At 42.7% G+C, this 60,948-nt stretch overlaps 1 protein-coding gene across 5 annotated transcripts; it reads right to left on the bottom strand.

The window, feature by feature from the left end:
* Positions 1 to 948: 948 nt before the first annotated feature.
* Positions 949 to 31,850, bottom strand: AKAP12 (A-kinase anchoring protein 12). Of its 5 annotated transcripts, none has more exons than XM_064649136.1 (5): positions 31,639 to 31,850; positions 22,147 to 22,333; positions 6,722 to 10,482; positions 5,702 to 5,965; positions 949 to 3,526 (listed from the first exon to the last, which is right to left on the bottom strand). In XM_064649136.1, the coding sequence occupies exons 1-5, from the start codon at positions 31,774 to 31,776 to the stop codon at positions 3,518 to 3,520; spliced, it is 4,359 nt and encodes a 1,452-aa protein (XP_064505206.1). In that variant the 5' UTR covers positions 31,777 to 31,850; the 3' UTR covers positions 949 to 3,517. The 5 variants fall into 5 exon arrangements, with proteins under 5 accessions (XP_064505206.1, XP_064505202.1, XP_064505205.1 ...); XM_064649132.1 differs by having other exon boundaries at positions 4,062 to 5,965; positions 31,639 to 31,845; XM_064649135.1 differs by lacking the exon at positions 22,147 to 22,333 and having other exon boundaries at positions 4,062 to 5,965; positions 31,639 to 31,722.
* Between the last annotated feature and the right edge of the window lie 29,098 nt (positions 31,851 to 60,948).

Genomic DNA, 60,948 nt, shown 5'->3' with positions numbered 1-60,948 from the left:
CCAATCCCTAGTTAGATGCCTGTTTAGGGATTTCATACTAACCAGTAACAGCACAGTACAAATGCATAAACCTTGCAGAAGGACCAGCAGAGGCTGTGTACACCTTGACCACAATGTCTGGTGGGAAAGGTGGTTTGATTTGTACCTCCAGATGCCAGAGTTGGACAGTGGTATCAGTCACTTGCAGTGTGAGCTCCCTGACACAATGCAAAAACAAGAAGAGGGACAGGCATCCTGCAGTGTCCCAACATCCCTGTGTTTGCTGCGACCAGTGCAGCTAAATATTTGCAGATACTGGATTTCGCATCTTAGCTGAGATAGGAAGGAACAAATTATTACAAAATTAGTTCAGGTGTGAATCTACGCAAGTCTTCTGAGATACAAATGCTGCCAATCAATCATTCTCAGCCACAGAACATACAGAACTGGAAAAACTTCATGTCTGAAGTCCAAGGTCTGTGAACATGAATAACCAGCATGTCCAGATTTTTGGTGCCATGAGGCTAAGCAGAAGAGGGGAAGCTTAGAAGATACCAGTTATGGGTCCAAAATCCTTACTCTACTAATCTGTGAAAAACTTTCTGTGGACATTTATGTTGTTACTTTGCTGGAGTTTTTTTATACTTTAGTTGCACCAGCAAGGCATATGATTTAATAATCTGGCTCACTGAATACTGTTACCTATCCTGCATTTAATGGAAGGTTTTTTTATTCTTCAGTCTTCTTAAGTACCTTATTACTTCTTCTGAAGGATGCACATTTTATAGAAATTTAGAGCCAAATTGTAATTTAATTCTGTAATTAGTTCCTTTAATTTCAATCAAAAGCTGAATGTCAGTCAACAACAAATTAATTCTCAGGAACAAATCTAACTTTCTGAAGATGAAGCAACCATCAGAAAATAATTTAAACTAAGAAAGCTAAAAAAAAACACACCACATACACAGGTTAGAACAAATTTGCAGTTGCATTTTATTTATTCAATGAAAATCTACCTTAAAAACACAAATTCAAATTTGGAAACCCCATACATTGGATTAGAGAAAGCTTCAAGCTTTTAAGCACAAGCCAGAAGTCACAGTCTCAAAGGAGAATTTCAGAGGCCAAAGCAATACGCTGGTACAAAGTAGTATCTTTTCGTGGAGGCATGCTCCTTGCACCATTAGCGTGGTTTTGGGTGTGGTAGTTCTTTTAGCTGTCGGTTATAAGAAGCTTTTGTGTTTGTTAGGTTTGTTGCATTGCTTACCAAAGGCCCTGGATTAATGGAGAAAACAGGCAAGTTAAAGCCCTTGCCTGCCCAATTACTACCAACAGACAATTTACATTGTGGTAAAGCTAGCTTTATTTAAATGAGGTTCAGACAAGAATTAACTTTACATATTATTAACAGCTTTGGAGCTACAAACGTAAGAATCGGGATTACACAGGTCATGCTATTGTTATTTTGTTTTACCTGCTGCAGTTATTGCAATATGGCTTAAGGTACATAGGTATACAATTTGTACAAATTCAGCCAAGTTTGCACTTGTGAAGTGTTATTAAGAGCATCATTACCTTGCAAGCCAACTTAAACATGTGGAAATCAACCGAGGTTTTTGGAATTGCCCAAAGCTAAGGGGGAAAGCTGCCGCTAATGATGGACAGAGATAGACTGGATTGTTTGAAACCACATTGTTTGGCTTTAAATATTTATATAATTTGCTCTGAGGTAAGGAAAAATCACACCAGTGCAATCAGTCACATTGCTTGCTGGACGTGCAGCCTTGAGGAGAGGCAAGGACCTGCCATAACAAGAGCATTTGTACGCTAAAAGTTGATTTTAAAATAAATTACTATACAGGTATGATAGTGAGCATTGTTCAACTTGGTGGGCATTGGTTTCACAACGTGCGACCTGTAACCTTCACTTTAGAGATCAGGGCTGAAAGTACGGACTTGTACCCATTGTTTGATTTTAATGTAAACAAAGGAGAGGACCAACTGACAGACACCCCAGGACTCTCAGGCTTGGGGCTTCTAACCATCCTTCTATCACCCTGTTCATTCTGGTCTACAGCTGTTGTCAGTCCAATCCACCTTATGTGATTGGACTGACAACCAAAAGATCTCATCAGCTTTTTGCAACTGAAGGCAGAACTCATCACCAAGCCATTACCCTCCTTCCTACTCCTGCCTCAGAAAAGACAGAATTGATAGGAGTGGGGAGGATTTCTGAAAACACTGGGCGGGAAAGCAGTTCAGGTGGGGGTTGGGAGGAGGCAGTTTGTATGCAGGAAAGATGTTAGACAATGTAGGCATGGGAAAGACTTGGGGTTGGATGGGGCAATGACCAGAAATTAGCAGATGCTGGAATGAGAGAGGTGAAATACAAAGGCTGCAGTACAGGAACAAGGTGACAGCAAAAATGGTAAGCCTGGGGGGTTCTCAGAAACCAGGGAGGACAGCAAGTAGAAGTGATCGGTGGATCTGACACAGGTCAGGGCTCTCCTTTTGTCTTTAGAAACATCATAGTTCTACATTAAAATCAGAACTGGGTTTAGGATATATATATAAATATTCAAAGCGAGACAGCCAAATTTTTGAGAGATTTTACAAGGGGAAAAACCTGGAACAATAAATAGGAAACGACGTGTTATCAATTTCCGCTCCAATAGTATCAATTTCCTCTCCGGGCTACTCTACAAAATTCATTTAAGGGTACACCTAAATAGTACATAAGTATTATAGCTCTACATTAAAATCAGAACTGGGTTTAAGACATACATATAAATATTCAATACATTACAGTCCAGTCCTGAGACCTGAAGTCTGAAACAACAGAAGAAGGGTTTTTCTCAATCTCCTTTCAAGCTACACTGTAGAAATAATTTCTGACTAAATAAGGTCTACACAAATACAACTGAAGGATGGACAGAGATACCTGAACGGGACTGAAAGGCAGCAAACTCGAGCATCTTGCTCAACAATTTGTGCGTGATCCAGTTCCTGCTGTCTGATAGACACATCTGCTACTCAGCCAGAAGTCTCATGTGTTCTCATCAGTGAGCCCTCCTCCTTCCCCCCCACACAAGCTGAACAGCATCTACAGCCACTTATAGGTCAGATCAAGGCATCTATGGAAGATGTGGGGGGTAAGGGAGACTGCAGAAAGAAGGGAGGGGGATTCAGGGATGAGTGAAGGGATTCAAGGAGATGGGACAGACAGGACACATTTTAAAGTGAGGGGACAGTAATAACCGTGGCACAAATTCTAGTGGTCTGCCCATTCACTCAGTGGTGCAACTCCAGCCTAAATGGATTATTTTGGGCAGAGACAAATGACCTTCGGATGGAACACGGGTGTGGATATAGCCAACATTAAAGGCATTGTTTTTCAATAGAAATGACAAGGTGAGGTCTTCAAAAGAACAGATGTTAACATCCAAGAATAAAGGGTAGTGAATAAAGCTCCTGGTTCTGTCGCAGGATTGTCAGTTGTTCTCTAGGACTGGCATTTCTCCAAATGCCACATGGATGCTTAGCATATCTGAAAGAAAGACAACGATAAAAAAGCTTTAGTAATAACAACTTGCTCTCTCAAGAACATCTTATTTTCCCACACAGTTCTCAAAGATAGGGATAAAGGTCTCGTTACTTAGCAAAGCAAGTGCAGTATATATCCTTGGAAGAGGCTATACCTATCATTTCTGATTCAGATTTCACTGAAGTGCAAAAAGCTTTGTACATGAGGCACTCCAGGTTTACCACAGAAGGCAACACTCATATCCTTTAGGATTTTAAAAAGAGTTTTGTTAGAGAAGCGTGTTTGTGGATTAAATCCCGTATATTAAACATGTCATATGACGTTTCCTATCTAGGAAAACTGGAAAATAAATTTTCTACCCCCCAGAAATACCATGCTCAACTACATGCCAAGTCAAAGGCCACTGAAGTGAGAGTAGCCCTTCAGCAGAATAATTAAAAGAAACAAAAAAAAACCCCACCACATTGGAGAGAAGTTATGGAGACACAACGAACTATCTGGAAATAGAAATAAATTACTGGCTAAAAATGCTACTTACGTTCAAGGCGTCACAGCCACTGAGTTCTGACTTTGTCTATCACAAGATGTTCCTTCTTGGCAATTATCATCCTCCCACATCTGTGTTTTCCCATCTTCCACTGACAGGTGATATTGTTGTTCTTCACTTTCTCTGTGTGTCTGCTGGCCTGTATGTTGGTCTGAGATTTCCATTATGTGCCCAACTTCTTTTTCTCTTAATTTTGGTGGATGTATGTCTAGGGGGTCTTTGGTTGAATCTTCTGAAGTACTTTCATCTAGTGTTGATTTCTGAAGTATCGCACTTCCCCTTGGAATGTCTTCAGGGCTAGTCAAAACTGTTAAGGAATTCTGACTTTGTCCATCTTTCAGCATCTCAGAAGTTAAAAGCATGTCTTTTGTTTTTTCTACAGTTGCATGAATTTCTGCAGGCTCTGTTAAGGTAACAGATTTCACTATTCCTGGTTGCTGGAGCTCTTGTTCTTTACTCCGTATCTCTTCCTCTTTTACTGGAAGTTTTTGATCTACCTGCATACTTCCCAGAAGTTCATGCCTATTTGTATCCGATGGGCTTTTCCCTATGGACTTAATGCTCTGCTCTGACTCAAAGGCAGCCGACTCTTCTGTTTCTGCAAGTCTGTGAACAGCTGACTCGATGGCACTCAATACAATTTTCGTACTCTGGGACTCTATAATCACGGACTGAACCACATGCTTCTCAAATTCTGGGTGGCTTCGAGGCAGATTGTGACTGAAAGGAATGCCATTTTGTTTGGGCTGCCCTGTGCTCTGGGGCCTCTCTTGCTCCTCTGATATTCCATTCACAGAAGCACAAGTTACTCTAGGCTCAGGTGCCTCTGCACTATCAAGCCCTGCAGTCCCACAGCCTGAATAGTCTACAGTAGTAACTGGGACCTCTTCAGAAGCCATTTGCTCCGGTGTGGTTGCCAATGGCTGTACAGTTCTGGCTGTCATGTCTGCGGGTGTCACAGTTTCTGCCACTACACGCTGTCCAACTGCTGCAGCTGCTGCAGGCACAGGTGTTTTCAGAGTCTCCAAACTTTTGGCCTGTGGGAAGGCTGAGTCAGAGCCTCCCTCTTGCACAGTTAAAACCTCTTGCTGGACAGAAGTTGAACATTCATCACCTCTTACAGCTTCCTGCTTTCCATGTTCAGATACTTCTTTGGCTTTTTCTGTCAGTTGCTCATTTTTGTTTTCTTCTTTCTGGAAGCCTTGACAGTTCAAGGTTTCTACAACTTCTTGTTTTTTTCCCAGAGTCTCTTCTTCAGCCAAGCTGCTGGGTGTTTCACATTTCTTAGGACTTACATCAGTAATGACAGCGCTTCCATTTTCAACAATATCTGGGCATGTTGATGCTAAATTAGATACAGTGTCTGCTTCAATCGGTGTGGGAGCCTCAGCAACGGTGGTAGGGCTCTCCAAGCATTTTTCAGATTTGAGAATAGCATCTTCTATTTTGTCACCTTTGGTTTCATCCCTCTGGGAGGAGGTTTCAGTTGTTTTCTCCCTGCATTGTGGCTCTAGGATAGGCACAGAATCTTTTGCTGCAATGTCCCTGTCAGTTCCATTGCTCACACTCTGCTCAGCACCTGCAGCTGATTCTGAGCCAAGTGTTTTTGAAGGAAAGTCAGAGGGTTTTACCTTGTTCTGCAGTGGAACCTCAGGAACTGTGACTTCCGTGCTTTTTACTCCGATGAGCACAGCATCATCTTCCTCTTCTTCTCTTAGAGTAGGTGCCCTGCTAACTCCCTTAGTACAAACTTGCTCTTCTAAGTCAGGATTTTCATCTTGTTTTTCAGGTTTAACAGGGACCACAGTGAGGGTTTTTCCCTCTCCTTCAAGCTGCACAGGCTCTTCAGCTTCAAGTCCCAAGGAAGAGGTTTCATCCCCTGTCTTGTCCAGCACCTGTGGAGAATTGCAACAAATCTGTGAAAACAGTTACAAGCAGGGAGTGACCAGCAATGTTCTGGGTGAAAAAGCACAAGAAACACCCAAAAGGACGAGAGTTACGGGAAGAGCATCTCAGGATGACACTGAGATCAGTGGTTCACCAAGATCCCAGCTTGTGTTCAGTTTCTGAGAACAGCTCATTAATCAAAGGGCAGCCTGAAGCAAGGGACAGCCAGCAGCACCTGACACAAAAACTAAGCCAGGAAGATGGTGGGGAAGTAGGGAAGAAGGTAGGAACGCATCAGGCAAATAACTGCAGCATTTAAAGTTGGAGATAGTGGTGTCATTTCATGTCCTCCCTTTGCAAGGGAATTCAGCTACAACTATATTTCTGCTTACAACTGAAGATACCACCATGTATGCTGTTGCATGGATCACATCTGTATCTCAGCTGTATCTTCAGTCACTCTGTGCTGTACAGAAGTGCCATATAATGGCAATTATTTCAGCACCTTCAGATCCATGCACACAATCTCCCATTTCATTTCTGTAGGCATCGCATCCACCCCACCCTGCACACAAGCTTCAATGGCTGCTGCTTCTGGAGATCTGTGCGTGTGTCTCACTGGAAATGAACTTCGGTTGTCTCAGGCTGCACAAGGAAGGTCCTAGACAGTAATATGCCCATAACCTGGTTCTAAATTAGGTAAAATATCTAACACTTGCTGATTTTTTTGACAAATCAACCTTTGGGTTCTATGTAATACTTACTGCAGTCTGTACTTCTGGAGCATATTCATCTCTTGTCTCATCTACTGTCAACTCTGTTACGGGCAGTTTCTCTTGTTCTGAAGGTTCCTGCTTTGCAAAGAGCTCTTCCTTGGGAGTCACGGCTTTGATGCTGTGAAACTCTCTGTCTTGTGATGAAGGTTCCTCTACTGTCCTCTGCACTTTGTGTACTTCTTCATGGCCTTCTACAACTGCTTCTTCACATTCCTGACACTGGCTTTCATCTCTCAATATATCCACATTTTCATATTTTTCTGTGCTTTCTTCCACTTCAGCACCTATTTCACTTTTCTCTGAACCTTCATGTAAAACACTCTCTTCAACTCTGTTTTGGCCCTGAATGCTCTCAGCACTCTGCTGGGGCTGGAAGTTCTCATGTTCTCCTTTTTCCAAGCACTGTTCAAGCAAAACAGTTTCCTGGCCTACAACATTTCCATCTTTGGCATCATCTTTTACTTCTGACTCAAGTCCCTGTACTGTTGTAATTATAGTTTCTGTCATGGTTCTTGCACTAACCAGCTGTGTTACATCTGCTGACTTTACTCTTTCAGCAACTTCGTGAAGAACTTTTTGCGTCTGTTTGTCTAACTCTTTCAAATTTTGTTCAGTGGCCTCTACTTCTTGTACAGGTGTAGCTTCCTCTGTAGTATCTGGGGTTTCCAACAACTGTGAAACAGCAGAAACCATCTCAGTTGTCTCCTCGGCAAGGGACACTTCCATTGTTTCTTCAGCACAGGAAGCTTCTGCTGTCTCCAGAGCTGTCACTGCTTCTGAGGTTAGCTCCAGCTCACTCGCTGTGGTGTCATCACCTACATCCTTTCTCATCTCTGGCACTGCCTTAGCAGCTACCACTGCATCTTCCACAATAACATCCAATTCAGCTGTTTTCAGAGTTTCTTTCTCTTCCTCTTCTCTTGCCTGCTCAATGCACTCTGTCAGAGCAGCAGATATCCAAGATGGTGATCTTTCCTCAATGCTGGTTACTGCCCTTTCTCCTTCCACAACGGTAACAGCAACTGCATGTACCAGCCCTTCATATCCTTGCTCAATTCTTAGGGTCTCCTCTAATTTTTCTGCTCCTTCTTCCTCTGAGGTTCGTTCTTTCATTGCTTCAGCAACTTTCGCTTGTTGGGCCTCAATTTTCTCCTGCTCTGCTGCTTCATATTCAGATAAAGGAACAACAGCTGGAATATCAGAATCTTCTTCAGCTGTTTCTGTCATGTCTTCTCTTGCTTGTTTAAGATGAGTTGGTTCTGGCTTTCCATCTGACTTCTTCTTCCTACGTCCAGGCATCAGTTTTCTAAATGGAACCCATGATTCATCTTTTCCAGGCTCACCATCCGATGTTGAATGATCCAGGCTAGATCCCACAACAGAGTCTTCAGTTCTGTCTTCCATTCTGGTTTTGGATCTCCTTCTTGGAGTGACTAACCTCTTAAATGATTCCCACGTTGAAATACCTTCACTTTCAGATGGGCTTCCAGCTTGTTCTGGGGAAGAATTGCCTTGTCCTTGATCGCTCTCCTGAGAGCTAGTAAGAATTGCATCTGTTGCTGTTTCTTTGCTCTGTCCAGACTCTTCTACTTTTTGGCTTTCTTCATCAGATGATGATGATTTCCTGGCTCTTTTCTTGGAAGAACCTACACATATAAAAGCTTCCCAGGACACAGAAGTGTCAACCTTTCTTTTGGGTTCTTCTGTAGTTTTCTCTGGTTTCTGGTCAATCCCATTTTCTTTTATTTCTCCCTGATTTTCATCAACAAGGTTTTCAGTTGCAGACACTGAAACACTCTTTGTCTTATCAATTTCTTCTTCTTTATCACTTTCAGAAGGTCTTCTGACACGTTTCTTGGGAGTCACCATCTTTTTGAATGATGCCCAGGGTGTAACACTTTCTCTTTTTCGCTCCACATCTGGAACTGTAGTATCTTCATTTTCAGTGACCTGCATTCCATCTGTAGATTTTTCTAAAGAAGGAATTTCATTCATCTCCTCAGGAGAAGAAGCAGAACTCTCCCCCTTTTGTTCGTCTGGGCTATCTGGGGAATCTGATAAGTGCTGAACTGGTTCGCCCTGTTCCCCTAACTTAGATTCTTCTCTTTTGCCTTTTTGCTTCTTTCCAGAGAGTTTTTTTAATCCAGTACCTGTAAAAAGTTTCTTTAAAGGGCTGCCTTGTAGTTTAGTCTTTTCTTGAGAAGACAGGACTTCAGCTTCATTTGTGATACCTTCCAGAGGCCTTTTTCCTGCTGCATCCTCAGAATTCATGGTTATTTCATCTGGTTTGTCAGTATCAGTCGTAACTATGCCAGTTTTTCCCTGTAGCCCTTCCTCAATGGGTTTGACTGACCGTTGACCATCCTTTGTGTCAACTGAATGTTCAGAAGTAGAAAAGGATTTTGATCCAGGAGCACTAGAAGCATGTTCTTTGCTTTCTTTCTTCTCTGTGGTTCTATCCAGAGCTTCTCCTTGTGTGATGTCTTCTGCTTTAGGCGACATCTTCAATTCTGCTTCCTCTATTTTTTCATCTAATGTCTCTTTCCCAAGTGGAGCAGGTTTATCTCTTTCTCTTTCTTCAGATTTTTTAAGCTGTTCACTAGAAATTTCAATTGTTTCAAATTTCTCTTCAGATGATATTTCAGTTCTGTCATCTGTTTCACACTTCTCCATGGACTCCAGTTTTTCTCCCACAGGTAGGACTTCTGAGGATGTTTTCAATTCTCCATTCACACTGTCAGTGACAAGAGACACCACTGACTTTGTTTTTAGTGCTTTCTCTGTCACCTCACCTTCTTTCCCTCCTTCTTCAGTTTCCTCTTCCTTTTTATCAAGATCTTCTGAGACTTCCACCAGTTTCCTTTCTTGATCATCTTCATCTTTTTTCTCCTCTGCACTTTCTTTTACAGCTGCTGCCGCTAGATTCTTTTTTTGTCCCTGCTCATCATATTTGACTAGCTCTTCCTCCCCACTTTCTTCTACTCCTATGGCTGCCACAGTCTTTTCTGACTCCTGCTTTTCACCTTCAGTTTGCTCCTTCTCATGTGCTTCAATAGTTACTGCTGTCACATTCCTCTCTTCATCTTGCTTCTCAAACTCAGATTTCTCCTCCTTTTCAATGGTTTCAGTTGTTAATGTTGTCCCCTCTTTTTCTTGCTCCTCTTCTTTCACAGGAGACTGTTGTTCATCTTCTTTAGGCTTCCTAAAACTCTTCTTTTTTCTAAATCCAGTCCATCCTTGAGTAAACAGTTTTCTTAATGGTGATGCAGTATCAGCAGTTAAGGCAGCTGACTGAGAACAAATCTCATTTGCTTCTGGTATTTTAGGAGATTCGTCTTCTGTTTTTTCATTTTTCAGTGCATCTTTGGTGGTGTCTTCTGCAGAGAGTGCATCCTCGGGCACTGCTGTTTCTTCTGAATTGACTCCCTTTTGATCATCATCTCCTTCAGGGACCTGTGTTTCTTTCTTTACAGTAAGTAGTTGAACTGGTTCTGATTTTCCTGTCTTTTCCTTCTTCACTGTGAATCTGAAGCCAACAAATTTAAAAACCTTTTTAAAACCCAGATCATAAGACTGTGGCTCAGACACATGTTCTTCTGTGTCTTCTTCCAAAGCTGGCAACTGCTTAATTGAATGAGCATCCTCCTTCTCAGCATCTACACTGTCCTTGGTGCTTGAGTGAGATGGATTTGTCTCCATAGGTTCAGTGTCTTCCTTCAAAGTTACATTGGAATGTTCTGTTTGTCCAACTGTTTAAACAACAAAACCAAAAAAAAATACAGTTAATTTTCTTCTCAATTTAATGTTATATTACACCTTTATATAATTTTTCATTTTTATTAATTTCATAAACATAATTGGGCTATTATCAGTGTGCCTCTTCTATGTGCTACTAGTACATTTTTAAGGACTAGTTTTTGTTCTATGATTACTATAATTACTTTCATTCTTCATATCATTGTAGCATTCTTTCCAAAGGTGCAAATGAACCTTTCAAGCTCATATTCTCTTCTTCTCTTACTTGATTTTGCAGCTCTTTTCGTGTGGTTGGTTTGGTAGGCTGGTTTTTTTTACTGTAAGGCGAACTTATGCAGAAAAAAAATTTATTTCTATCATATCATTACTCATAGACTATACAGAACAATATATGTAATTATTCCTGAAGCAAAGCTCAGTAACGACTTCCATGCAGACAGACACCTCTGAGGAAAAAGGAAGAACAACAACAAAAAACCCAAACAAATAACCTCCCCAACAACAACAAAGTAAAACTCCACAAAAAACCAAATCAAAACAAAAAACAAACCACAAAAAAACCCACCCAAAAAAGCCTGTTGACCTAAAATGATGACAAGAAAAGAAAGCTCATTTTATAGCTCTGTCCCAAAAGAAAAGCAAGATGTGAAAACACCCATGGAAAATTACCTGTTTTTCTGAAAACTTGTAACCTCCACAAAACACACATTACAATATATTGTTTTAAAGATCATGAATCTTGGAATATTCCCATACATTACATCACCACTATGGCCAGACAAACCTCATCTACAGCAATTCCACATTGCTTAAAATTCATGAGGTTGTTACTATGCAAGAAGGTAAAATCCTCCACTGCTCATAGGTCTGTGCTTGCATTATCTCTTTCTTGGGCACAGTTTGAGTTTTTCCTTCAGGTCACTGGCAACCACTCTCTCAGCCTTGCTGGGACAATTTAAGTATTATTGCTCTCTCTGGCCATGAGCTACCCAACTTCACAGACTGGCATGTAAATTAAATCTATGGCACATTCAAGACACCAAAAGATTCTTGGGCTTGGATGCTGCCAGGATTTCAGTTTAATACTGTTCTTAACCCTTGATTTTGTGCAACAGTTGAAAGTACAAGGCCATGAGGGAACATATGCTTCTCTCTGATCAAACTTCTTTGAGTGCCAGGATGAAAAAATAAAATTATAAAAAAATATTCAATGTTAAACAGCAACATCCCAGGAGAAGGCATGGCGCCTTTCTTTTAAGCTGTACATGTTCTACTTCAACATCCAAATGCAGAAAGAGACAGCTTTCAAACGTATGTGCATCGTCAAACTCCCCAAAGTGTTTTAGTTTTTATTTGAACCACCTTTAAGTTGCCTCTAACTCTGCAGTTCATCCTGTTTTGCTGGACCACCTGATCTCCAGAGATCCCTCACAGCCCAGATGACGATTCTGCTTGGCTGTGTCACCTCTAGGAAGGGCTGCTTCTTCAGAAACGCACAGACAGTGCGGTCTCAGTAAGGCTGAAATGTTAACTACATAATAAGCAAAACAAAATCTACAAGGATACTGGCTTCTAATAGCTATGCAGAGGGCAAACTATGTTTCACTATCAGCAGCCTACTAGTTGGTGTTTCTCAGTCAACATAAGCAAATCTTTTTGGTTTTCCCTTTATCTAACAGTTTTACCTCAATTATTAACTCCTAATTAATTTTAAAGCCTGACCTCTGCCAACAGCCTAACTCCCTGAACATTTGAACATTTTAAAATGGAGATGTTTGAACTGAGTCATTTGTGAGGGAGAAGGGTAGGAAGAAATAGACATTTTTCTGAAGAAGCCAGGATTTTTACTCCGTTGGTAATATTACTCTTGCAAACACCAGAACACCCCACAAGCAGAACTAACTCTTATCAATCAAACATTATAGTCCTGTGCTGAGACTATACATGGAAAAGCTGAGGAACTGCTTTTGCACTTGTGTTCATTTATTCCTATGTCCAGAAATAACGTCCTTGTCATTTCAAATTCTGTACTTCAACATAAAATTTTAAAGGCTTAATGGGAATTCAAAGTTAGAGGCACTTCTTCAAAGACTCACATATTTTATAATTATTTAGTAACAGGTACTTTAATACATTCTTCAGTTTGTTTACACTAAAAATGATTTTTCTGGTTGAACCAGCTATGAAATTAAACACTGATCATTTAACATTAAGATAGCAAATGAAATCATTAAAATAGAGAATATAGAGTTTAGAGACTAAATGATAAGCTTGCAAAACTATTGAATCAGGCTGACAGCAACGAGGTCTTCCTTGCAAGTCCAGCAGACATGCTGCCTCGCAAAACTTCACTAAGCACAATGCAAAAGGAAATACTAACAAAAGCATCAACTGACTGAACGCTTTTTAATACCAGTTTGACAAGCTGCAACTATGCTACACACATCACACTTCCCCACAAAAAGCTATTAACCTGTCCAGAACATATTTCACCCCAAAGGTAACATTCTGGTGCCAGCTGTTGAGCGACTTGCTGTTGTTGCAGCCAGTCTCTACTTTGACTCCTTCTTTCACATTTTAAATCCCTGGAAGAGTCTTTTAAACTGAATTTCCAATGCCCTTCCTCAGAATTTGAGGAGAGACATACCATTCAAGAAATTTGCCTGCATGTTGTGAGGAGGCTGCAGTGTCATGCGACGAGGCTCCAGTGCCACATATATCCAAGTTGTACTTTCACAACCTATACCCCGAAGAGCATTTTTATATTCAGTACGGCGCAACAGAAACACAAGACCAGAGAAGTCAACTGTACACCCTGAACTTTATATTTAACAGTTGGATTCTTTAATGATGTTTTTATAAATGACACTGCAGTGCCCAAACACTGTCAGTGCACTTCTGAATGCAAAGCAAACCACAAGTAGTTTGGAAAGGTTTGGAAGTTATTTACACAAAGTATTGTTGGTCAGAGTACTGTAGCATGTCGCTACCACAGGTATTCTGGCAGGACAACTAGCACTTTCTGAATTAATTCAGTGAATTTGAAAGCACCTTTAAGAAATACCAGAGAAGCTCATCACGGTAGCTACTGGAAAACAAACCAACAAAAAAAATAGTGAAGTACTGATATGAATACAATTTCTTTAGGTCTTTCCTGAGCAGGCTGTACTTCACCAACTACGTGATAGTCAAGGAATAGAATACAATAAAAATATATCCAGAGGCAATGATAAAGATTGAGATGGTATCATAAAATCGATACACTTTGCTATTTAAATCCACTGTGGCTAAGAACCAACACTGAAATTCTATTTTAACTACTTACATGCCAGTTAACCTTTCAAACATTTTTAATTGAATCAAGGTGCTCCTTCTGTTTTAATAACTGCAAGTGTTCTGTTTTATTCTGAAAGAAACATATAAAACTGACAGTCTTAGGGCCTCAAAGGTGCTTGATTTCACAATTTCATAGGTACTTAGCCTATGGTAAGAATTTATTTCGGTTTTATTAGAGGCATGCTGATCAGATGTTGGAAAATCAGTATTTTCAGAATGACTGAATTCCCGTCTAATTCGATTAAAAATGAAATTAATAAATAACACCTTTGTTTTAGTAGGCTGATAGACACTGTTGGCAATGCAACCTAACTGCTCCCACCATCTCATCTCTCTCCAAAAGTGAAAATGTGTTTCTCCCCTGGTAGCTGCCAAACAGTTAAAAAAAAGCACTCTGACCGCAAGAGTTAAATCCACAGCACTTCATGTGCTCACAGTCAACCATGTCAACATCTGGAGCTGGTTGACTTTTCCCCCTAAGGATTTGCAGCACAGCGCTCGATTTTTTCCATGAATTCTCTACATTCTCAATCTCTCAGATGGATGTGACACACACCCAGCGCCCACCTCACAAACTCCACTGGACATTGGAAGGCTCTAGAGGACTTTGAGCTGTTTTCATTTATTCAGCATTTAAGTATTTAGGGCCAAACTGTGCTTTCAGTCACATACACAATAACTCTCAGTAGGTTTGCATGAGCAAAAACAAATGCTGAAACCATAAGGCTGAAGGGATATTTTACAATCATTTGCCTCTATTCTATCTAGATTTGCTATGAATACAACTTGCAAAAAAACCAACCAAGCACACAAAAAAAAATCCCCAGCTACTGCTCTAAAACTCACATGACACAAACAGAAGGCATTTTAAAAAAAGTTTGAACCAAGTGTCCATGATATACCAAACTTGTATTTGTCAAATGCAGTTTTCTCTTCACTGCACAATTGTCATTATTATTAGAAATATTTAAGGACAAAGTCAAGATAAAGACAAGTAATTAAAATCAAAACACAGTTTGAAATTACAATATCTGTGAAAAATCTGTCCTGAACAGATTTATTTAGAATAAAGTAGATATTTGGAATTATTAGTGAAATTGAATATTTTAGCATTAAAAAAAAAACCCAAACACAAACCAAAACAACAGCAAAAACCCAATCTGTGCTTTTAGGTTTTCATCGCAGAGTGTAAGAGTTGGGCATTATACCACAAATTCCGATTCTTTTAACCACAAGTTTCAGAAGGTTGGGTTTAATAAATCAAACAAACACACTATTCATTTTGCAGTAACAAAGTAATACAGAAATATGCCCAGGTGTTACCCTTCTAGCCATTTTAAATTTTTTTTTAACTACACGGTTTAAGGTCTGTGACATTGCTGCTTCTTAACAACATATTTCACAAATTCTTCCTTCTTTTTCCTACTATACACCATATTTGGTTCTGCTTTAATGTACTAATAGCCCTTCAATGGGAAGCACATACTACACTTCCTTCCCCATTCTATTCACTCAATTATTTCTAAGGACTGACTTGCCATGTTAATTGCAGGGAGGGAGTTCTTTCAGAATAATTAAATAATGAGGGCGGATTAACAGAGATTTTTCTGCACTAAATCTCACAGTGCATACATGCAATTCATGAACCTTCCAACCATGTTGCTATTCGAAAGCTTTTGAAACAAGTACCATTAAGTTCAGTCCTCAGCCTCTGGTACTTGGGTGACAACTGAAGAATTTCACACACTTTTGTGTCCATTTTTTAAAAAAGGAATAAGCCACAGAATACCTATAATTTTTAATGGCTTAGAACTCCTTTAGAAAGCAAAAGCAATGTCCCTAGAAAAACACCTCACAGAACAGTAACTTAAAAAAAAGTACAATCAATTCTGCTATGATGATATAACATTCCTCACAAATCTTTACTTTTACAAAATTTTACTTTAGCTGTACTTGTCTGCTCTAACTCAGAGCTTCAAATTCCAAATTTGAGACCAGCTTCTCAAATTCCAGCAAGGAAAGTTACGTATTTCATTTATTTGAGATTTTAAGATATTTCTTTTTTCATTTCAATGTTTTAAGAAACATCACTAAAAATCAGAAAACATAAGGTTCTTCTAAAACTGTTCTGTTTGATTATTTTTAAACCAGAAGAGTCATTAGCTATGCCTTAGATATATAGTTACTGGTGTTAAAAATTCTTCATTAAATGAACTCACAACAATAAACTGCTCTCAGACCAGCCCAGCTGTTCTGTTTGGGAACCAAACCAGCGAGCTACAAATATTTATGAAATTTCATGGTTAGACAAGCTGTCCACATCTCACATTCAGTGGCTTGGTTCTGCTTCTTAAAATAAAACGTATTCACTAAGTGTAAGAGAGATGCAACACTAGCACTTAGGGTTTTGAGAGAAAAAAAAAATCTGCTCTGCTAACAACAGGGGCAGAATAAGCAATATAGGTCAGTTAATGCTAGGACATTTTTAAGAACCCCTAACGAATAATGAAAATGCACAATGAAAAACAGATTGAATTTTTCCTTTATCAAAACGACCGCAAAAAGACTAATGTAAACATCACAAACTCACCACAAAGGAGATGAAGCCGCATCTGCACGCATTAGACACAGGACAGCTTAAAACACTCCCGCATACCAACAAGCAGAGGTACTCAGTCCCTTCCAAGAAATGGTAACTCGCATTATGAGCTAGGTGCAGTTCTTGCAAAACATACTATAGAAGCAGCTGCTGTGCTGCAGTGAAAATCCAAAGTTTCTTCCACAGGAATTATTAAATAAGGAAAACCTCAAATGATCAAACTGTGCAACCCTATAAAGAGATTGCTTTTGAAAAACAGTTTAACCTTTAATTACTAACAATAAAAGGAAATAAAAAAAATAGAGAACCCTTGAGGAAAGAGACTCAGCATGTGATAAGCTCATTAAACATCGAGTTTAATGAAAACCCTATTGTAAACAGCGGTAGGATATCTCCTCCACTACTAACTGATTCAAATCACGTACAGTCCTCCCCAGGGCCTGTTTTAAATGGAGCTGCACTTCTGCTGGCTTTGTTGTCAATATGTATTGTAAAGTTAAAGTATTTTGCATTAACAAACTCCCCCTATGCATTGAATTCATTCACTGGCTCTAGCAAACAAAATACGTGAGAGTAAATAATTAATTAATACAACGAAATAAAGACTTCCTAGATGGTTAAAGACATTCATCATCAATCTGAAAGAAATTCTGATGCAAATGAGTTATCTTAACAAAAAAAGATCGGTGCTTGTGTATTTAAACTTTCATAACGCCACTTTATCTCCCAGAGAAAGACACAGGTTTGTGCCAGCTCAGCAGTGCATGATAATGTTTTTTTCCTTTTAATTCCTTGCCCCTCCAAAACTTATTATCTTTTCAGAAAGCACATTTAGTTTATGGTATTAGCTCTCAGACTTCAGTGGCTCCTGTGCTATTTCCTTAAGTAAAATGTGCGGAGTTCAATGCACACAGTATGAAGTTTTTGGTATCACAGGCTGGGATCCTGCTGCCCCTCATGCACACACACACTCTGCCACGGTGCTCCTCTCTGAATTTTGCTTTGTTAAGGTAAAACAGCTATAGGGTAACAACTTTATTTCTCTCATGCAAATATTTTTACAGCTTATAAGCAATGCTAACTTCTATATTTCCTCCAATTTCACCTAGTTTAGCTCTTAAGGTATTTTATTGCCTTATTACTTGATTAACGTAACACAGCATCTTCAATGCGGTCACTAACTCACTTTCAGATACCAGGTCATAGCCTGGTCCTGTAGAAAAGCACCCAGTTAGCAGCTCCACATTCATATAGCCTCGTATTGCAGGTACCACATCGAAGGTCCCACTGAGGCGACATGAAACTTCTTAGAAGTTTCAGCAACCTTCGCTTGCAAACCACTCTCACGGAGATAAAAATACCTAAGCCAGACCATTTAACTCCTAAAGCCCTGCCAGGAAATCCTCAGTCAGTAAAGCTGGGGGAGTCGAGGCCCCGGAGGCGCCCCACACAGGCGCATCACCGCCAGCCCCGGGGATGCTGCTGCGGCCACCCCCCAAACACGCACAGCCCGGGCGCTACTCAGCCCACAGAAGGTAAAACCGCGTGTGCCGACACCTCGGCAGTGCCACACCGCCTTACCCGCGATCGTCACTGTCCCCAGCATGGCTGAAGCGACACTGGCCACCGCGAACACCCCTCTCCCGCTCCGAGGTTCCTCCCACGGGCGCAGGGCAGCGCCGACCGACGGGAGCGAGGGAGCCGGGCGGCAGCCGCGCTTCCACCGCCCCGGCAACTGGCTGGCTGGACGGAGAGTCTGGTTGAATGAGGACTGGTTGATGGAGGCCTGGCTCCCTCCCGCGCCCCACGGCCGCTCCCCCAGTCCCGGACAGCCCCGAGCCCCGCCCGGGACCACCCCCGCCCGCCCGGCCGGGGCGGGCCCTGCTGGCCCTGGAGCGCGGCTCGGCTCGGCTCTTCTCACCGCTGGACGGCACAATAGTGGTGCCTCAACGTGTCCGCCTTGGAACTGCCACTTCAAGCCTTTATCTTTCTCTGCCCCGAAGGGAAGAAGCGCCGGCTGCCGCTTTGCACACAGCCGCGCGCTTCAGTTCCCGCTGCTGTAATGCCTTCCTGATGCAGCTTCCCACAAGGCATCCTCACCAAACCTCAACAGACGCTGCTTAAAAGACGCAAGTATTTTACCCCTCATAAATAAAACCATATGAAACACTTCTGTTTCTCCCCACTGAAACATTTGCTCCTTTGCCTATTAACTGTCACATAGGGGCTAGTTTGGTCTTTTTTGTTTGGTTTGGTTTTTTTGTTTGTTTGCTTGTTTTTTTTTAATTGGAATTCTCTACAACATAATTATTTATAAATTGTCTCAAAGGCTGCTGTCAACAGTTTCAGAAACGTGTTACTCTGGATACTTGTACTATAGCAATGTAATGCTCCTACCGATAGTAAAAAGGGATGCAATATGATAAAACAAAATGTAAAAGATCAGTACCTAATATAGGTGACCTCCTATTATAGCAACAGTACTTCTATGAGTTATGTTGAATATCTCTAAAATTGTGATGATATATGGGCCTTCATCTATGGCTCTGATTGCCAGCACCAACTTCCCAGTTAATTTACCAGACTTCCTGGTTAATTTAGTCAGATAGTGGCAACTTTAATGAGTCTGGGTCATCTCTCAAATGGTCTTCTGAATGCGACATTCAAATGACAACAACAGAACCAAGCAATCACCCAAAAAGCCTTCAAACACTACTCTGCTGTAGGCAAATATCAGTGTTGTCTCAGTGCTCCATCTCATGATGCTTTACTTCTGATTTTATAGACTTTGCAATCAGGGTGAAATAAAGAATGAGTGGAGAACACGAAGTGTAGCACTAAAATGGTGTATTTCCTGATGTGGAGATATTTCTCTGCATGGAGCATTGAAGAGACACCTCTTCCCCACCTTTATTGCTCTGCTAAAGACAAGTGAACCAGACTCTGTAAGGTCCAGAGGGGAGGATATAAACAGTTATGAACACCTGAATGTAGCCTTTACTTGAGCTATCTTTCCAATGCTTGACAGGGCAAATTTTGTCTCTATAGATGATGTCATTTTCAGCTATTGCTACCAGGAAATACATGCCCTGTCACCATCATAAAGTGATTTTTTACTTTGAGAGCAAACACACAGAACTGTTTTCCCTTTATGCTACCATGTAGACTTGGTTCCATTAACAGTGACATAAAGCCTGATAAAAATAGGAACAACACACAGTAAAATTTTAAAGAGGAAAGTTTCATGAATGAAAGCTAAAACATGTCACATCCTATTTTTAGTGTCTAAAGCCCCTACCGATGTGATTTTGTATTGGGTTTTCATGGCCAGCTTTTGGTAGCAGGGCAGCTACAGGGGTGGCTTCTGTGAGAAGCTGCCAGAAGCTTCCCCCATGTCTGGTAGAGCCAATGCCAGCCAGCTCCAGGATGGAGCCGCCGCTAGACAAAGCCAAGCCAGTCAGGAATAATAGTAATGCCTCTGTGATAACATACTTAAGAACAGGAAAAAAAGTTGTTGGGCAGATGAAAATTGCAGCCAGAGAAGAGCAGAGTGAGAACATGTGAGCAACTCTGCTGACGCCAAGGTCAGTGCAGAAGGAGGGGGAGGAGGTGCTCCAGGTGCCAGAGCTGAGGTTCCCCTGGAGCCCTTGGTGGAGACTATGGTGAAGCAGCTGTGCCCCTGCAGCCCACAGAGGACCATGGGGATGCAGAGATCCACCTGCAGCCTGTGGTGGAGCCCACACCAGAGCAGGTGGATGCCCAAAGGAGGCTGTGACTTCATGGGAGGCCCATGCTGGAGCAGGGTCCTGGCAGGGACCTGCTGACCCATGGAGAGAGGAGCCCACATTGGAGTAGGTTTTCCCGGTAGGACTTCTGCCCTTGTGAGGGACCCACTTGTAGCAGGCTGTTGCTGAAAGACTGACCCCGTGGAAAAGTGACCCATGTTGCAGCAGTTTGTGAAGAACTGTTTCCTGTGGGATGAATTCACATTGGAGAAGTTTGTGAAGGACTGTCTCACATGGGAGGGATCTAACTCTGGAGCAGGGGAAGGACTCCTCTCTTTGAGAAGTAGCAGGAACAACCTGAGATGAACTGACAGTGATCTCCCATTCCAGTCTCCCTTTACCACTGGGGGAGAAGGAGGTAGAACTTGGAAAGGAGGGAGGGGTGGGGGGAAGGTGTTTTTAATATTTGTTTTACTTCTCATTCTCCTGTTCTGATTTTGTTGGTAATAAATTTAATTAATATCCCCATTTCGAGTCTGTTTTGCCTGTGACACTGATCAGCGAGTGACCTCTCCCAGACCTTGTCTCAACTCACAAACCCTTTGTTACATTTTCTCTCCTCTGTCCACTTGCAGAGTAGAGTGAGAGTGGCTTAGTGGGTACCTGGAGTCCAGCCAGGGTCAACCCACTACAGTCTTTTTGGTGCCAAAACCCAGGAACATGAGGATTTTTAGATAAGGATAGTAACTGGGAGAGGAAACAGGCAAAACAAGTACCGAACAATGTTAGAGAATGAAATTTTTGTGGTAATCCTGGTGAATGGTCAAGAGGTTGATTTTGTGTAAATTGTCCACTTTTGTTTGGTGTCATGATGATGTTATTTTGATTTTTGTGAGGGGAATTTTTGTTATGTTTTGTTTTGGTTGGTTGTCTTTGTTGATGTAAGTGGAAGTTGTGTGATGAATGTGGATTTTAATGCTATTTCCTAAATTATGTGATTAACAGAAGTAATGGGTGGAAAAATAATCTTCTATTGGTATAACAGTGTTACAGCAATTAATCTGAAGACATGACCAAGAATCGCATTTATTAGGATTCAGACCCTAAAGTACACTAAGGGTTACACACATGCCTTAAGCTGCTCTGCAGGCTGACACTGAAGACTGTGCCTCGTCCTACCCTGTTCCCATCCCTTCCCTGCTCTCCAACACCAGCATTAGTTGCCTGCTCTGACTGAAAACTATCCCTCCGTCTTGCCATCCTGTCAAAAAAGTCAGCTAGCAGCGGGATTTCTGAAGCAGATCTCACTGCATGCCTATGAACAGGAACAGAGGGAAGAAAGAAGAGGCTGATGAGAGCAGGAAAGGCAGGCTGTCAAGATCACACAGGAGAAAGAGCAGCACATTTCTGACTGTGCAGCAAGGCAAGGAGAGATTCTGAAGACAGAACAGACAGGGATGTCTATGATGAGAAAGGTTCTGTGATCAAAATGCAAATCCAGTTAAAACCAGAAGGAAAGGGAACGGATTAGCAGCCTGCCCCTTCCTGTGTGCTCAAAATCATTTATCACTAATATCAGTAAGGAATTAACATAAAAGGCTTTCTGCCTTATGAAGGAAGGGACAGGCCTATGCAGCAGGAACTTCCAATACAGGAAGAGGAAACCAAGCTATTCCTACAGGTGAATGGCTGGGATGAGAAGCAGGCAAGCAGAGGCACCAAGAGCCAAAAAAACACCCCCAAGGGGAGAACAGGTGGACATCCGCACCACTGACACTGATAGCTTCAGTCCACAAGCCATTTGTCATCTGAATTCTCCTACAGAGAAAACATCTCCCATGAAACAATGCCCTAGAAGAAGCACTTTAGCAACAGCAGATCACTTAAGTAACAACCTGTCCACTAGGAGATGACTAGCTGAGCCCCATTTCTACCTCTCAATCCATTTAGCATCCCAGCCTCTATGATCTGTCCACTGAACGCAGGTTTTTACTTACCATTTGTTCCAGTGGGCTCTGCTTGCTCTCTGGGTAGTTCTTGGAGGGGTGAAGCCACCTCTGGCTGCTGCCCATCTAGTTCCTTAGATGCTGTAACAGCTCCTAGCTGCTGTGGCTCCTGTGCTGAGCCATCATGCTTCAAATTGTCTTCACTAACATCAGGTACTGGTAAACTTGCATTTAAAACCTGCATGGTCGAGTATTGATTGAAGAATGGTAGGGAAGGAGAAGGCAAGAAGGGAAACAAAAAAAAAAGAAAACATCAAGATTAGGCTCATTCCCCCAACCAACCCACAGAATATTGTTGTTTCATCCTCATTTTGAATATATGCATGTAAGCATTTTAACTTTATTAAATCAAAGTACTTCTGTGAGAAAAAACCCCCAACATAATCTGGGCCTATTTATCTTACCATTCTCCCACATGAAACATGTGGAAGAAGAAAGTCTTACAGACAATGGCCTATAACCTTGTGTAGAAATTGGTAAGGTAAATCTAGCTGATGGAAAGAAATTCTTCATTCAAAATGCCTGGCACAATTACTCTGATATATGAATGAATCCTGTCTACAATACAGCTTCTCTACTGATGTGCTTATCTTACCATCACCAACAATACAACTACAAAGAAACTGAATTATTCAGGACAAAAAGCAGAATACATGTATATCTCCCATGAGGAAATGCAGTGAAACTGAGATTAAAACTAGAATTTTTGGACCTCAGCTATTAGGCAGACGTTATTCTTACAGGAGGAAAGAGCTTTGCAAATCTTTGGGACTCTGCACTATAGCATTTTAACTATTTTTTTTCTAGATTTCCTAATATGTGCAAAAAAAAAAATCTCTTTTTCAGCTTCCACATTTGATACTTTTGAATTATTTTCAGAATTTGTACTGGCTTGCTATATAACAAGAAATGTACTTTCAAAAGCATGTTTTTATTTTAAAAGTATGAACTATGTTGTGGCCATTAACAGATACTTAATTGCCCTTTAATTGTTTGTTTATTTAGCTCTCCAATCAATTCTATTACCTTCCAACAGAAGCCATTTTAACTAATTAACTGCTACTCCTGAAGCAAAGGTTTAAACTTCCTCTGGTAGAACAGCAAACCTTAATTACATATCATTGTCTTATGACTTTGTTGTACTCCCAACATACTGCTATTGAAGACCTGTTAATTAAACAAAGGTACTAGAGATAGATCCCATCTTTCAGCGTAATGTAAAATCCAAATGCCTGAAGCACTAAACTGGGATCAGAAAGATGCCACACTGCTGATGATTCTCTTCCAAACCCCACTAAATAAAGCTTCTGAATGGGGAAATCCATTTATTTATTTTTAATAGCAATTAGTCTGCTGCAACAATTTCAAATCAACAGACAAAGTGCTAGGCAAAGGGCTTTCCTCTTAATCATCCAACTCTTTTCACATGCTGGGTGAGATCTTGGAGAAGCACCGCACAGGCAATGAAGTGAGTGCATTTAGGTTACCGATTTTCAGTTCAGAAGCCCTTAATTAAGCCAAATTGTTTCCACCCGGCGTTGTTGCGCTCCTCAAAGCTGCCTTTCACAGCCACATAATCCACCTCACGAAAAAGGATCCCATTCTGCTCCACTGCCAATACCACAGATGGAATAATTTGGCTTCAGAGTTTTCACATGCTGAGACCAGATATTAAATAGAAGAAACACAGAATGGCTGAACACTCAGATTACATTCCCGCTTCTCACATCATCCTTCTCATAAATCTAAAACACAGGAACTCAGGAGGGATAAAGATGCCACACCACCACAGAACAAAGGCACGTAAACCCTGAGAAGCTCCTCTGCAGTTGCACACAGCATTAACTGAATGGCAGTAACTCATTAAAGAGAAGCAAGAAAATCAGGTGCAGAAAATAACAGCTTAATTCTTAAAGGTCTTTGAGATTCTTCAGTACAAATTTATTAGCAGACCATTATTATTTTTTTTTAATAATAAGTTTTACTGATTCATTCTTGAAAGACAACTGCTAGGCCTGCAAACACAAGAACAACCTTAACTTGATTGGCTCTCTTTTGCTACCTGAAGGAAAAGCCATGGAGGCTATTTGAAGATGACACCGTCAGAATTAGCATCAACAATTCTTTGAAGTCACAAGAAAGGCAACCAACGGCACTGAATATCTTAGCACTCCTCACCTTATCTGAGGATTTCTTCACCTCTCTTTCCAAAACCCAGTGCTCCCCCAGGCAGCACACTGTTTTAAAGCTAGAGTCCTATGTACAGACACATAAAGTCTACCATTTGCCTAAGTGCTTAATAAGCATCTGTGGACTCTGCAAGGAACCAGCGTACAAAGGTATTTGGTACCCCAATGCAGTACAACTTGTCTCCTTTTTAAACTGAGGCCAGACTGTTATGATAAAGTACTAACTATGGTAACACTTAACATTCCCCCCAGCTCTGAATTTATTCTACAGCCACGATGCATTCAGGAGAACAGTGACTCTATATAATCCCAAAGATTTGTGATTTCGGATCAAAATTCAGAAGTCACTGGATCTAGCAGACAACCCTTCGGATCTGTTAAATTCTGTGATACCTTCCAGTATGAGAAACAGAATTAAATATAAAGCATTATTAAATGTAAGACTGTAAATGGCTTTTACAACCAGCTAGTATAATTATAATCCCTGTTCACCTTGTACATAAATTCAATTTTGAAAGTAGGACCCATCAGTCATAACTGAGTAAAAATGTAAATACATGGAAAATTTCTACTTTCAGATCTGACCAGACCTGCAGTATAACCCCACCCTGCCACGACCTTTTTACCCCAGTCTCTTGGGAAAGAGCTTGATGTGATTCTTGGCCATAGGAAGACAAATTTGGATTTTCAAATCAAGCGTTCTGCTCTAAATAACTGAATCATTAAAATTAATAAAACAATAGTATTTTTCCAAACTAAAATGCACACAAAGGAGATGAAACCTTTGGGGAGGTTGAAATGTGAAAGGAGACACAACAGCATCATTAATTAAAAAAAAAAAAAATTCTGTTCTAAAAAAAGTTGCTCAGGCTCTTTATGAGGGTCATTGCAGTCTGTCCCACTGCATTAGTCCTCAAAAGAAACTAATTTCAATTTTCATTCACATTAACTGCTTCATTTCTCTGAAGGGATCTAAACTGCAGTTTAGTCCAATTATGTCTAATTTGGTGAGCAGTGTTCTTAATTCCATTGAGAATAGTTGTAAAGCTTAGACAAATATAATGTCAGAGTTTAGAGATGGGTGAAAACTTTAAAGACAAAATTAACAGTATTAGGAATCTTGTTATTCATCTCTGTGTATTTATCTACAAGTAACAAGACATTACAGTTGGCAGGTTCATCAACATTTATCAGGTTTTTGTGGCACACATTCACCACAGTCCTTTGATTATTAATTTATGAACGTGTTGTCTCATAAACACAGGAGAAACCAAAGAGAACTGGTTATCCAGTTCGCTGCTCCTTCAGCTTCTTCATTCCCAAAACAAAGGACCATTAGCAAAGCAACATTCCAGTTTCTCTCATGCCACTACTATACATCATGCACATATTTTTTAAATATTTGCCTCACATCCACCACAAAGGTGGAAGCAAAGGGCAGACACACAGCTAATGAGAATAAAATGCCCATGTCACTCAAACCAACAGCAGCTTCTGCTCCATCTTGCACACAGCAGTAAGTCCAACTGTTGGACCACATTAAATACCTACAGAATTTAAAATGGATGAAGAAAACTAACACAAAGAATTACATGAGGTGTGGATGAACAGCAGGTCCCTGATCTCCCACTGTACATTAGTGCATGCTTCCTTCAGGCACTGCTCTGGAAGGGTTCACAGCACCCAGCCTCTTTCCCCACTAGCAATCACCACCATTCCCAACATTCCTTGTACCAGACCCAAATCATTCCACAGATTCCTCACACCAGGCCCAAACTGCACCAGAGTTAATTTTGCCTCATTCTGTTAATCCTGCTACACTGATTCTACATTAGATTACTAAAATAGCCATATCCAGCTGTCTGAACAACTGAGCAAACTAACATAATGGTCTCTAATATTTTTCCTGAAGTTTTATTTTGAAACTCTGGGAAAGACTGTTGGCCTGCTCAGGGGGTCTGCTCTTAACACATGCTGCTTCATTAAAAAGATCTTCAAACACCAGCATTTGGGAAAAAAATGAAATTAGATCACTCCAACTCTCTGTTCACAGCAGTTTGTGTTGTTTTGCATTAGCTAAGACATTAGAGGTTTGTGGGACATTGCAAACTCCAGGTGGAGAAAACACAAGGCCCTACTCAGTAAGGCACATAACACAATTTCAATACCTTATTTCTGGATAACATCTCACGAAGACAAAGCCAAGAACCTTCTCCTCATGTTCCATCCCCTCAGATCTACTCTGCTTCTCTCCTAACTCTCAGCCTGACTTCACTGTGACACCTCCTTATGGATGACTACCCTCAAAATCCACATGGGTAAAACAAAACAGACAGTTTTTGCACCCGCATCATCTCTGTGATCTCTTTTTACAACCTGTGAAAGAAGCACTACCCGCAGTCTGTCAGTCTGGTCCCACCTGAAGCCTGATCCAACCTGAGCTCCTCCCAGGTCTCATACTTTTCAGCTCTTTTGGACACCAACTTACTGCTGCATTCACACAGGTACAACTCACACAGGCTCCAAGGATCAGTCAGAACAAGGGCAGAGCACAAAGCACATTCCTCTCCTCTTAGTAACTACCAGGCTTGCATTTCCAACCCAGAAGACTTTCAAAGATCCGAGCTCCTCTTTGCAACTCTTTAGCCTCTACAACATCAAACACAAGCTAATTGCCTCGGCTTTCAAAGTGCCTGGACACTCCTTCTTACCACCCCTTCTTATCTCCCATAGGATTGGAGGAGTATTTCACACTTTTGGTGCCCCTGTGACACCAATTTCCTTTGTGCATTTTTTCAACTACACATTTTTATGCTTTCTCCCCAGCCACCCCACAGGCATGGTCAGACCTCCAAACCTTACCACCGAAATATACCACTCTTCCTCCCCAGTTGGAACAGAAGTATCTAAAGGGAATCAGACCCTGGTTGAACCAGGGTAAACCTGCAGCCTCAGACCAAATGCCTCAAATTGGGGCTCTTAAGAGACACAGTCTAGGGACTTTTCCTTGAATAAGCTTAGTTTTACCATTGCTAATGCAGTATTTTCAGGCTGACTCCCCAGAACACAGTTGTTTAAACAGCAGATGTAAGTTTGTCCCAGCTATTATTTGTCATGCACTTGGACAATAAGACACTGACATCTCAGCTGGTAACCTCTTTAGAAGAGACAGTTCCAAATATTTACTGTCTAGCACACACTTTCTCTCATTACAACACAGGTAGCATAATCAAGTTACTACTCAGAAATGGGAATCATCCCAAAAACACTGTTTGAACAGGTCCCTGCTTAAGTGGGAGCCCTTGCATGAAAGCAAGTGAGGAATCCACCACATAACACTTTAAAGCCACCAACCCCCATAAAAGATTTTCTCTAACAAACCTCAATCATGGTGCAAGAATAGCTTATTAACATGCCAGTGTTCCTCCAAATTCTCTCTTTAGAAGTTCCCTTACATTGTTTCAGGTAGCTGTTTCATCACAGTTTGGCTCTCTCAGCAGGGCCACAAAAACAACCCTGTATTAAAGCTGGTATCTTGAGCCTCTAAATAAAATAAAAGTGTGTGTCACGAGTGTGACTGTAGCGTGTAACATTGCATTAGCTGCAATGTTGGTACGATGACGCAGCTCTCCTTGCATCACCCACGTGGCTCAAAGTCACCTCCTGCCCCATAACAGGGCAGCACGCTGGCATTTTTTTCCAGCTCTCTGATGCTCAGTATCAAAATGGGAAGTCAGGTGAGAGGCACATCACTGCTACGACCAGAGAGGGAGCTCACAAGATGGAGTTGGCCAAAGCAATCCAGCCACGTGCTGCCACCAACAGAAGCGTCTCACCCAGCTTCCTGTCCAATCCGATCGCAAGGTCCTGCCTGCTCCCCTGTATCTGCAGCTTCTGCTGAATCCCAGAAGCCAAGACATCTTGCTAAATCAGCACAGAATGACCTTACCAAAGAGTCGAAACAGCTTTCCAAGGGGTTAGCTCCTTGAAACAGCTTGCACAGTGCCAGAAGCAACAAGGGGAAGCTGCCCTGGAGAGGAAGCAGGAGCACAGGAACCACCCCATAGCTTTTGTCAGTTCAGGACACCCAAGGTTTGTCTGGTCCAAGACCAAAAAGATCTCATTCCTACTTTTAGTGCTCTTGAGATCTGCTAAATCCGTCTCAGGCCAAGCTTTAGGCCTCTGTGCTGCTCAGGGCAGTCTGCCTGGGAGGTTTCACAAAGCAGACAGTCTACCAGCTGACAGCCACCAACGGGGAAAGTTGTTTCATTTCCCCTCCTGCCCTGCTGCAGATGCTTGCCTTGTGCCAGCTCTTGGTCTCAGCTCTGCATCGCAGAAGTCAAACGAACTCACAAGATCAGCAAAATCGTCTGGAAAGAATAAATTTCACTGTTTCCGGAAGGGTTAGTGAGTTTAACTTGATTACAGAAAGGTAAGGTTAGGACATGACACAGGACCAAGTGAAGCTGTGTCACCTGGGGCAACAGGGAAGAGGAATAGTGGAGGAAGAAAAGGAAGGGGGAAAAGTGCATTGCTACTCAAACAGCAAGGAGTTAACACCATCAGAAAGATAGCCTTCTCCAGAACCACACCCTGTCCCTTATTTTCAGCAGGACCTTGGTTATCAATTCACAAATCTGATGAATTCATTTCAGGCAGTTGAATGGATTAGTGCCCACAGAATCCCTCACATTCCCTGGCAGAGGGAGCTTCCCCTAGAGGGGTGGCTATGTAAGATAAGGAGCAGCTCCTCCACTGACAGAGTTTCAGTCTCCTCTGCTACAGTAAAGAAATCCACCCACTTCAAGTTCCACTATCATAGTGGGCTGGAAACTCTGGAGCTGCTTTATGTGTAATACACCACGAACTTTTGAAAGGATGGGGTGAACAGCTGAGGTCCTAACCCCATGAGCCCACATTTAACCTGTAGTGCTTGTGAGCCAGCACCCAAAGGCCCCTAGAGATCCCTCACTCTGTAGACCAAGTGCTTTCCAGGATCTCCCTCAGAGAGAGATCCTGTAGAAAGTAGAAAGACTGTAGAAGTGAGAAACACTAAAATATATAACCTCCCTTTCAGTAACCAGGACACCTCAAAGCTGGTATCTGACCAAAGTGTCACATGTGAACAACAAAACAGCTTAAAGACTATAAATTTGGTCCTTTCTAGAAGAAAAGGCAAGGAGTTTTTCATCTTGTAAAGAATACAACTACGTCAAAGAAATTTGATTAAATATTTCAAGGAATTTCATGTGACAAAAAAGGACAACTGCTCTGAGATTTTATAACCTGCATTAGACTAGTTGCCAAGACAGTTTGTTATTGACTTGCCAAGGCTCACTCAAGCTGGATTCCACTAAAGTCAGTTTCCAAAGTTTTTCTTCTAAAAGACAGGGTTGTGATAAGCGTTTTAATTTGGAAAATGCAAGAAATAAGACCACCCTTCAAAACATCCCCATTGCATCTTCTGCAAACAAATTATCTCTCTAACAGATTTCTCCAGGGGCACCACAGGACCTGGTAACCTTCAAATTCAAAGGGCTGGAAGGAATAATGATGAAAAACTGTGTCACAAATCTACATGAAGTTACTACAGTAATCTAAGGCAGACTAAAGGAGATATTAAAAAAAGTATGACCAAACTTGATTAAAAATTGTTTTTCTTTTTATGTAATGGAAGGCAGAAATAGCTGTTTGAGAAGAACAGCATTAATACACTGCTTCTTATAGCAGTGAAATGATAATAGAACTTCCCCACTTCTAAACAGTTCTACTTAAATAACAAGGTAAAAACCTATTCAAAAACATTTTTCCTAAAGCTTAGAAGACATAAAACACGGTATTAGTAAAAAAAATAATCTCTACTTGAGAACAGTATTAATGGTATTCCCTTTATTTAGAGGGTCTTAGTTCCCACAACTGGATAAACATGGCTATGAATATTATGCCCCTTAGTCGAAGTCCCATTATCTCGATTTTTAAACAACCACAATAGCCAAATGCTTGCCCTATATAATGTCAGCATCTGAATTCTAAAATTGCCCAACACAACTGCTTAATATTTTGTTAACCAACACCAATCCCCAACGCTTATTTGGTTAAAAAGAAAATAAAATAAATCTTGGTTAATTTAAAGTTCATTCGCAATGTGGTTTTCAAATCTGTCAAAACACGCACAAGGAGGTCTAGCAGCAGCCAGGAACTATGGGAAATTCAACTTGAAAGTTAAATCTGAACCACAAGGTCAAAGAAACAAAGTCATAACCAGTTCTCAAGCTCTAACACACCCACGCACCAGTCACAGAAACTTCGGAGTATCCCTGCTCTGAGCACCCAAACTCTGAAGAGCCGAAACAAGGGGATCTCGGTAGAACGTGGTATTATTTCTCCCCTCACAAACTCACGCCTACCCAAAGCAACGCTATGTAAACACGCAGATGCACATAACCTCCCTTTCAGTCCCCAAATCCCCTAAACGCGCCTATTCCAAGAAGGATAAATGGGTTCATTCATAATCTATTTTTAAACACCAGACATGTTTTAAAAGAATTTCTTTTAATTCTTCAACGTCTTTATTTAAAATAACACATACCCAGAGCTCCTTCGCTCCCCGCCGGCTGGGAGTTCGGGAGCCGTTCCCCTTTCCCCCCTATGCGGTATGACACCGGGACGCACTAAAGCCATGGATACAGCCCAGCCGCCGGCACCGCCGCCCTTCCCCGCGGCGGCGGGGCGGGGGGTGGCGGCTCAGGTGAGCCTGAGCGCGGGGGGCGCGGGTCGGGATGGGGCGGGAGGAGGGGGCACACGGGAGCTGGCGCCCAGCCGAAGGCACTGCCGAGCCGCCGGGCTGGCCGCGCCCCGACGCGCCTCCCACCTGCTCCCTCGGGAGAGGAGAGGATGGAGCCGGGGGGTGGGGGGGCTGCGGAGAGCCGCGGGGGCCGCGGAGATTCGGCCGCAGGACCGCAGTCAGGAGGTTCCTTGGCGCAGACCTCGCCGCGGGTGGGTGCGGCTCTTCCCCCCCGCGCCGCCCCGGCCCCACACAAAAGCGACGTCGCCCCTGCGGCCGCCCTCGCCCCCCGCCCCGCTGCTGCCGCCGGCGGGAGTTTTATGACTGCGGCGCCGGCCGTGGCGCAGTCCTGGCCCCGCCGCGCCCCAGCCCCGCGCCCGGCCCGGGGGGGTGCCCGCGGCCGCGGCAGGTGCCCACAGCCGCGGCGGGAAACTTTCCCCGGGCCGGGGGTGCGGCGGGAGCCGCCGCCTCGCGTGTCCCTTCCCCGGTTCCCCGCCGCTCCTGCCTTACCTTGGCGGGCTCCGCCGGTGGCTGGGGCACCACCGCGTCTTCTGCCGGCAGCGGCTCCGGAGGGGTGCGGGGGAGCTCGGCGGCGGCCCCGGCCCCGTCCTGTGTGGCGGGCGGCTCGGCGGAGCTGCCGGCGCCCATGGCGCTGCCCCGCGGCCGTGCGGAGCCGCGGGCGGGGGCTGGCGGTGGGCGGCGGCGCGGCCGGAATTGAGGGAGCCCGGCTCTCCGCAAACTCCTTTACGGAGCGAAAGGAGAAAAGGGGGGTGGGGGGGAAAGATTAAAAAAAAAAAAAAAAAAAAAGGAAAGGGAGGGGAAAAAAAAAACCCTAGCGAGAGGCAGCGCGGAAAATCACCTCCTCCCCTGGTCCCCCCGCCTGCCTGCCTCTTGCTCCATCACATGAGCAGAGCCGCGGACACGCCTTGCAGCATCAAACCGGGCTGATAAGGAGCGGCCAAGGGGGGCAGCGCTCTGCCCGCCGCCGCCGCCTCTCCCCGCCCCTCCCGGGCACCGCCGGGGCGGGGGCGCCGCCTGGCCCCCGGCCCTCAGCCCTCCGCGGCGGCACCGCGGCGCTGACTCAGCGTTTCAGCCCCCTCCTCGCCCGCCCGGGGCCGGGGCCGGGGCCAGGACGAGCCCCGGGGAGCTCCGGCGCATGGGCTGCGCCCCCCGCCTGGCTGCGCTACCCCGCGGGGCTCCTGCCTCGACACTCGGCTCCGCGGCCGCCAGCCCTCCGCGCCCGGAGCTCCCGGACCTAAGCTACGCTGGGCCCGTCTGAGGGAAGGACGTCCAGGTTTCAGCTGATCCAGAAATGTAAGATCCCATGTCTTAGGCAACTTTGGGGTGGGGGGGAATCAACCTGCCTTTTTTTTTTTATTGTCATGCAGGACAGGTTCCCTTCTATTAATACGTGGGATAACCATGCAAAGGCAAGAAAAGGGTAGTTTCTCTCCTAGCCCAGAACACACAAAGTGTCTTTACCATGCCAGAAAAGCAGGACCAACAAGGACCAACATGTACGTAGGCACGCTTCTACCTGGTAGTTTCAAAAAGCGTCAGCAGTGAAATAGCACATACATTAGAATAAACCAACCACAATGTGCCAAAGGGTAGCAAATGGATCCATTAACTGTTCTTCTCCATAAGTATAAAATCTTTTTTTCTAAACATATACGTGTATCCATCCTCTATGGAGTTCATGGTTAAAATCAGGGTTGATCTGAAGAGTTCACAGTACATACTAGAGAACCATACACAATTTCCTTTAGAACATTTAAACCACTCCTCACCCACCAAAACAGTTTCATTCAGAAAAAATCCATTCTTTTAAAAATCCATTCTACAAATGGCCCAATCTCCACATGATGGTCAGTTTTTTCCCTAAAAAAATCAAGACATATTAAGTCAATGACTGAAAAAGCCTCTGCAGCCTTTTCCCTTCATATAGCTAATATGAAACCTACTGGAATCATTGGTGTTCAGCAGAAAAAAAATGGTGTCATGGATCACACAGATAGAATCAACATCTCTCCCTTTCTGCTTAGTCTCCCTTGTTTTCAGATGAGAGAGGAGACACAGGTCTGAGCTTTCAATAATGTCTGACCAAGTCCCTGTAGTAGGTCTTCCCCATAGCCACCCAATGCTTCTTGATCATCCATTGGCCAGCACCCGCAACAGGTGAGCGAGGAGCCCCTTAGCAGCCTTTCCTGGTTGTCATCTTTTGATGCCCATGTTTCTGGTGGAGAAAGAGCTGGCACCACCTCCATGCCCCTCCAAATCTGCCTTTCTCCCTGCCTTCTGCTGCTCCTTTGCAGGTGCTGCTGGGAACTGAGGCCAGCCCTACTGCTGCAGGGCTATCTTGGGTTCCCTTTCAGCTGTGGACCCTGGGCACCGGCACAGAGGTCTCCTGGGCTTTGGAGAGGGGAGGGTCAGCCGTGGGGCTTAGTGGCATATGGAGAAACTGGGAACACATGTGCGATGGGAGAGGAGATCAGGGATTTGTCAGGGAGTTTCTCAAGAAGGGAAATGTGACATAATTCAAGGTCTTTGCCACATCATTTCTCTTTTCACTGTTCATTGACCACAAAATGCTTTCTTTGCGAGCAGCTAGAACATAGCCTCCTTCCTCCCATCTAAACTTGCTTTTTAGTCCTTTTGTTTGTGCCCAGCAGTCTTAGAGCACAGATACTGCAAACACTGCAACTGAGAGAGATGCCCCTCAACACCCATCCACCAGCCATTTTCTGAACACGAATTACTTCCTTTTGTCTGGAAGTCTTTGGCTGCATCTGTATGGTGAGATAAAATATGATGGGGTTGGCTTTCTGGTGATAAGGTCAAGCAGCACAGGATGGCTTGTGTGTACACCCGTAACTTGTCCTCATTCTGAATCATCATGTCTCTGCACACTTGTGGTGTAGACAGCAATGGGCTGGTGTCCCATCCCTTGAATGGGCACAGCTTCTGTCTCCTTTCCTCTTGCACTTATTTATTTGCTGTCGTTTTCTTTCTTGGAATACATCTAGCGTAGGAACTTTAAGAGAGATATCCTACATCTATAGTCTTGTCCACAGGATGGTCAGTTCCTATTTTGCCTTTCTTGATGCTGTGTACCCTGCCTGTACAGAGGGAATCACGATGAATGACAGGTCTGACTCCGGCATGTGTCAGCCTGTGTTTCTCTATCTTCTGTCTGTGAGCTGGAGTGGTTATTGCCCAGACCTTTGCCCTGAATGCTGCAACTGCCTCTTGCTATATGGAAGTGTTTTTCAGGCACTAAATCTGTTTCTCTTGACAGCCTTTCCAGAGAAGTGGAGTCACATATGCTTTGGATGGTCCTTTTCCAAAGTCACCAAATGTTGACGCTGAGGCGAGAATATTCCAGCTATTGACAGAAGCATGCATGTACACTTCTTGGGATGAAACCAAGGAAGCAAAAAAAATAGTAATTAAGGTTCTGCTGGCATGTTATCTAGAACTATTTCCAGAGAAACATCTTTGAGGAAACCCCTATTAAGAGATCCAAGCACAGACCTTTCAAGTGGCAGGACAATCTTTTAGCATTGCAGCTAGCACATGACTGTTTTAAACTCCCCTGAAACCCGGGTACCTTTCATAATCATATTTATAATGTAGAGTCTGTGGACAGGGCTTAATTTACTTACTTTTAAAAATTGCTCCTTTTCCAAAAGCATTTATAATTGATGTAACTGGTGCTAATGCATTTGTACAGAAGATATGAACCACGTATCTCAGACTGTGAGCTTGTGTTGGTGAAATATTTTCCTGCTGTCTTCTGCCCCATTCATGATTCTTCCCATCCACTCCTTGCAGCTTTCATTCTGTTGGTCCACGCAAGTGACCACAAGCTTTGCTGCTGCTCTGGCTGATTCCCGAGGAGCAGCGGGGTGGATGGGGAGTCAGCAGCAAGGTGAGTGTGGGAGGGCTAGTCCCCAGCATCTGCGATGGGAAACAGGGCTGCCTGCCCAGCCTGCATGCCAGGGGCTCCTCCATATCTGATCCACGCTGGCTGTTCACAGGTTTGTGTGAGATGGTGACTGGGAGCACTGGCAGCTGCCTGGAGCCCGGTTTGCACGAACGCTCTTGCTGCCTTTATCAGTGGTGGAGCCGCATTGGGATATTTTTGGCATAAAAGCTAAGTGGAGACGTATCATGTAAGTGTTCTCAAAATGGGAAGCTCTTAAGAACATACCTTAGATCTGGATAGAGTATATAGTGCTCTGACTTCAGCTCAGCTGTAGTTACTGCAGTCTTCAGCTTTTTTCCCCTCTCTTTGTCCAGCTGTGATAGGAAATTCTAGGATGCTGTTAGAAATACATGCATATGCCTAAGAAGCCAGTATGTATCAGCCTAACAAAATACTGATGAGTATGAAAGGAAGAAAATTACAAAAATAGTCATGTAAAAGTAGTTTGCTTGCAAGCAGCATTGATAATGTCACAGGAAGAAACATCGAAAAAGGAATATATTTTGCAAATTTAGCTGGGAGAAGACCTTTACTTCTTAGGAGCTCACATACCCCAGAAAAATTGCACTGAAACAAAATAAACAGAACCTCTACATCTAGTATGTTTACATCACAGAATTGATGTGTATCAGAAAAGACCTATTCATGAATAAAGACACACATCTGTGCAATTTAAAAATAATGTTAGTAGCAGAAACTGACTTCCAGTCTTGAATTTGATGATTATTTACGTAAAGGCCATACATTAGTATAGCAAGTGTGTCATCCAGCACGTAGCTGCACGTTACTGCATCACCCAGAGACCACTGCCAGACATCTCAAAGCCGTTTCAGGACAGACAGACCCAGCCTGCAGTTTCTCTACTACCAGCCTCTCTCTACTACCTCTCTACTACTCCCTCTACTACCCAGCCCTGTAGTTTCACAGAGAAACCAGTTTCTCTATGGTTTCTCTCCTCACCAGTTCTTCACTTACCCTGTTCTTCCTAGAAGATGTTTGGCAAATATGTTAAGCTTCAGTAGTCTAACTGTTATCACCTTCCCCCAGGCAGTCCTTCACAGGGCCATGGGACAAGGCAAGAGACTGCAAAGGTCCATCCCATTGGCAGTTTGGCTGAAGAGATGCACAGCATGGTCTGGTCACTGCCCAAATGATGCTATCTCAAACCTGTAAGGGCTCTGGACACCAAAACATTACCTCCTGGAAACACCTATATTTTGATATGGACAGATCAAACTTAAGAGTAAAAATGGCTGGAAGTTTTTTCTTAAGTGGGGGGAAAAAATCATTTGGCTTTATAAGGAAGAAAAAAAAAGTATGCCATATGAGTTTTCAGAGAAGGAATAAGCTCAAAGGACTATGTTTCATCATTCCCCTCTAATACCAAGTGGTTGACTTTCTTGTTAAGGAGGCAAAAGCTATACCCAGGCTGTAGTTTAGTTTCATGTTATTAGTTTGGTAGTCATGCAGTGTAACAGGAGAATAAATAATGTGGTGTGCAGCTGCAAGGGAACACTAGCTCACAGGCAAGCTTAGTTACAATGGCAAAGATGGAAGAATGTGACCTTCGATGCAGTGCTTTATCTGCTGCACAGATAAATGCATCTCACCCAAAAAGCCTTTCAGTCAGTGCTCTGAGGAAATTCCTCATCAAGGAAGGAATGCCCAGAGGAGAGAGATAAAGAGGCACAGAAGGTCCCCCTAATGCCATTACCCCATTGTCCCAGCTGCAGGTGAGTGAGGCTCTTTTGTCTTCAGGAGGAAACCCCTGTGGCTTGGGACTGAGAGCACTGACTGTTTAGAAATGCCTTGGCACTACTGATGTTATCAAGAATGGCAGGGTTCAGAGGCAGCAGGTGCTAAAACACCACTTGGAAAATTAAATTGAAATCTAGAGTGAACTCAGAGAATAATTTAGATTGGGGGGACCCTCCAGAGGTCATCTAGTCCAATCTCTCACTCAAAGCAGGGTGAGCTTCAGCCTTAGATGAGGCTGCTTAGGGCTTTGTTCAAGGGAGTTCTTGTCCTTCCTCCACTATTGCCAATGCCTGCCCCCTATGTGCATATAGGCAGGTGAAGAAAACACCTTCCCTCTGTTGCCATCAGCAATATGCTTCCAGTCTCTGCTGCTGAGTGATCCCCATCCTTCACATGCCCACCCTGTGCATTCCCATCTCCTCTCCCAAAGTCTTGGTGCCACAGGCAGGCTGTACTTCCCTGAAGGTACCCCAACAGGCACCCAGCTCTGCCTGCCTGGACAGATACATCCCTTCTCAGGAGCCCTGTCCCAGAAATGAGAATCAGGATATGAAGCTGCTCTGTGCACCCTTCCTACCCTCCAGACTACCTGCCCCCTGGCAGTTTCTGTCATGTTTTGTGTCTCCTGGCTGAGCAGTGTGGAAACTGCATAAGCCATGAAATCCTTCTTCCTCTGATGTGTAGAGGCCCAACCTGAGCAGAGTCAATCAACCAGGAAAGCTTTATAGCTGCAGGTACAAAATGGCAAAATGTTTTCTGGATCACAACATTGGCAAACAGAGCAGGAAAACAAATTTAAAAGGAAGCACAGACACCACCAAGATTGTGTCTTAATACTGTCATATTCTTCCTCTGGCCTGAGCAAGTACCATCCTGGTCTGCTAGTGCTTACCCAGAATAGTATCCCTACCCTGTTACTGCCTGACCTGTTTCTTTGCGGCATTCCTCTGGCTCTCCATCAGGCATGATTTACTTGTCTTTGGCTTCCTCATCTAACCCCACCATATTTATAATTTGTCTTTCAGTATTGATAACGGTCAAAGCTATCCCCCTCCTTCATTTGCTTTTGAGATGTTCTAACAGGAGCCTCTGTGCTTTGCCCTATGCTGCTTCTGATGCCTAGAGGCAACGTCCTTCAGAACCTTCATTAAATCATGCCTTTGACATGTTGTCTACAGAAGATGGGACAGCAGATAGGTAGCAGTGTGGCTGACCAATGATTACTGATTACTCAGCAACATTATTTCCTTACTTCCCTGTATCCCTCCGTTGGCCCACCCCTATGTGTTGCAGACACATCAGGCTTCGCCTCTGAGAGCCAGCCCTTTGCCCTGACCCCCGCGCCTGCACGGTGTCTTGTCAGCCCCAGGCTGGCGAGGGGTGTCCAGGCACAGAGCAGTCGGGTGTCCCTGTCAGCGGACGGGTTTCACTGGAGAGCACCTTGTGCCCAGGGGGGGCAGAGCCATCCGGTGGTCCCTGGGTGGGCAATGCCTCCTCCCTTTCCTGGACTGGTGCACACGGCCACTGAATTGGGGGAAGCCGCGAGATCCGATGTTTCCGCTGCTTTGTAGTGGGATTGTAAATTTTCCGATGCAAGGAAAACACTTTTGTTCTGGCTGATATAATGCTCAATATGGAGAGGGGGGGTCTGCTGTGACTCCACATGCCTATTTCTGCAGTAATACAAATAGTAAATGGGCCTTAGTCATTCATAATTTATAATTTCTGTTGTGAGCGATCCATAGAAATTTTAGTCTTAACTGACAAAGTACAAAGCAACACCCAAACTTTTAAGCAGAAGTTTTTAACCTTCTGTCAGTGTGGTCAAAAATAAGCTCACTTCCAGAAAAATAACCAGGAAAGATAGCCAGAAAGATAACCATCGTCTTTCAGACTTCTAAATAATTCCTGAGCTGGGACTCGAGCTCAAAGCATTTTTAGCCCCTTTGTTGCAAAGGCACATAAAAAAAGATTACTGATGCGGGAAGGATGCAAGAAGTGGAGCAAGCATAGATAATTTCTATAGTCCTGGTTTTGTCTTAGTCATTTTAGAAGAGGGCACTAACACACCTGACAGGTGGAAATCTTCAGAAGCAGTGAGAACAAGTGAGAACCATCTACAACCTCTGTGTGGGTCTGTGTATTCGTCTTGGAAAACAGAAAGTAGAGAGCCTCTGGGGTAGAGACAGGAGTCTCTCAGTAAGGCATCACATACAGACATAAAATTTAGATCAACTTTTCCAATTTTTACATACAAAAAGGTAAGATGCTTTTCTTGATGGGTCTCCACCTTTATGAATTTATAATAATAGCATGCAGTTAGCCCAGCCAGTAAATGCTCTCTGCACCTCCATTGTAACAGAAGGGACAATAACCCAGCTGGTGTAATTTCTAGGGCTGATCAGGCTGCCACTGCACTTGAAGTGATCCTTGATAAGATTTCAAGTGAAAGAAGGATAGACAGAAAGAAAGAAGGCAAGGAAGCCTCCCCCACTTCAAATTCTTCAGGCTGACCTGTCAGCTTCTATGTTACTACATTTGGACTTGAATTTCTTGCCAAGGTCAGAGCAGATTAGAAGCCGTTTTCATATCTGACAGAAATACTACTCCCCGGTGAACAGGGGGGTGTAGCTCCAGCATCTTTAAGTGGAAAGAAAAGTTTGGTCTTCTCCAGTCATCAGTGGGGAGTGCACAGGGGCCTCCCAGTATTAACTCCGGTCAGCACCAGCAGGTCATCTTCTCTCTGTAATCCCACATCCTCCCCCTCTCTGCTTAAATCTGAGCAGCAGACTCGAAAAGCACAACTGAAAATACCAGAAAAACAGCACAATTTGAAAGATCATATGATCATCTCATGATCACCAGTATTCATTTGTTTTTATGCTCTTTGTGGGAAATATATACTACTTTCTTTTCTAAATCACCCTTAAAACACAACAGCAGAATTATGTGCAGCCAAGCAAGAGCTTGATTTCAGGAATGACCCCAGGACTCACATTTCCTCTTGCCTGAAGCTCAATTCACATTTGTAGGGAACTTGCTCAGTGGGAGACATGTTTTTCTTAAATGTTCAACAGCTGCATGGAAGCTAGGCAGCGGGAGGAACAGAGGGGCAGGCGAAGGATAAAAAAAATTAATAATACTGTATTACCCCCTGGTCTTTTAAAATTTCAGTTCCCTCAAATAAAAAGTAGCAAAGTCTGAAGTCTTGATGTGATGAGACCAAGGCACACTGGATGAGCGGCTTGCCAGAGGTCACAAAGGAGCCTGAACAAAGCACAACATCCATTGTCCAGCCATGTTTACAAAAATGTCTAGCTCCACCAGAATTTGTAATTGGATGCCAGAATACTAGAGGTTTTTTCAGTACTGAACTTAAGAACATAGTGTTGAGGAAACATGATTTGAAAACAAAAGGGAGACAATTTTATGAAGTCTTTACTTTAGAGCAGGCTGGCAAAGTAAGAGGATTGGCTGAGGAAGATGTCTGGGGAGGATGTACAGTACCAGAAAGGAAGGAGACTGTACTAGTCAGCAGGTGACCACAAATCACTGAAGATGAGCATTGACCAGAGTTTTCCATTTGGCCACTTGACTTCACATATGTCACTTTACACATCACAGACTGGAGTTGCACCCCTTTTTTCTCTGCCTCAGTGACGGTCTACAGCAGCAAGAGCAGCTACTCAGAATAATTTTGAAGAATTGTTTCCCTAGTTTACCTTCCCTTTGTGGAATGCCTCACTCATCTGAAGATCAATCTTTGTGCATCTCACAAACAGGGAAGGAAGGGGAAATTAAGAAGGAGAAGCTAAAGAGAAAGCAAGGAGGAAAGAGGAAAAAAAAGTCAGGAGTGAAAGAAATCAGAAGAGATACAAGGATGATGGTTGTGGACTCCAGACAGATGAAGCAAAGGGCAGGTAGGAGGAGGCAATGAAAATCAGTGGGAGCCCAGAAGGAGCAAGGAGGATAAAGGAATGAGAGGAAAGGAAGCAGCCTTTTTCAAAAATATGGTGCTTGGTTTGAAAAATGAATGCAAAATAGTCCCCAGAGTTTTAACTTAAACTGATGTCGTATCAGTGGGCACTTTCTGGACAAAATCAGGAGTTGTTGCTTCATCAGTGTGCTCATAGCCCTTTGCCAGGTTGATGGGCTGACACCTCATTAAGCTCCTGCCCTTGTGTGGTGGTGGGGAGAGATGAAGATAATGCTGACAGAAATTAGTCCCTCTTTATCTGGCCTGACTCTGGCTGCAAGACTAAACAAGCTGAAAATACTCTTTAAAGGTGATAGGTCTTCAAAAAACGCAATCAACAACTTCAAGATGTCCTTCCAGGAACCAGCAAGACAATTTGGAGGGTTTATCCTAGAAGGAGTCAAAGTCTCTCAAAACACATAGAGTCAGACTCAAAAGCAGGCTTGTGTCTGTCAGGCCAGGGAGAGGAGCATCAGCTGTGTTCCTCTGTCCACGCAGGGGAGTGGGTGCTGACAAAAGCCCAGATGGGAAGGCAGAAGGGGGGTTTGGCCTTTGAGTGGTTCATAACTAACTTCCATCTGATACTGCAGAGGCAATTAGTTGGGGACCAGAGATGTCTCAGAGAAATACTTCCTTAGAGGTGTGCTGCATGCTCCAGGCACGGCAGCATCCCTCTGAGGAAAGCCAGATTTTGTACCAGCATGGATACTACCCTGTAGCTCATTTCTTGTTGAATTAGGAGTTGTAAATCACTGCTGCAATTGTCAGTACATGTTTGAGTCTCATCCTGTAATGGTGGCATAAAAAAAATAAATCTTTCCAGTGCAATATGAACCCTCTGGAAAAGCCTAAAAGCAGCCCTTTTGTATAATTCTTCTCCTGATTTTTAGACCTGTCCTCAGATAAAAGTGGCATCATGCAGAAGCTCAGTAAATTGCTTTGGCCACTCTATCTGACAACCTGCAAACAGCTGCATTAAGAGCAGGAGCAGTTAGCATGGGCACAACATGATAACAAAACTTCAGTGGACTTTACCGAAGTTTACTCTCAAAAGCAGTCAGTACTGATCTGAATCTGCTCCCAGAAAAGCTGACTGTGGGACAGGAGCATTCCCAGAGGACTCTCAGCTACATTAGAGACATGGTCTGTGCCTGGCAGGCATTTCTTAGCACCAGCTCTTCACAAATGGGTGCACACGTGGCATGCAACCCCCCCCAGTGGGGCAGTGGGTCTCCCCATGCCTATTCCCTGTGTGGGCAGAGCTATCTGTGCCTCCCGGAAAGGTCCCCTCTCCACCGCCACCAGCACGATTCCTAGCTGGAGGCTGGACTCTTAATGCCTGCTTTATTTGTCAGTGATCTCTTCTCAGTGCTAAAGTTACTCAACCTATATTGAAATAAGTTATTTAGTTTTGAGAGAGAGACGAGCTGCTTTTTAAAAGCATGTTACACTTTTCAAATCTGAAGTGCTGGGCACACCTGGAAGTCAGAGATGGTAAGTTATGCTTTGTGTGGGTTTTTTCCTTCTATACATCTTTAGAATGTGAAGCTGGGCCCCCACACCACGTCGCAGGGGCTGAGCCCTGCAAATGATGCCTATGAACCTGTGTGTGACTGTGTGGCACCTGTGGAGCTATAGACAGGCATCAACCGGTGTGACGAAAATTACAGATTAAAGCCAACCCCTGCATCAGCTTGTGGCTCTGAGGTCAGGAGTGATGAGAGCAGAGGCACTGTCTTATTGGATCAGACTAAAGTCCGTTCAGGTCTGCGGTGTGGCATTGATACTGTTCAATACCAGATTATTACAGGGGAAAAGATCTCTTGATGAATGATTATGAAATTGCTTTCTATTTCATAGGTTATGGTTTTGCTAAGCTCTCTTATGTAGTGCCTGGTAGATTTCTTGATGAATAAAGCATTGCTTGTATTTTTTATCTCCCTTAGTGTGTATTTTAAATCTGATTTCCAGAAACAATAAATATGTTTGGAAACTACCTTAGATCGTGTTTTTGTGGTGTTAGGAAATAAACCTGACTGTGGAAAAAGTGATAACATTTTCTAGGGTTTTAGCCACCATCTATCTAGTGCTATGGTTTTGTCATTTTAATCTCTATTTTAATCACTAAATCTGATTAAACTACTTTGCATGTTATTTCAGTTTCAAGTCCATTTATTATTGCCCCAAAGCACTACCTGCCATACCCCAAAAGTAATGTCAAACAGGGCTGTAAGCTAGATGATTAGTAATATTTCTTCTGTCTGAACATCCATACTGCAATATCAAACAAATAGTCAGATTACTGGTCTGTCCCGAGGTGTTTTCCCCATGATTATCTGATCCCTTTGAATCAAATGGGATGTGTGTGTCAGTCCCAAAGGCCGTGTAAAGCTGCCTAGAGACTTGTTTCTGCAGATTCCCCAAAAGGCACAGGCAAGAGGTCTGTTCCCCTCTGAAGGTCAGAAATGCTGCAGGAGTTAATTGCCTTTATATAGCTGCTGTGAGCTTCCCATCCATCAGCAATAAGAATATTTTTTCCAGGAATGGATGGTGGTGCAGAGGCAGAAATTCCCTACAAGTAAGGCAGTGCTGGCAAAAGGATTCCCTTCTCTCATGCTCCCATTCTCCAGCACAGCAGTACGTACAGCATCAGTGGCACTTTCAATATTAGAGCATTCTCATATGAATGTGTTAATTCTCTCGCATTCTCCTTGGAAGCATAATTTTTTAGTTTTTGGAATTTTTGTGGAGGTGGAGAAGTAGTGCCCCTAGCTTTTATAAGAACTGATTTTTTTATTATATGAAAGAAGTTTAATTATTTAATAACTTTGTAGATGTGGGATAATATTGCATGAAAGAGTAAATGGAAACTACCAGCTGAGAGATGCATACGATGGTTAACTATGCATATAGTGTTGGTTAATGAGGAGGTTAGTTAACTATGGTGCCCTGTGTGAACCATGACCCTGCTTAAGCCATGGAATCATAGGAGTGGAAAAAAATTATATAAAATCATCGACTTTGCCTCTCTGGCCCAAGGGAGGATCAGCTGTAACTGAGCTATTCTTGACTGCTGCTCATCCGTCTGGTTCTCAAAGGCCGCCAGAGATGGAAACATTTCAGCTTCCTAAAATAATTTCTTCACACACCGCAGTGGGACCCGATGTCTGCACAGCACCCCATCCACTTCTGCGGGAGGGCAGGGGTCTTAGCCAGAGCCTGTGGAGAGCTCCAGAAAAAGGGAGAAAAAAGGTTTTCTGCTCCCAGGTTGTGCTTCAAAGCAGTACCACCACTCTTGTTTATAACTTCCACTCTCCCTCTTCCCCGATCTCTTCTACCTGTCCCCCACAGTATGATTTGTTGCTCCCTCTCAGCTTGATGTCATGACTGTGATGTGAACTGGATCCCTGAGGCCATCTGCATAAGGTTAAAACATGCAATTCCCCTGGCCAGTGGCAAATAGGGATTGTGGACTGGAGCAGGGGAGGGGAATGGTGTCTAGAGAAGAAGGGTCAGAGTGGTTTCACTGGGTTTGCTGCCAGGGAAAATGGCCATCAAAGAGGACTGTAACTCACATTTCTCACCAGGTAACAGGTAACAGCAGCTGGTCTTAATTGGGATATTCTAGAGGTATTGTTACTCTTCATTCAGTCTTCCTAAAAGCACTCTACACTTATGCTTCATGGACTCATTTCTCGTGCACATGTATAAAGACCAGTCTGAGCCTCAGCCTGAATTTCAGATCCTTTGTACAAAAGATCTGAAATCATGTCTGTGTCATGAAGCAACCTATTATTAAATACACCTTAAATTAACATTGATCTTAGCAACTCAAAATGATTGAGGTATTTTTGAGTACCTGAATTTGCTATTTTTTCCCTTTCTGTTGAACTTTGCATAACCTTACAAAAAGCAGAACTAACTTACACAGTTTTAGGAAAGAGAGAAAGAGTACTGCCCTCAAGCCCTGCCTGTGATGCTTGCTGGTGATGTTTAGTTCTGCAGCAGCGTTTAGCAGCAGAGATCTGATTCTCAGCATTGGTGTTTACAGTGGAAGAGTTTCCAGATCCATAAATACAGAGATTAACAAGCACAGCTATGCTCATAATGTTTCTTTGTGAATCACAGATGATTTTCTTATCCAAACTGAGGGAACATTGTGTTGCTAATGCGGTATCTCAAATTGTGAAGTAAAACTTATTTTCTCTTTGCTGGTTTTACTTTCAATGCCATCATGTTCCAGGTCCCAACATTGTTCTACAATGTCTCTATTGCTAGTTTTCCAGGTACCCTGGATCAGAGACATTTGTCTATCTCTGACCAGAAACAAAAGGGTTTAGTTGGAGATTTTCAAAGCAATAAAGCTTCTTTTATTTTTATTTTTAATACCACAGAACTTCCTGTTTGAAAGGAAATATTCCAAGAACCTTAATTGTTAGGCATGTCCCTGCTCTTCTGAATAAGAACTGCAGTATAGCTAGAGGAGTTGCTCAGGTGAGGGAAGCTAATGGATGGTTTAACATAAGTGTTTATTTTTATATTCCTTAATTCTTCAGCCACTAGGTTGTACGAGATGGAAGGCAGGGTGGATTCAGCAAATGTTTACTCAGTTTGTGCCAGTTTTCCAGCATGTCTAGACTCAATAGGAGTCTCCATGGCTCTGCACTTGAGCGCATGAAACAGATTAATAATTTAGTTGTTGGTTATTGAAACCCGATGCAAGATGAAAGTAAAATGGTGAAAAAACAAACAGTTAAATACCCTGTTTTTCACGCGTCATCCTTAGTTACAGTGTGATGTCCCAGTGTAATGTCCCGTGGTATGTGTCCAGGGAGGAAATACTTTTAAGCATTCCATTAGATAAAAATATGCAGCCGAGAAGAATTCTAGCAAAAGATAATGCTTTGCTACAAATATGTAATATGAGTAAAAGGCATTGTTCAGGAGGGTCTCTGCAAAAGCAACCTTAATTCTCTTAAATTGTTGAGTTCTTGATATTTATTCTTCCTAGTCATTACAAACATCATCAAACTTTTTTTTTAAAGTATTTCCAATGATGGATCTCTGGAGACAGTAGAGACATGAGATAACGTGGGGTTACTACAGATGCAGTTAGTCTTCAGTGCAAGGATTTGATTAGTGCCTGTAAGAGCTCTGATTTTATAATGCCGCCAGTTTTTCAGAGGAAAAACTTTTCATAAGCTCTGATCCAATTGTTACAGAAGCTAAAGTAAAAAATTAAATTCTGAATGCACAGAATAAATATTGTTCTACATAATTTTTCTTGAGTGACCATTATTTTCTGAAGGCTTTCTTTATAATTTTACTGTTTTGTGTAATTAAACATGGTAAGAGAGTGCCACATAAAATTTAGTGTCAATATGACTTTTTTAATAATTGAAGGTGTATTTTTCTTTTTTTTTTTTAATTTAATTCTATTTGTTTAGGTTTTAACAAGCTTTGTTGTGCTTGCAAATGCTCACACTGAAATACTGTATTGGGGCAAGAGAGAGAGAATTGGCGGGGACTGCAAAAACATCATCTACAAATAAAAATTAACCTGATGTCTGTTTACAGAATCTAGGCAAAATACAAAAAGTAAAAGCAGGGTATTATGAAATAGCAATTAAACTGTCAGATTAGTTAACTTTTAATAGTCCAGTAATACAAAGTTTTTAAAAAATTCTTTTTAATCTGGCACTTCCTCTACTCAGGAATGTACTGCTGCAATCCAGAAATGCAGAAAAGCATTACATGTGTCAATAGCTTAACCAAAGCAGGGGAGATGTTTGAAGATATCTGAAATATGAATTACATGAGATAAATCTGGCATTCCAGACAAAGCATGACTATCTTGTGAAGCTGGAAATGTCAGGTATTACATCTTGGTCTGAGTGAGTTAGCTTTTGCACAAACTTCAATATAATTACCTCATTATTTTCAGAAGAAGTGACCAGAGTGTATCTGAAACAGTATGAGAGACCTGGGAGACAAAAAGACTTTTTTTAATGCCTGCATCTTGCAGAGTACTAGAAATCTGGTACATTAAGAGAAAGGATAAATTGTCTTATCTGTATTAGGATATGTATAATTCAGAACACCAGCACTTAATGACTCTTTTTAAAAGCAGGATTTCACCACTTTTAAAATATGTTCTGAAAGCAAAAAGTTCAGGATGATCTTTCCAAATTAAATTCTAGGAGAGTTTTTTCCTCTGAGAAAATCCTCTGGGATTTTCTCACCTTCTTCAGGATTTTTTTTGTCTTCTTGAAAGGCTTGCCTGGTTCTGGAGGCAAGTGAGAAAGAGTCCATCAGGTGGCAAAACATCTTACAGAGGGGCAACTACAGGGGCAGAAGGGGACACGAGTGTTTCTACAGCTAGTTTCAAGCAATATTTTGAGATGTATGAGGAAGATTATCATGTGTTTTTGCAGATATCTTTCAGCCCTGTCTTTCCATATCATAAATATCTGTCTATGGGCCAGTTTAATTTTATTAGCTTGTCCAGATAAATATTAACTCTTTTACTATTATTCCACATACGTTGTTATACTCTTGTATGATATGTAGTAGTTGCTAGTTGCTACGTTATGATAGTTTTAAGAGTTTAAGCAAACTGTGGGTTGTGGGGAGAAAGTACAATTTCATTAGACTAACAAATGTTACTGGAGAAAAGATAAGCAGATTTTTCATCATACAAACTCTACTAATTGTTATACAGACAAGAGAAAATACTTATTCCTGTTTCTTTCATGTTTATTGTTATAATAGTCTCATGCCTACCTTACATCACTCAACTGTCAGTTTGACCTGGAACCACTTAATTAAGCTGGTGTAAAATCATTGTGATCTGTCCTTTGAACCAGACTTGCTTGATTTGGCTGGACTCAGGTAGATGTTGGTTTAAGCTGAACTGAAGTCACTCTCATATGATTTCAGGTGGGCTTCGTAACCATGTAACTGCTTTGGTTAATGAGGCTTAGAGTTTGATTTCCCTTTTGCTAAAATACCTGTTTTAATACAAGCTTTCTTGCAGACATGAGCATTCCCATCGTGATGTGCTTGTGCTGGTGGCTGTGTTAACACTCCTCTACACCTGCAAACTCTGTCCCTGGCATTGACCTGCTCTGACAGTGTGGGTACAGTGGCCAGATGGGGATTTACTGAAGCAAGGGAAGGTGAAGGGAGGTACCACTACTCCTAACCCTCTTATGCATGTTGTGTCCCTATAAACACATAAAGGAGCAGTCTCATCCCCAGCATTCACGTTCAGTTGTATCTGACCCTGTAAAAGCTACATCTGCCTTCCAGACATGGAGGACGATGGCTGCAGCTGCCAGGAGTGTGAGGAGCTGTGAACCCACATCAACATCCCTGTGTCAGCAGAAGCATCTCAGACAAGCCACGCCGCCACATCGTCATGTTTACTGAGGTAGTTTCTTCATCTTGGGGAGAGGCTGGTTGTTTTACCCACAACGTACTGTATGATTTAAAAAAATGTTCAAAGCCAAAGCAACTTTGGTAGTGAAGCTCCCAGGGATTTAAAGCATTCCTGTGCTGGCAAAGCAGTCCTATTGGAAATGTGTCAGTATATAGAGGAGTCCTGTCCATGTGCTCACACAAGTTAATATTGATCTACTTAAATTGATTTAGCATGTGATTTTAGCTTGCTCATAGCTGTGTCATGGCTGAGACAACAGACCCGTAATCGCTCCCCTCTTAAGGGCATCACTGGCAGTAGGAACACTTAGTAAGGGAGAGTCTGATCTCTGAAGGCTGGATGCAGTTCGTATCCAAAGGAGTGTGTTAGCCTATGCTGTGATGCATTTCTGCTCCTGCTATTTGCATGCAGCTTTTGCATCCATTACAGTGCAGTGATGCCCACGACAAAGGTGGTCAAGCTTAGAGGAGCAGTGTCCCTCCCAGCAGCTGCATGTGCTTTCCTAGGAGCTGCCTACTATTTAAAGAAATGAAGTTGCACTCTTTATCATGCAAATAAGCAAGGTTAAAAGCAAGGTTAATAAGCAAGGAAAAATGTGAGATTCCAGTGTGATATTCCTTTCCCTCCTCCTTTCTCACTGCAACCAAGTGGTGGAAAGGGACAGCCCATTTGGTACAGCATCTGAGAGGAGGGAGGAAGGCAAGCACACCCTTATTCTCCCATGGGAGCTTTCCCAGAAGCCTGCCCCCCTCCTGGCAGCATCCCAGAGACCCAGGCACTGCACACCAGAGCATCTGCCTTTGATCTCTCCATCTTGACCTCAAAGCAACCCTGCTGTTACACCAGCCAATATTCCCCGCTGGAAATCAGAAAAAGAAGGAGAAGCTTTATAAAATATTTCTTCAGCTGAATTTTTGTTCATCGAGAGAAGAGGCCATGTGGCATCTCTGCCTCTTGGTCTCTTAGGTCTCCTTTTGTCAGCAGAACAGATTCCTGGGCCACAGGATAGTGAGAGAAGACAGTAACAGGAGTGTGCTGCCGAGTCAGCAATCTGCCTAGCAGAGGACATGGGGGTCCCCCTGATTCGGGAATGAAAGTCCAAACTAATGACATGATGCTATTTTCACAATTGAAAAAGCATTAACATTTGATTTAAACATAAATCTGCAGTTCAGTTACAAAGAAAGAGTTTTAAAATGTCTGAATTCATAAGGTGATACTTTCGTAATGGAGTTACTATGATCACAGCTGTATGATAATATGGCCCTGGGGAGTGCCATAATTTTCATTATTCATGTAGTCTGGCCTATTTTCTGCCTTCTTCTGGAAGGAACATGCGAGTGTATGTGCACATGTGTGCATGTGCATGCATGTGAGAGAGAGGATATAGATAAGTTACATTTTTCAAATAAAGTAATTGAAAAACATTGATGATTAACCCCATATGTATTTTGCTAGTGCCACCATAAAGGCCAGTATCCCCAAGCAGAGTTATGGCTACGTGGCCACCCCCCATATGACACCGAGACGTGAATTTCTGGCAGCTCCATGACATCCGTGCACAGGTGCCCCAACTGCCACAGAGCTGTTGCTGATGGGAGGATTAGGAATTCTTCTGCTTGTGGGACAGGAGGGCCACATCCACAGGCATCATGGCCATTGGGGACTTCCAGTGATGAAGCCCTGAATCCAGACATGGGCTGGAGCACCCTCTGGGGCTTACTGGGCTCGTCTGGGTGGTTTGTCTGGCAGAGGGTCCATGCTGTCCAGATAAGCATGAAGAAGGGCCTCCCTTTTGCCTGGGAGCATGTCCAGGCCCTTGGTAGGACAACAATGTTGTCACAGAAGGGATCAGCCACTCAGAAGTGCCATATGTGACTGATAAAACCTGTAAGCAGATAAGTTATTGCATCCCGAGGGAGCGGTGCTATTAAATCTATTTAGCATCTTGTTCACATCTTAAAAGGGTTTCACAAATATTAGCTACATTGAAACATTTCTACCTGCTATGCTCTGGGAGCCAAGGTATTGCCCAAATTCAAAGATCTCCTTTTTTTTCTCATTTTACATTCATCATGGGGACTAAATTAGTAGAGATAAATGGGAGGCAAACACTCCCCTCTTCCCCCTCCATGTCATGCCTGTGGATGTGGCTCTGCTGGGAACCAGCAGCTCGGATGGCTCATCCCTACTGACAGCTCCAGTTTCTTGCCCTTGACTAAACCATCCACATGTACATGGAATGGTGGCACTTAATGGTTCTCTGCACATCCTGCTCGGCTTTGACACAAAACTGCCTTTTAATGCATGCAGTGAAGATGTCTAACATTTGTACATAAAAGCATTACACTTTTATAGCATTTCAAAGTGACACATACTTTTATATAAGAAAATAAAATCCACAAAGCTCTAGTTCTGAAGGAAAACAATTTAATTTCAAACCATTATCATATTTGTCTTTGGCAGCTTTATATCTACAGGGGCAGTGGGCACACACCCGTGCTGGTGGGGTATCAGTGGCTGCAGTGGCTGTGGAGTGTACCCATCCCTAGGCATGTCCAGTGGTCACCCTCTGCTAGTAGTGCTGGCAGCCAACGAGAGTGAGTGTGTGTGTGTGTGAGACACAGATGGGTAACTCAATCTGATGTGAGGAGTCACCTTTCTGTTTCTGAATCACACCTAAACCCTTTGGAGAAAGTAATCATTAGGCTAGTTGCAAGGATAGGGGCCACTTAGCATGCTGGTGAAACACAAAGCTGAAGAGATAAGAAGTAAAGATAGCGCTTACTCATCATTCAGCCCATCTGGATTTGGTTTATGGTACACATTCCTCAGCATCTGTACTAGAGACCAGAGGATTTCCTTATTTTCCTCGGCTTCCATTCCCTTCAGCCACCCACCACTGCAGACATAGTATACTGTGTAAAAACTTTCTCTAAACTCTGTGTCCAGGTGAGTTGCTTCCAAATGCTGGTGGATGAGGACTGAACATCATTTTGCCTTCCTCCTTGCTTTTGCAGTGCCTTTTCTGCCTTTTATTCCCATGCACATATGTACACATATATGGGGGACTAAAAGCTAAAATACTGAGGATGCATCATGCTGGGGAGGCTTGCCACGGCTGCCACCTCCAGGAACCCCTCTGCCTGCTTCTCTCTAAAGGCTCTGCTGTAGCAGAGACCTATTGCTGCAGCTTCATCAGGTGGCTCATCTGGATTTTGGACAGCTGGTGCTGGGCCAAACAACGTCAGTGTCATGGTGCAGGGCCATGAACTGGTGCCTGTCCGTGCTGCCAGCTCAGCCTTCTCCAAAAGCTTTCTCTGAGGGATGGCAGGCAAGCTTTTGCTGGATAGTACATTGCCTCCAGGAGCTGATGGAGAGCCAAACCCAGCATAAACACAGTCTATTCTGACTAATGTGACAGAAATATGATATGAATAAGTCTGCACGTCCAGGTGACCCAGTGATGCAGGGAGGTAATGACTGACGTTCTGACCCACCTCATGAACACAGGGCATGGATATCTCTGGTCAGGGACCCCACTGAAATCCTGGAGCAGGGAAACAATGGTTAATTTCTTCCTTCACTCAGCTATTGGCAAAGCATTATTGAGTCCACAGCCTCCCTGGCAACATTTACCCTGGGTCTGCAATATGCAGATTAAAGAGATGATAGCCATCATACAGAGTCCTTCACCCCTTGAGAATACTTGAAGCAGTGACTGGCATACCTATTCACGCTTACTGCCTGGGGTACTATCCTCTGCAGCACTTTTATCAGCCAGATCCACTGCTTGCATTGTTTACAACTATTTGAAGTTTGAAAATGCCCTGTTAAATGAAGTACAGAGCCAAGCTGAGAAAATGCTAAGTAGATTCCCATTCTGTAGTTGGCTGCATTTCTAGGGAAATATGGGTCATTACCCAAACCAAAACTTTTTCAATTATGAGATTAAAAAATTTGTTCATTTTGGGTTTTTATATTTAAAGACAAGCACAAATTAACATTAAAGGCTATATGAAAGAATATATGAATGGAGGGGAGACATCACAAAAGTGACTTTACCACTTCTACAGACCAAAGGCCACTGGTACTGTGGCCTACACAGACCTGCAACACCCCTACTCACCTTCATGCCTTTAGCTGCAGCCCTACCTGCATAAGGTGGGCAAACTCAAGGAGTCTGAATCAAGAGAGGCTCTGTAGGAACTGTAGGCACCAAGTATGGGGGTGGTTTGTCCCAGTGGCATTGCACAAGGTGATCAAAATATGGCTCAGGATCATCAGGTTAAGTGATAATCACATCTACACTTACTTAAAAATAGCAGAGTCTGAGGTCACTCTGCAGAAAACAGTGTTAGAAATGCCACAAAGAATAATAAAGACCTGTGAGACTGGTTATAAAAAGAGCAGTGGGAGGAAAGAAGGCAACAGAAAGGTGGAGATTTATGAGGGTTTCTTATAAGGCATTATGGAGAGAGCAGGGAAAAGAAACGGAATATAGGTAGAGACACTGGGGTATATTTTTTAATCTCATATCTAAAGATGCATGTGCCTATGTAGACAAGTGGTTACTCCAGCAAATTGGCAAAGCCATATGCAAGCATCCCTTCACATTCCCTGGTATGAAATATGCATGCATGTTTCCCTGTAAATGCGGTGTCCTGTGGCTTTTATTGGTACAAATCAAAATCGCTGCATTTTGCAAACATGGTCTTTTGTGTCTACTTACAGCTATGCCTGTGTTTTATTAGGCTATTGTGTGTATTTCATAGATGCTGTGTTGCAGAGATCTGTACTGCTAACAGTGGGAGATGGGGATGTTGTCAGACTGTATGGCTACCTTAGGTAATTGAGCATTAAACTAATCATCTTTTTCATGTCCTGATGCTGGATCAGGCTTATCACATGATCCAGCAAGCAAGCAAGCACTGCTGGCTTGACAAGGAAGAAAAAGCTGACATGCTGGCAACTTTGCTTTCCCTGAAGTGAGATAGTCACCTACTTTTGCTGCATTGAGGCAGGAGATTTGGTTATAAAGCTAAGTAAGAGGTGGTGATTGATTCTCAGCTGGTGGTGGACTCACTACACAGCCATAAGCAAAGCTCTTACCCTTTTGTTCTTGCTTGTTGCAGCAGCAAAAAGGGAATATGGGATTTTTATTGGTCTTAGATGCACTGTGGATAGAGCCTTCCTAAATCTTCGTTGGCGAAGCCTAGCCATGAGATGCACTGTTAAACAAAACACTGTCTCTGAGGCACTCTGAGAGGATAAGGTTTAAACTGCTTCAGAAATACCAGTGTTGTTAAAGGATTGCCTAAGGTCAGTGTTCTCCTGGCTGGGAGGATTTAGTTGTGAAGGCTTCAGTGGAAATTAAATACCATCCCAGCACTTGGGCTCCACCCCCTCTACTTGAATGGTGAGCTTGGTCCTGTGGACATGTAGAGCATTAAAATATATTAGGGCTGGTGCTTAAAGCCCAAACATAGCAGGGGACAGAGCTACTGCCTACTGATAGAGCCTCTCCCGCCGTTCCTCCTGATGGAACGGTTTGATAGCAAACTCAGGTTGGCCCGAAGAGAAATGGAGGGGGAAACTTTACCCATTTTAGTCTGTTGTAAGACAGGATGTGAGAGTGCTGCCTACACTTTGTTCTCCTCCTTCCCTGCCCATGCATCTTTGCATAAAGTCTCTGTGATCAATACTGATTAACTGTCTTCACAAAAAAGGTCCTTCCTTCCTTTGTTTCTTGTGAGATAAGAGGGGATCCTGATCCTGCCAGCCTGCCCTATGGGAATTGTTAGATACTTTGCAGCCTGCAAAACCAAGTGATAGCTTTTGCACTGGATAGTGCATAGCTGAGGTGCCTTAGACAGGAGCAGGGTTTGTTTTTCCAGCTGAAGAAAAGCTGTGGTTTATAGAAGACGAGAGCACCAGATGGACTGCAGCAAGATGAAGCAGAGAGAAAAAGGGAGATGCTGTGAGGAGAAGGGAGGGAGAAGGAGAGGACCTTTCCAGCAGGAGTGATCCTGCAGTTAGGGTAGAACATCGTTTAGATTAAATTTAACAGGACAAAAAAGTCCTTTAGTTTGGAGAGCTATGGGAAAGTAGACCTGGAATGGGTGACATCATTCTCCTACATCTCTTTTGCATGCCACTACTCTTGCATGCACATAGCTATCAGCACCAGCAAGGTTTAAATCTTGAGCAATTTGAATTTTGAACCCAAATTTTTCTTTATGGACAGTAATAATTTTTCATATGGGCATGTGCTTTGTTTTATCCTTAAATAATGGGTTTTTCTGAATGACCATAATGGCTAAAGTTAGACTGTGTTATTTTATGCATTGCTTGGGGGTTTTTAACACTGCACACACTGCGTAGCTATAATGGGACTCTCGTGAATCTCATTCATGATAACACAGAGGCGTTCTTTCCCGGTTTAAATGATACTGTAGCATCTCGGCACATTTAGAGGTCAGGCAGTGTGGCAACATGATGAAAACTCCTGTTAAATGAATCATTTGTCCTTTTGTAGTTGGGCTTCTTGGCACATCTTGCCGAGGAAGTGAGTTGCTTCAGCCCTGCAAAACTCAAGTTCACAATGTTCACTCAAGTATCAAATCAGTATCTGTGCAAAAGGGAAACAAGTATTTGTGATATTAATTCCCTTCTGTCTTCCCTTTTATTTGCCTTTTTTTTTCCCTGCAGCAATGTGCTCTGTTACCTGAGTAGGGCAGAATGAGTGGGCAAGAAATCCTAAATCTTTACCCAAACTTGCAAAAAGGCTCAAAACTATAACGTTTAACTGTCTTCGTTTATTTGCGAGTCTTTGCACTTTGGAAATTTGGCCCAGATTTAAGGGAACTCAATGTGAGAGGTCACTCCTATGATACTTTTGACATAAGGAAACACTAGAATGTGCTTAGAGCCCTCTGCTTTCAGAAGAGGTTTGAATAAGTATCTAAAATTTCATGTCCTCAGTCAACTTTCTCAACCTTTACAAGCTTGCCTGTATTAGAATATGGGCTATCACTCTGTCAGAGGAAATTAAGCTAAAGTGTAAGCTATTTCAAAATAGAAATAATAACTCACCTCCATTACAGCCTGCCAAGCTCTTCAGGTCTTGTGGAGGCTACGTGCCACCACGGGTCCTAGGTCAGCTCTGAAGGATGCTGCAGACACAGGTCCTGTGAATCTGTCTCCTTCCTTTTATTGTTCTGAACAATTCTTAGTGGTAGTAAAGAAATTGGTAGGGGAAAATATCAGAGAGAATAATGATGAGTGACTCTTTACTTAGGATATTTACTGTGAGCAAGACTAATAATCTATTTATTTTTTTTTCCCCGCTCAGTGATTGGAAAGCCAAGTTGTATTTCAGTAGTAATACCAGATGTTTGGAACCCCTTGTTCAGAAAGATTTCATGGATTTTATTCAATATTTTTGAGAATCTCCTAAGGAAATATCTTTATAATACTAGGCTGGAATTAAGAGGTAGCACTCAACATGAGCTAAAATTTGGCTTACTTATTTATAGTCCCATTGGCTTACATTTTTCATACTCCCATTGGTTACTTTTTTTTAAGCTGCATATTAAAATGGTGAACTTTAAATTTGTTTTTCCACCACACTGTAGTACCTTTTACTTACTAACATTTTAGGAAGCCCCAGACTGATCTAAGCCTTGGATGTAGTACTGCAGATCTGGTACTGCTACACTGCTGGTGCAGCTCATTGGATAAATTATGTGGCCTTAGTTTCATATTACGTTAAACTAAAGCCATAATTGCTAGTAATTCAATATGACAAAGGAAAGGAAACATTATATTCAGTAAATTAAGCTTCATATGACGGCATTACTTATGAAATGAACAGTTGGTCAAGGACCAATAGCAGGAACTTATAAATTCAAAGAGCAGATTTTTCAGTGATGGAAAGCAGAACTGCTGCAGCTATTGGCATAACAGGGGAAAGAGCCCTTCTGTGGCCTTCAGGGCTAGGAGTGAAATAGGTGTATCACATTCATTACATATCCCAAGGGATGGGTTTTCTTTTAAAAAATTCCATACTTCTGATCAGTGAACAGCAGCACTTCAGAAGTCACTGGGCTTTGCTCTCAAATCAAAGTTCAGTAATATTTCTGGGTGAAATCCTGCCTCTGCTGAGAGGAGCAGGAGTTTCACTGTTGATTTGGCTGGGTATAAGGTCTCACTAAGCATGGCAAGGGAAGGAGGATCTGTTTGATTTTTCTTTTCATAAACTTGGAGCGTGTAAAGAGGGCAGAACAGTTCTGCACTGACATCCTTCCCAGGCCTGTGGAGCTCAGCGAAAATTGCTTTGCCTTAGTTCGTGTTGCCTGTGTTCAAGTCTCACTGGGTGTCTGGAGGTGGTAATGCAGCAGGATTTAGCATCACCTGGAGTCACTGGCTGAGCCGTGTCCATCCAAAGAGCTGCCCTCACCCCTGTGTCATTCTGCCCAGAGCTATTGGTGGGAACTCTCATCATGCCTTTTCTGAGGAAAAGGATTGGGTTTTTCTGTGCTCTGAATATCTTAGTCTTTCCTGAGTTTAATGGAAAAATTAAAATCTAAATGCTTGAGCCCTAACAAAAAACTTGGCTTCATTGTGAATTTTAGTTTCTTCTCTATCTTGTTCAATTATTTGTCCATTAATGTCAGGCAGTAAAATGTTTTCTAGAGTATTCAAAAAGTGATAGAAATCCATCCATTTCCTATCGTTTCCCTGTGGAAAACATGAAAAGCTGAGAAAATAAATCCTCCCCCTGTTCTGAAATGAACATTTGAAGACTTTTCATCTTGAAAAATAAATTTCTGAAATGTTTTGTCTTATCTTCCAGATACTTTTGCTTGAGCCACACATTTTCTCTAAATAAAAACCCCTCAAACTTTTGACTCTGCCTGTGTAAGCACCAATGTTTCTTATGTGCCACCAATGTTTCTTATGTGCCTTTGATAATGAAGACCTCTTACCTACCAGCAGTGACTGAGGAATCTCTTGGAAAGGGATCATTTCCATCTTTCAAGAACAATATATTTTTTTATCTTATCTTAGAGTCTTGGCTCAATAGGGTAAAAATCAACATAAGTCTTTTATCAAATTCATACATTTTATCAAAGCGCTGATCAAAATTCACAAGGGATTTGGGTCAAAATCTAAGTAGAAGGATGAAAGACCATGAGTTGTCCACATGCCTGATCCCTGCCAACAACCCCTATGTTCAAACAAAAGTCCTAATTCCTGGTAACCTTGCCATTGATTTTATCTTTAAGCACCTTGTCTGTAGTCCCACCTTCCTTTCTTCCCCTGGTCCCATTAGAGCTGGGCAGGTGTCAGGGGAAGGGCTCCAAACTGATCAACAGACTTTGAATCAGGCTATAGGCGATTCCAGGGCAGTAGTAAAAGGTTTTAGGTAACATCTAGGGTGTATTCATGTCACCTTTATTACAGAAACTAGGCAAATAGGGAAAAGATATACGTAGTTTACCCTTCAGTATTTTTGTTTCACTCTGAAAATGTCAGCCAAAACTCCAATTTACCTTTGCCTTTCAGTATTTGAAATATAACTGTGTTTTATCCTCCAGTGTATGGTTTGGAAATGTACAATTTTTTATTTAAAATATTTTAAAAAGCCTCATTTCAAATTTCCAAGGTTTACACACACGTTTTTTAATTTGCCAGAATATTTTAAATAGTTTAAACTATTTTAAATGGTTTTGAACCAGAAGTACTGCTTTATTGATTATTTTTTTTAACTGATAAATCAGAGGTGTAAACTTCTGTAATGCTCAGTGCATCTACTTCCACTGATGTCAGAACACTTCCCATTGAAACTGCTAGCTCTTTTCTCACTGTCCTCTTGCTGCACGCTATTGGGTGCAAAATAAAACCCCCACCTCTGCTGAAGAATTTTGCAAATTTTGTGTCATTGTTTTAATTTTTCTCTTGTCTCTCAATCTGTGCTCCAACAAAGACACTGAACCACAGGGAGGTGATTTCTCTTACTCCCAGCTATTTCAAGAGGCAACTGAAATGAGCCTAGCACTGCTTTGTATGCACTGATACACAGAGACACCAACCTGCCTGTGCTGTGCCTCTGTTCTTCTTGCTGCGTAGAAATAGTTGCATTTTGTCTCCTTCAGCAATTATCCTGGGCCTAATTCTTTGCCATTCTGTCTCCTCAGTCCTTCAGTCCCGTGAACAGTGTGTGTTTGTCAGGCTGGTTTTCACAGTCACTAAATGGTTCTGCAATAAACATCAGGATTGTAATTAAGATGAAAATATTTTCCCCTCTCTGTGTCCTCAGGAAACTAATGGCAATGCTCTAGCTCAGTGTAGAGCCACAGAGCACACCCGATCTAGCAACACATCAGGATTTTCCAAGCTTAAAGGATCTGCCTTTTCCTACCTTTGTGTGTGGCTTGTAAATAGCAACATTTTTTGTAGTAGCAGTTACAGTAGTAGTAGTAAGCAGATCTTGGATGGTTTAAGTGAGAGATAAGAGTGTTCTGAAGAGCTGCAAACGTTTGCACACCCACAGGTGCAGAGGTAATCTGGCCTTTCTTTAAAAAAAACAACTTCTGAGCCTTTCACCAGAGGCAACCAAAGTGTCTCTCTCCACTGCAGCTCTTGAACCACCAGGCAGCATTTACCCAGAGCTCTAAGAAGCTATTGCGTTATGCCCTAATAATATCCATGTATTGATCACGGGTAAAAGATTTCTAATTATTTCTAAGATTTCTAATAATTTCCATGATTAAAATGTTCAGGCTGAAATTGTGTTTATAAATTATTCTCTAACACAACAGAAGCACTTTCTTCTTGCATTTGGCCAAGGTCCTCCCTCCCCAGAAAGAGGGATCCATGGGTCATGCAGGGATATATGCCCTTGGAGCTGCCCGGTTGGTTGCTCCATGCACACAGGAAATGCACAGGGCATGGCTGGGATGTTGGAGAGACCAGAGAGCAATAATATCAGCTTTGCTTTCCCAGGCACCACAGAGCAGATAAGCATGGATGGATCTTCTCTTATATGCCAAGAAAATAAATGTAATTATTAATCTTGTTTCCTTGGAGAGAACAAGGGGTGATTTATTTGTTATTTACTCCTATAACACATTCAGTGTGTGAGTTACCCCTTTGATTTTACTCCTTCCCCGCTGTAGCTGCCTTGCACCACTGAAATGCTGTGGATGTCTCATCCTGGCCACAAACAGAAGGGAGTGACCAGGAGTGAGAAGGTGGGTCTGCCCATCAGCTCCTGTGGAGCTGTCCCAGCAGCCATGTGCTTCTGGGGGGAAGAAGAAACTACAGGCTCACAGGGAGGTCCTGTTGCCAGGACATGCGAGAGGAATGAGCCCTGGGGGATAGCGCAGGAGGGCTGCAGGTCTGGAAAGGTGAGAGAGTCGTATCTCAGTGGCTGGGTTTTGGCACGTTCCTTCTAGGGTTGGGGAAAACAATAATTTGAAAAATGATGCCAAGATTAATTTCTTAATTTGTTCCATGAAACCACAGGTTCTTAGTGTCTCTCCAAGGACTTACAATAGGAGCCCTAAATTTCTCCTGCCAGTATGGGCAATGAATGGCTGGAAACGGAGACATTTTCTATATGTTGTTTAAACCTTAATGGAGAACTGTACCTGCTATTGCATCCATTTTCTCAAAAATAAACTGGATGGGCTGTATCTGAGCAGCAGCATTGAGGTCCTGAGCTTAAGTTTCTCCCCTGAACTCAATTTTTGCAGTCTCTCAGTCTGTACAGGTTGAAAAATAATAAATGAAGTCAGTTTGCCCTGTTTTGAGGATTTTCCTCTGGTAAGATGCAATAAAGACCAACTGGTTTATCTCCTGTTCACATATCCATTTTCAGTGCTGAGTAAGGCCCTAACGTGTGGGGTTGTAGCAATTTAGGATTTTATGAACATTATATTGTCTTGCAACAGATTTACAAACTTAAGTCAGTATGATTCCTGATTCTAAAATAAAACAACTGAATTACAAACAGAATTATGAGATAGTTAAAATACTACATGTAATGATAGTGTAGTCTGGCGAGAAGTTAAATTGGAAAGTTTGTTCCTTATAAATATCTATATCACCATGGAAAGGATCTTGTCTCTCTCCTCTGTCTCCATTTCACTCCTTTGTCTCCCACTGTCTCCCTGCTTTCATGAAATCTATAGTAATTTACTTGTCTGTCATTTTATTGCTTGGGGACTGATTCAATATCAGGAGATGGACAAACATGTAAAAATACCACAGTCACATAAAATCCATTTTCTTGGGAAAGAACAAAAATAAAACTAAGAAGCTCCTTTCACTACTTAGTAAGCCTTCGGATAATTTAATATATGCAAATGTATACAAAGTGCCATGGAGGGATATAAATTTTACTGAACATTATTTTGGAGGCAATCTGTAGCATCACCGATTGGTTCGAGTGAGTTGGCCACTTCCAGTTCACATTTATGTGAAATGTGTATGTGTGTCCACGTGTGTATGATAGATGCACACATGTGCAGTGATTACCAGTGGTGAAAGGAATCACATGCTGCAGCTGACAAGTCAAAGATCAAGTAGAAGGTTTTTTGTAAGCTGGAGGAAATCCTGCTTTGAATAACCAATGACTTGACCTTTGTT

The sequence above is a fragment of the Pseudopipra pipra genome, chromosome 3, assembly GCF_036250125.1.
Source record: "Pseudopipra pipra isolate bDixPip1 chromosome 3, bDixPip1.hap1, whole genome shotgun sequence".
NCBI classification, from domain to species: domain Eukaryota; kingdom Metazoa; phylum Chordata; class Aves; order Passeriformes; family Pipridae; genus Pseudopipra; species Pseudopipra pipra.
Note: the sequence above shows the minus strand (reverse complement) of the source record. Positions and strands in the feature narration are given on the sequence as shown.

Coding starts and splice junctions, on each gene's coding strand:
- AKAP12 (XM_064649132.1), bottom strand. CDS start 31,776: ATGGGCGCCGGCAGCTCCGCCGAGCCGCCCGCCACACAGGACGGGGCC. Junction 10,483..22,146: donor AGAGCCCACTGGAACAAATG/GTAAGTAAAAAC, acceptor TTGTTTAAACAG/TTGGACAAACAGAACATTCC. Junction 5,966..6,721: donor CTCCAGAAGTACAGACTGCA/GTAAGTATTACA, acceptor AATTCTCCACAG/GTGCTGGACAAGACAGGGGA.